Genomic DNA, 72,089 nt, shown 5'->3' on the forward strand with positions numbered 1-72,089 from the left:
CAGGCCAGGAGTCTGCAGGACATCGCGGCAGCACAGGCCAGGAGTCAGCAGGACATCGCGGCAGCACAGTCGGCTTCTAGCCAAGTGCTCAGTCGTGCCGTCCATTCACTGGCTGGTGTCATTCGGACACAGACCAGGGCCACACGGGCACTAACTGCTGCCACCCTTGCTGGACCAGCCAGGCATCGCCAGGGCACTCGCCGCGCAGCAGCAGCCCAGCAATCTGTCCTTCAGCTGTTTGCTGCGCATGCTGCAGTGCTGGCCCGTGCGAGTGCCAATGTGTCAGGCGACCAGCGAGCACCTGCGATCTGCCAGGTTGCCACCATTCCTGCAGCCGACACTGCCACGCCGCCATTGCAGCTGCCACGAGCTGCTGGACAGACTGCTGCCGCCCAGCCAGAGTTGGAGCAGTCAGCAGCCGGACACTCCAAGGCCAGAGCTGGTGCAGGCCGACCCCCAAGGGCATCTGCCGTCTCGCCATCTGCCCCTCAGCAGCCTTCCCCCAGCCTTGCTGCAGCCACTGGGCTCCCATTGAGGAGGAGCAGCAGGGCGGGCAGGGGCCAGGCAAGGATGCGCAAAGCATCGCCCTCACAGGGCAAAAAGTAGAGGTATGCACAAATGCCTGGTGCTTGTTGTAAGGCCGACAGTGGTGCAGTTGTTTTTGTGTAAGGCCGAGACTGGTGTCTTTCTTTCTTTGTGTAAGGCCAAGACTGGTGTCTTTCTTTCTTTTTGTAAGGCCGAGACTGGTAGTTTTGTATTTTTGGAGGGGGCTTCTCCACATGAGCATGTAATGTGGGAAGGGCAGAGGTTTTCAATAAATGATTGTTGTTAAATTGCAGTGTGCATGGTTTTTTGGTTAAGTCCTGGTTGCCCTGCTCGGCTGAGGGCTTGTGGAGTGGCTACATTCATCTGCTGACATTGGCACAAGCCAGTCCCTGAGAGGGGGCCTAGAACCGACGTTCAATAAGCCGGCGACGGGCGGCCCTTGCACTTTCTGCCTCCCTCCTGTGCTGGTCCTCCTCCTCCTCCTCCTGCTCCTCCTCCTCAGGATGTCAATGAAAGCAAAGACTAGTGGAAAGCTGTGGCCTGAAGCCAGAAGTACCTGTCCGAGTGTTGGGCCAAAGCAGAAAGCTATCTACCTTGGTCTCTCTCCAAAGATCCGTTTCGCAAGAAGGTGTGCTGCGAAATGGCAGCCTTTTATATTGCAGGAGGAGTGCCCTTTAATTTGCGCCCCCCGCGCCCCACATCGGCTGAGCACCGTTCCACTCTAACAGTCGCTAGGGGCGCCAGGCGCACAATGGGGCGTCGCCACTGAAGTTCCGGTTGGGGGCGCACAAAGGGCGTTGCACGAGGAAATGACGTCATGATCTGCGCGCGCAGCTGAGTGCGCGCAAAGACTTTGCGCCGCCGCTAAATCTCTAGTGAAGTTGGGGCGAGGCGCAGTTCGCGCTGCGCCCGGGCGCTAGCCGCCTAGCGCCCGACATCTACTCCTCCTAAGGCGCTAGCGGCTGGCGCAACCAACTGAATTTCTAGGCCCTTTACTCTTATACTCTAATCCCTTTGTAACAAAAGCTAACATACCATTTGCTTTCCTAATTGCTTGCTGTACCTGCATATTAACTTTCTGTGATTCATGCACAAGGACACCAAGGTCCTTCTGAATACAAACATTTCCCAGTTTCTCACCATTCAAAAAATATTCTGCTTTTTTGTTTTTCCTACCAAAATGAATAACTTCCCACTTCCCCACATTGTATTCCATTTGCCATGTTCTTGCCCACTCAGTCAACCTGTCTATATGTCTCCGCAGCCTCTTGCCGTCCTCCTCACAGCCAAAAGACAGCACCTCCGACAGGGCAGCAAAGTGCTTCATGCTAACACTGGGTGACCAAATGGAAAGTGTTTCGTTCTCCCGTGCTAAGATCCCTCACTTTGATGAGCAGGATGTTCACCCAAAAAAGTTTTTTTTGACAAGTTAATAACAATTCTGGGGATCAGATGATTTTAAAAACTGCTCACGTTTCACTCTTACATTTTATAGAATTATATCAGACTCTTACAATACATAGAATCTTATTTCCAATTAATCGCAGCAAATTAACTTTCTGCAGTCCTTCAATGACTGTGTCACAAAGCTAATCCTTCAATGATGATGTCATAAACAGAATACAATTGTTATAAATTAAACAATGCTGAGTGAGAATGAAGATGGAGGCATTTGTCATCTGAAACTCAAGATAAGGATATTTCCGTTCCAGCCTTTCTCCCACACCAATTCTCCCTTTTTGCATTGAAATATTAAATTCAAATGTAAAACTTTAAAGATTTTGTTCATATCAGAGATATTCCCTCTGCAAGCTTCTGTGGACTGGATTTAGAAACAGGGTCAAAGCTCAGCCTACATATTCTTTTTAAAAGAGCAGCGAGCCATAATTGAATTTTTTTGCAATCCTACTACCAGCAATCTTCCAATTAAAAATAATGGGGGGGAAAATTGGGTTGATTTGCGCCTCTTGTTAGCACCCCCGGGGGGGGGGGCGCTAAGGGGGCGCAAAGCCTCTAGCGCCCGGGCGTGGCGCTGCTAACGCCTCCTGTAAAATTGAGCGGGAGGTTAGCGGCGGCTGTAGCCGGTAGTGCCTCACGGCGCTGTGCCGCCGGCGATGCTATCGTCATCGTGCACAGCGCCCCACTCGCGCCCTGGCCGCATCCTTGGTTTGCGCCCCCTGACCTACCGCCAGACGATATGTCCGACAGGGTCAGGGTGGCGTTTTTGCAGCTAGCACCTGCCTTCTTCCCCTTTTTTTCTTTGTGGTACCGGTCGTGATTGGTCAGCCCGGGATTGCCCCAGTGCGCGCAGTGCTAGGCCCCTCCCCTTTAATCAGGCGCTATGTACCGATGCGCATGGCACTGTTGCACATAAAGATGTGAAATTCACTGGTAGCGCCCCTAGAAGGAGGGGGAGCACTTCCAGTAGCGCCCCGCCTCCTGTTTGGGGCGCTACTACTGAACATACGGTGCAGTGGCGCTAAAATTAGCACCCTGGCGATGTTAGTGCCCCAAAGGGGGCGCCACCGAATGTTTCCCCCATAATGTACACTTATTTTCCCCAGTATGTGTAGAGGTCATACATACAACAATAACTTGCATTTTTACACCACGTTTAACGTCGAAAAATGTCCCATAATTCTTCGGAGAGACATCATGGAAAATGGACACCAACCCAAAGGAGATATTAGGAAGCAAAAGCAAAATACTGCGGATGCTGGAAATCTGAAATAAAATCAGAAAATGCTGGAAGTACTCAGCAGGTCAGGCAGCATCTGTGGCGAGAGAAACAGAGTTAATGTTTCCGGTTGACCGTGTCCATTCTATTATTCTACATTCAATGTATCATCCTCTGTCATTTCCGCCACCTCCAGCATGATCCCACCACCAAACACATCTTCCCCTCACCTCCCCTTTCAGCATTTGAAGGGACCGCTCCCTCCGCAACACCCTGGTCCACTCCTCAATCACCCCCAACACCCCTTCCCCTTCGCCTGGCACCTTCCCGTGCAAGCGCAGGAGATGCAACACCTGCCCTTTTACCTCCTCCCTCCCCACTGTCCAGGGCCCCAAACTCCCCTTCCAGGTGAAACAGCGATTTACTTGTACTTCTTGCAATCTAGTATACTGTATTCACTGCTCACGATGCGGTCTCCTCCGCATTGGGGAGACTAAACGCAGATTGGGTGACCGCTTTGCGGAACACCTCCATTCAGTCCGTAAGGGTGACCCCGAGCTTCCGGTCACCTGTCACTTTAATTCTCCGCTCCACTCCCACTCTGATCTCTCCGTCTTCGGCCTCTTACACTGTTCCAACGTAAGCTCGAGGAACAGCACCTCATCTTTCGATTAGACATTTTACAGCCTTCTGGACTCAACATCGAGTTCAACAATTTCAGACGATAACCTCTGCCCCTATGTTTTCTTTTCTCTCTCACTTGGCAGCTGTCTTTCATTCTGCCATTCCCATTTACACCTCATCTAGAGTCATCTTTTGTTTCTTAACTTGTCCCATTACCATCTCCTTTTGCCTTGCACCATCATCTCATTTGTCTCTTAATCTCTCCTGCCTTCCAGCCTATCACAGACCTTCCCTTTGGTTCTTTCCTCCCCTCCCCCCTCTCCCTGCCCCTACACTTGCTTAAAAACCTGTTCCATCTCCAACTTTTTCCAGTTCTGACGAAAGGTCATCGAACTGAAATGTTAACTCTGTTTCTCTCTCCACAGATGCTGCCTGACCTGCTGAGTATGTCCAGTGTTTTCTGGAGATTTCAGGAAAGGTGGCCTACAGCTTGGCCAAAGAGCTAAATTTTAAGGAGGGTCTTAAAGGAAGAGGCAGATGAGGGGAGGAACTTAGAGAGGGAATTCTAGAGCATAAGGCCTAGCTGTCTGAAGGCATGGCTTTCAATGGTGACTGAAGAAATTCATAAGAGGCCAGAGTCAGAGGAACAGAGAGTTGTAGGCATGGAAGGGGTGACCACAATAGGGAGCATTACGGCCATGAAGGGATTTAGACACATGTATGAGAATTTTAAATTTGAGATGTTGGCGGACTGGGAGTCAATGTAGGTCAGCATGGATAGGTGCGATGGGCAAACAGGATTTGGTGTGAGATAGGACACGGGGCAGCAGAGTTTTGATGAGCTGAAGTTTACAGATTCTGGAAGATTGGAGGCCAGGAGAGCGTTGAAATAGTTGAATTTGGAATTTAGAGAAAGGTGTGAATGAGAGTGTCAGTGAAAGAAAAAGAAAGACTTGCATTTCTATAGCGCCTTTCACGACCACCCGACGTCCCAACACGTTTTACTGCCAATGAAGTCATTTTTGAAGTGTAGTCACTGTTTTAATGTATCAGATGAGCTGAATTATGAGCAGAGATGGGTGATGTTACAGAGATGATGGAGATTCTATGAGGTCAGAAATGCAACTTGGCATCAAATAGGATGTTGAGATTGCAACCAGTCTGGTGTAGCCTCAGATAGTGGCTGGGGAAGGGGATGGAATTGCTGGCAGATTATGGAGTTTGTGGCTATGGTTATCCCAATGTTTAACTGGAAGAAACTATGATTGCCAATGACACTAAGGAGATGGTACTCGGTAAGATAATGGGACTTAAGCCAGATAAATCCCCTGGACCTGATGGCTTACATCCTAGAGTCTTGAGAGAAGTAGCGGTAGGGATTGCGGATGCATTGGTGGTAATTTTCCAAAACTCCCTGGACTCAGGAAAGGTCCCAGCAGATTGGAAAACTGCTAATGTAACGCCCTTATTTAAAAAGGGAGGTAGACAAAAGGCTGGAAACTATAGACCAGTTAGCCTAACATCTGTGGTTGGTAAAATGTTGGAGTCCATTATTAAGGAAGCAGTAACAGGACATTTGGATAAGCATAATTTAATTGGACAGAGTCAGCATGGTTTTATGAAGGGGAAGTCATGTTTGACAAATTTGCTCGAATTCTTTGAGGACGTAACAAACAGGGTGGATAAAGGGGAACCAGTGGATGTGGTGTATTTGGACTTCCAAAAGGCATTTGACAAAGTGCCACACAAAAGATTACTGCACAAGATAAAAAATCACGGGATTGGGGGTAATATACTGGCATGGGTGGAAGATTGGCTATCTAACATAAAACAGAGAGTTGGGATAAATGGTCCATTCTCGGGTTGGCAATGAGTAACTAGTGGTGTTCTGCAGGGGTCAATGCTGGGACCCCAACTCTTTACAATCTATATTAACGATTTGGAGGAGGGGACCAAGTGCAACGTATCCAAGTTTGCCGACGATAAAAAGATGGGAGGGAAGGCAGTGAGTGAGGAGGACATAAAAAACCTGCAAAAGGACATAGACAGGCTAAGTGAGTGGGCAGAAATTTGGCAGATGGAATATAATGTTGGAAAGTGTGAGGTTATGCACTTTGGCAGAAAAAATCAAAGAGCAAGTTATTATCTAAATGGAAAGAAACTGCAAAGTGCTACAGTACAAAGGGATCTGGGGGTCCTGGTGCATGAAACACAGAAGGTTAGTATGCAGGTACAGCAGGTGATCAGGAAGGCCAATGGAATCTTGGCTTTTATTGCAAGGGGGATGGAGTATAAAAGCAGGGAAGTCTTGCTTCAGTTATACAGGGTACTGGTGAGGCCACACCTGGAATACTGCGTACAGTTTTGGTTTTCATATTTAAGAAAAGATATACTTGCTCTCGAGGCAGTTCAGAGAAGGTTCACTCGGTTGATTCCGGAGATGAGGGGGTTGACTTATGAGGAAAGGTTGAGTAGGTTGGGCCTCAACTCATTGGAATTCAGAAGAATGAAAGGCGATCTTATCGAAACATATAAGATTGTGAGGGGGCTTGATCGGGTGGATGCGGTGAGGATGTTTCCACTGATGGGTGAGGCTAGAACTAGGGGGCATAATCTTAGAATAAGGGGCTGCCCTTTCAAAACTGAGATGAGGAGAAACTTCCTCACTCAGAGGGTAGTAAATCTATGGAATTTGCTACCTCAGAGAGCTGTGGAAGCTGCAACATTAAATAAATTTAAAATGGAGATAGACAGTTTCCTAGCAGATAAGGGAATTAAGGGGTTATGGGGAGCGGGCAGGGAAGTGGACGTGAGTCTAGCTTTGGATCAGCCATGATCCTATTGAATGGCGGAGCAGGCCTGAGGGGCCATATGGCCTACTCCTGCTCCTACTTCTTATGTTCTTATGTTCTTATGACACCCAGCTTTACCTCTCCACCAAGACCATGAGCTGTCTGACGGTCTGTCCAAAATCAAGTCGTGGATAAGCTAAAACTTTCTGAAGCTCAACATTGACAATACCAAAGCCTTCTTGTTTGACCTCCACCAGAGATCTCACACCCTAACCCCCTGATTCCATCTCCTTTCCTGGATGCCTACTTAATCTCAACCCAATGCTGCACAGCCTTGGTGTCCGGCTCGACCCTAAGCTTTGCTTTAAAATCACACCAGTCCAGTACCACGTCTGCCTGCTTCCCTCTCCGAAATATCACTAGTCTCCTGCTCTACCTCATTCCACAGTCACTGAAACCCTAATTCGTATCATTGTCACCTTCAGATAAATCTTCCAACACCCTCCTTGCTGGCCTCCCAAGCTCCACCCTATACAAACTCCAACTCGTCAGAGATTTTCCCCTCTTTACATTCGATCATTGACGGCATAGCCTTCAGCCATCTTGCCTCTGCACAATGGACCTCGCTCCCTGAATGCCTCTGCCCTGTTTCATCCCTCCCCCCAAAACTGCTAACTTCTCCAATTTGTCTTCATAACTGTAACTCTCTCATCCCTGGTAGCAGGTTAGTGTATTTACATTGCACCTATTCTGTTGGTTTTATATCCTCTCTGTAATGGTGTACTCAGAACTGCACAGAATATGCCAACTGTGGCCCAGTTGAGGTCTGTACAAGTTAAGGTTTACCATCTTGCTGCTGGCTTCTATGCCTCTAAGTACAAGATCAAGGGCTGAAAATTTCCTCAGAAATTTCCTCAGCTCCTGCTCTGCTGCTGTAACTTTGCCGAAAGTTCAGCAGAGATTTCATTTAACGTGCTTAAACGGGGTTTCCACCGGACTTCTGGTGAAGTTACGGAGGCAGAGCGAGAGCAGCTCTGAGGAAATTGCCAGCCAACAATTCTATTTGCCTTTTCTAAGAGCTTATTTACTTGTGCTGTCACTTTAACAAGCTGTGTACCTGCACAACAAGGTCCTCCTGTTCCTTCACTCCATTTAAAATATTAGCACTTAAGATGATTTCTTTCCCCATTCTTACTTCCAAAATGCATTACTTCAATTTTTTCTACATTGAATTCCATCTACTACCTATCTACCCACCCCGCTGGCCTATCAATGTACTCCTGTGATCTTACACTATCCTTCTCCAATTTACCATACCCCCTAAGTTGCTATGATCAACACATTTCGATATTTGCTGTAATACAAAGGAAGAATTGTTTTCACATGGTTTTTGTATCAAAGATTACTCTGGTTGCATCTTCATACTCCAGTGTCAGCTGTGGCTCAGTGGTTCTGAGTCAGAAGGTTGTGGGTTCAAGTCCCACTCCAGGGACTTGAGCACATAAAGCTAGGTTGACACTCCAGTGCAGTGCTGAGGGAGTGCTGCACGGTCGGAGGTGCCGTCTTTCGGATGAGACGTTAAACTGAGGCCCCATCTGCTCTCTCAGTTCGACGTAAAAGATCCCATGGCGCTATTTCGAAGAAGAGCAGCGGAGTTCTCCCCGGTGTCCTGATCAATATTTATCCCTCAATCAACATCACTAAAACAGATTATCTGGTCATTATCACATTGCTGTTTGTGGGAGCTTGCTGAGTGCAAATTGGCTGCCGCATTTCCCACATTACAACAGTGACTGCACTTCAAAAGTACTTCATTGGCTGTAAAGTGCTTTGGGATGTCCGGTGGTCATGAAAGGCGCTATAGAAATGCAATCTTTCTTTCCAAGCCACAAAGCAGATTATTTTCAGCTATACAAACCGTTTCTTTTAAACAAGATTTGCTGACATCTTAAAAATGGGTGGTGGGAGCAGGGAGAAAGTGAAGTAAAAATAAATAGCAAAGGAGGTTAGAATTAGTAGACAGAAATAAAATAAAAGTTCATATTAAAAATAGAACTTAGAGGCAATAGGGATGGAAAAGAGAGTAGGAGGGGGGAAAGAAACAACACGACACACACGGGCAAAGTGTTTATTTTTACCAGCAGGTTTCCTGTGGCGTTGCTAATGTGCAATGATTCAGCTGATAAGGTGTATCCTTCTAAGGCACATTGTTGATAAGTAAACAGCCTTAGGTCAATTCTTGTTTGATGAGGATCTATACAGATTGGAAGTTGCAGGCTCCAGGTCACAACCATCCAGCATTCACTGACTGACTTCCTTTCTCTTTTTTTAGGATTGTTCTGCATCTGTAATAAAGTGTGACATCTGGTGTTTGATCCGTGGAGTGTGATTTCTTGAATGTGATATCTGTAGAAATGTGTCCCTTGTACTTGAGGATGTCTGTGCCAACAAAGAAGCGAGCATAAGTTCATGGTGAATGGGTGAATTGATGACTGTGCAGGCCAATACATGACAGAGATTGTCTCACCTAACCACATTCCTGGGGGGAGCTGGGTTCAGATGTTGATCTCTCTGATGTTGTTCATCCTTCCATCTCTTGTGCCTTGTTTCCACACTACCATGGCGATACACCTCAAAGCCCTTCACTCCTTCTCTCACTTCAGCGTGCCATTGTCATCTGTTGGTGGCCAAGATCTCTCAAGAGTCCACACCATGTTTCACACCTTCAAGTGAATCTTCAGTGTACCTTTGTAGTACCTTTATTGTCCACCTGCTTTCTTCTGCCATCAATTAGTTTTCCATAAAGCATCTGATTCAGTAACCATATGTCATCAATCGTAACATGTCCAGCCCAACGAAGTTGAACATTGATTATCATAGCCTCAATGTTGATGCAGTTAACACATTCCAGTACTTCATTCTTTGTGATCTTGTCTTGCCATCTAATACAAAGGAAGGTGCAAAGGTGTCTTTGGCAAAATCTTTCCAGCCGTTGAGTGATATCTGTAAAAAGATGGACAAAATGTGTACAAGCTGCAATATTTTTATATTCTAGTGGATTTCCAAGGTGTCTTCATGTTGAGTTGGAGAATAAAGGAGTGCTGTGGAGGGAAGGGAGCTTGGGGTTGACAGCACTGGAGGGGAGAATATCCTGATATTTTTGGAGAGTGAGATCTCAAGGTTTGGTAGCTCAGAGGAAAGGAAAGATTTTATGTGTTGCAAAGGGGGAAATATTGATGTTTTTGAGTATGGGCAGAGGGAGATCCTGGAGTTTGGCAGTACCAGGGAGGGTCTTATAGCTAGCACAACTGCATAGCTCAATATTTACACAAACAGTCATTGTTTTAGAATTCTAAAGATAAAAAAGAAGCACAAGTATGATGAATCATCTACCTTTGTCTATCTCACTCTGAGCAAGAAGTAAAAAAAAAATTGATATGAAACTTTAACCCAAAGAATTTCTTAAATTCATCTAACAGTTTGCTTTGGAATAATTTGGCTGAGCAAAGATATGATCCGACAATTCGACATTGGCATTTGAGAAAAATACATTTTTTGTTTTAAAAATTGTTTTATGGTTTCTCAATGTAAATAAAAGACGGCACAGGGGGTAACATCACTTACTTTCTTTTATTCGCTCTCTTTTCTCAGCTTGGCTTTCTGTCCAAGGTCAAAATGAAACACCTGGTGATTGTTTAAATCTGAAACTATATCTAAACTTTTAAAATGAATTCTCTAGCCTTTTTCCAAGTCATTTGGAAAGAAGTGAAGGTATGGGGAGAGAGCGGGAATATGGTATTGAGATAGAGGATCAGCCACGATCATATTGAATGGTGGAGCAGGCTCGAAGGGCCGAATGGCCGACTCCTGCTCCTAGGTTTCTAACCCTTATTATGCCACCATTTGCTTTGAATCACACTGCTGGGAATTCTCTGCACAGCCCGCTCTCAGACTGTGGCATCCTGAGAATTACAGGCACAAGTATAATTGGTAAATACCTTCAACTGACAAAGTGAAAGCCCATCTCTAGAGAGAGAGAGAGAGAGAGAGAGAGAGAGGCTGAAGCCTACAAGTAAAACATTAGAAGGTACTCAAAGACACAAAAGACGATTTAATAAGTAAGTTTAATGATGTTATTGTGAACAATGAGATTTTCCCCTAATGTTTTTATTTATGTTAAAGATCTTCTTTCAGCCTCTTGTCAGCAGGTTGAGAGAAAATTGGCAGGTTTTTTTTCCAAACAGAGAGATTTCATTATTTGTATTTATTTTCTTTCATTACTAAATTTTCCTCATTCTTCATATTACTAAGTTCGGATTCATTGGCAGGATTTTGAAAAAATATCTTAACCAGTTTGTTTGGTTCAGCCTTTGCTTTTTTTAAATTGACTATCAGATTTTTTACACTTCCCTTTGGCACTGAGTCTTGATTGTTGCTGATTTATGAGTAACAAATGTAACCAATCAGCTGCATCATGATTTTGCATCTAATTATTTTACATCAAGTGTGTCCAATGTGTGGCAGCAGTGTACAACACAGGAAGTGTGACAGATAGAGAGTGCAGCTCTGAAATATTGTGAATATGTGCTAGCAGATCTCCCATGGTATGCTCATGGTAAGTTGGATGATATGCTGTTTTATAACAACAGGAACACAATGAATCATTCTAGAGTCTGAGGGGGAGAAATTGGGTGAGTAGCGGCACCTGTTAGCGCCTAAAGATGCAGTCAGTGGCTGTAGTGCCACTGGCTGCGTCTCCGGCGATATTCAGTAGGGGCGCTAATGGTGGCGTTAGGCATTTGCGCTGCGCCGCCACCGATGACATCATCGGTGTGCGCAGCGCCCCATTCGTGCCCCGTTCGCGATATTTGGTAGCGACCGCCGCAGTTGCGCTGCTTGCTACCCGCGCCCGGTTCACGGGGCCTTACTGTGCCGGCAGCGGCGCAAGTTAAGGTGGAGGTGCGGGGCGGTCGCTTTTTCGGCGGCCGCCTGCCAGCACCTCCGTCCCCGGCCTCCTAACCCCCCCCCCCCCGCGGCATTGCCGGCTGTTTCCCGAGAGCCCGGCACTTCTCCTTGGTGCCGGGCTCATTTGCCGGCACTCGCGATCGGGGATCGCGCTGTTGCAGGCACCTCCCCCTTAACAGTGGGAGGAAGGCCTGCAGTACCGCAGCGTGCCGTGCCACAGCATGTGGCGCTGCGGCACATTGCGCTGCGATAATCAGTTTCAGCGCCCTAAGAGGGACGCGGAGCGCCTCGAGCCTCGCCCCGTCTCCCTCGAGGGGCACTGAAACTGAATTTCTGGCGATCGGTATCACACCGATCGCTGCGCTAAATCCTGCGCTCAGCCGACCTTTGCGCCACTTTGGCGCCCCAACCCAATTTCTAACAGCACAGAAGGAGGCCATTCGGTCAATCGAGTCCATGCCGGCTCTCTGTAGAACAATCCAGTCAGTCCCATTCCCCCGCTCTATCCCCATAGCCCTGCAAGTTTGTTTCCCTCAACTGCCTATCCAGTCTCCCCTTGAAAACATTGAGGCCTAGAAATTAGGTATGGCCCCGCCAGCTCAGTTGCACCCAAAAGTTTGCGCAGCGCCCGGAGCCCGTTGCGCCCACCAGAAATTCACTTTTAGCGCCCCAAATCGGAACCGGGCGCTATTCCAGGGTGTGCCCGCCCCCGCTTGGGGCGCTGAAACTGAATTTCAGCGCTGTAGGTGCCGCTGCGCCACCCCCTGCGGAGCGGCAGGCTGCGGTACTGCAGGCCTCCTCCTTCTCTTAAGGGGGAGGTGCCTACAACGGGGAGCTCGCCGCTTGATAATGCCGGCAAATGAGCCCGGCACCACGGAGAAGTGCCGGGCTCGCGGAAAGCAGCCAGCAATGCCGCGGGGGGGGGGGTGGAGGAGGCCGGGGAAGGAGGTGTGGCCAGGCGGCCGCCGAAAAAGCGGCCGGCCGCACCTCCGCCTTAACTAGCGCCACTAAGGCTGCAGCACGGCCCGGTCTTCACAACGTTGTTTGCGGCCGCTGCAGAAGAGGCGGCCGCAACTAAATATGGGGGTCGGGCCGGTAGCGGGGCGGAACCGGGGCGCTGCGCACACCGATGACATCATCGGTGCCGGCACAGCGCTACCGGCTACCGCCGCCATTAACGCTGCACTCAATTTCCGCGCTACCAACCCCGCCGGCGCAGAAGACCTCTTTAGGCGCTAAGTGGGCGCAAGGCCCACTGAATTTCTAGGCCTGAGTGTCTCCGCTTCCACCACTTCCGTCGGCAGCGAGTTCTACTGCGGACTGGAGTTGTATTTAAGTTGATCTGTCCTTTAAAAGCCACCAAGATTAATTGTTGTAACTAAGGACCTGCTGGACTCATTTGGAGTTTAATCACTCTCTGAGTGCTCATGTGCCATCTTTACTATATTAATAAGAATTTTCCCATGGCTTCTCATGGTGAGCCAGAGGTTATGCTGTTGCAAAGGAAAAGGTGTGTGTGAAATAATTTGGAAAAAACTTTCCAAAATGTCTGCCAAAAGATTTAAGCAAGTGTTTTTGATTGGTTCCTGAAGAATAAATAAGAAGTATTTCCCCCACCCATTGTAGTTTTATAGATAAGTAACTATCACAAATCTATAATCAAAGTTTAAGTAAACAATGATAGCCTTTGCATTCTCCAGATGAATAAAATATGACACAAATGTTCTAATCCTCCATCTCTGACTGGCTGGCTCTCTCTCACCCAGCCGGATTTGCCTTGAGTACAAAATAAGCATAAGATGAGAAATTTTAGTTCAAAAGAGCTTTCAAAATTCATCTTCCAGCTTGTTTTCTAATAATTTGGAAAACCAAAGAAATTCAAAGACTTACAGTCTGAGGAAAGATGTATTTCCATTTCAGCACTGAGAAAAAATAACCTTTTTATAAACAATAATTGTTTTGGAATGTTGGTATTAACATAATAAATGTGCAATGTTCCAATCACCCAGTTCATTTCTCTTTCTGTTTTTTCTTTCTCTATTCTTGTCTCTCCCATTTTGAGACAGTCCCTCGAACATAAAAGGTACTTAATAATGGTTTTCACAGGAAACTTTGCTCTAAAAGCTTTTAAAATTCATCCAGCAGCTTTTCTCAAACCAGTGGAACAAACAAAAAACCTCAGAAATCCCATTACACATGAGGAAAGATATGTTTGCAGTTGCACTGAATCATACCGATGCATGCTAGGAAATATTCTACATTATACGTGCTCAGAATATTGCATTTTGAGAACTTGCAGACACAGAAGTATTTGGTAACTCCCTTCAACTGACAGAATGGTAGCTCTGGGGAAAATATCAACTCCAATTTTTAAAAAATTCATTCCCGGGATGTGGGCATTGCTGGCAAAGCCAGCATTTATTGCCCATCCCTAACTGCCTTCAAGAAGGTGGTGGTGAGCCGCCTTCTTGAACCGCTGCAGTCCGTGTGGTGAAGGTGCTCCCACAGTGCTGTTAGGGAGGGAGTTCCAGGATTTGATCCAGCGACGATGAAGGATCGGCGATATATTTCTAAGTCAGGATGGTGTGTGACTTGGAGGGGAACTTGGAGGTGGTGGTGTTCCCATGCACCTGCTGCCCTTGTCCTTCTAGGTGGAAGAGGTCGCGGGTTTGGGAGGTGCAGCCGAAGAAGCCTTGGCGAGTTGCTGCAGTGCATCTTGTAGATAGTGCACACAGCAGCCACGGTGCGCCGGTGGTGGAGGGAGTGAATGTTTAAGGTGGTGGATGGGGTGCCAATCAAGCGGGCTGCTTTGTCCTGGGTTTAAGAGAGCAAAAAGGAAGGTTTTCAAGAATGGAAAAGGCAAGTATATAGACAAGTGTAATGATATTGTGAAATATCCTTTTATTATGTTACAAACCTTATTTTGAGACCTGGAAATGTAAGTATGTACAAATGAGAACTGGCAGATGAAAGGTTTTAGATAAGAAACACCTTTAGCAATTTAACTTTTTAGTTTCTATTTGATTTCTATCTCATCAATAACCTTCCCTCCATCATAAGGTCAGAAGTGGGGCTGTTCACTGATGATTGCACACTGTTCAGTTCCATTCGCAACTCCTCGGATAATGAAGCAGTCCGTGCCCGCATGAAAGAAAAGAAAGAAAGATCTGGATGACATTCAGGCTTGGGCTGATAAGTGGCAGTAACATTTGCACCACACAAGTGCCAGGCAATGACTATCTCCAACAAGAGAGATTCCCCCACCATCAACCTCCTGGGGGGTCACCATTGACCAAAACCTTAACTGGACAGCCACATAAGTTCTGTGGCTACAAGAGCAGGTCAGAGGCTGGGTATCCTGCGGCGAGTGTCTCACCTCCTGACTCCCCAAAGCCTTTCCACCATCTACAAGGCACAAATCAGGAGTGTGATGGAATACTCTCCACTTGCCTGGATCACTGCAGCTCCAACAACACTCAAGAAGCTCGACACCATCCAGGACAAAGCAGCCTGCTTGATTGGCACCCCATCCACCACCTTAAACATTCACTCCCTCCACCATCGGCGTACCGTGGCTGCAGTGTGTACCATCTACAAGATGCACTGCAACAACTCGCCAAAGCTTCTTCGACAGCACCTCCCAAACCCATGACCTCTTCCACCTAGAAGGACAAGGGCAGCAGGTGCATGAGAACACCACCACCTCCAAGTTCTCCTCCAAGTCACACACCATCCTGACTTGGAAATCTATCCCTGTTCCTTCATCGTCGCTGGATCAAAATCCTGGAACTCCCTCCCTAACAGCACTGTGGGAGCACCTTCACCACACGGACTGCAGTGGTTCAAGAAGGCAGCTCATCACCACCTTCTCGAGGACAATTAGGGATGGGTAATAAATGCTGCCCTTGCCAGCGATGCCCACATCCCAGGACCGAATAAAAAAGTTTCTTCTGCCACAGTTTTCCCTTGATGATGAATCACAGTGTCCTTGACCATATCCACGCCATTTCCTGTGCCTCTGTTCTCACACCCCTCCTTGCACAACAGTGACAGAGTCTCCCTTGTCCTAACCTTCTACTTCATTAGCCTTCACATTTACCAGATTGTTTCCTGCCTTTTTTGTCACCTACAACATGATCCCACCACCATGCACATTTCCCTTTCCTCCCCTCTCTGCTTTTTGGAAGGACCAATCCCTTCATGATACCCTTGTGTATTCTTCAACAAGCCCAACTTCAAGCAGATCTTCCGCTGGCAATTTCCCGTGCAACTCTGCCAGATGCAACATCTGTCCAATCACCTTTTCCCATATCATTGTCCAGGGTTCCAAACATTCCTTCCATGTGAGACAGCACATTATCTGTACTGCCGCCACTCTGGTATACTGTATTCATTGTTCATGGTGCAGTCTCCTCTACACTGGAAGAACAAATCTAGATTAAGTGACCAATTTGCCAAAAAGTTTACTACCTCTGCCAAGTGTGACTCCTCCCTATGGCTCAACAATTTAACTCACCCTCCCACTCTGACCTATCTATCTTTGATATCCTACTTTTTTCCAACCAAGCTAAACTCACGCATCAGGAACAGTGTCTCGTCATTCTCCTGGGCATTTTGCAACCCTCTGATCCTACATTAATTTTGCTAGCTATACCTCCCATTTGCTTTTTAACAGGGGCCACTGGGGATCAGGGATGGTTCTGTCTGCAGCCAGTGAAGGGGCTGATGTTTCAGATGTAGAGCCTTCATCAGACCAAGCTTTGATGCACCCCTGGTCTTGGCCAGTTTCCCTCCTCATTTTGAGACTGGTGGTCAATTATATTCCATTCCCGCTTTCATTTTAGATCTCCTGTATCTCCCCTTTTTTCTTGCCTTTTATCGTGTATGTCTTTCTACTGCGGTTTTCACTATCTTAGCTATTTATATGTTCCTCCTAGATCTTAACATAAGCTCAGGGATGATTTTTTTAAGATCTCTACTTTTCGATTAAGTCGTTTGTAGGTCGGTTCAAGACATTAAAAGTTCCTCTCATGTCTGGGAAATCTGTCATCTCCTCATCCCTAGTTTGGTTTGTCCTCTCTTCAATCCTACAAAGGAAGTGTCTTTCACCTAAAGTGCCGAGATATCTTTTCCCTTTACAGATGTGAGCTGACCTGTTGCGTCCATCGGCATTTTCTGTTGGTGGTTGCGATTTCCACTTTTTTTTCTGATGGTTTTTTTTTGGGGGTGCATTTTTGTCACCTCCGAGTCAGCGTTCGGGTTTGTTGGAGATGCAAGGCTTTAGAATTTCATTTTGAGTGTTTTGATTGATTCAGTTTCAGACAGGAAGTGCGTGCCGTGCTCTTGTTTTTAACCAGAGATGTGAGTTACCTTTTACAGATGTTGTAATGAGGGTGAATATTAATAATGGTGCGTTTGGTATTTGGGAAGCTTTATATTGCCGCTGTGTTTTCTGCGTTTCTCATTTAAGGATTTATTTATAAAAAGTAGACAAAATAATAGTGACACTCATTTAATAATCTAAATTTCTTAATTATGAAATGTTATCGCCCAATTCCCTTTCTTTTGGATTTATTAGGGCTGTTTGCCTTTTAAGGAAAGAAATTATGAAATTTTTCCAGCAGCACTTCCGTGCTGAGAAAACCGGGCACTTTTGAAGAGCGAGAATCTTTTCTTTCTATCGCCACCTCCGAGACTGACTTCGGCTGTTTCACAGAGATCGGTGCGGTGTTGGGATCCACTCCTCGCCACCGCGAAGTTTGACTGCAGCCGTCAGAATATTCCGGTAAGATGTCCCTCCAACGCCACGTCGCTTTTGTTCAGGAGCAGTCCCGGGGCAGCGAGATCCAGATTCCATTCCGATTTATTGTCAGGATGCTCCTGTTGCATTCTGCAGTCAAAAAATTGCAGCGCGACTCGAACCCCTTTGGTTCGACATAAATCTGTCGGACGGCGGGAGAACCCCCAGCAACCAGGCTTTTAAAAAAAGAGAAAGTTGATTGAAATGATGTTTGTGCACAGCCGGTGAGGGGCAGTTGGAGCAGCGAATTGCTGGTGCAGTCACATTGAGCAGACTCTGCCTCTCCGCCTCCTTCAGTGGGCAGCTCCTGGGCTGTTTGATTGACGGGAGGGGAGTGTGGATCCGAGGAGCCGCCACATGTGCCCAACACAGCGGGCTGTCCTGGTCCTGGTCCTGGTCTAGAGCCGGCCCGCATGGAGGAGCGCTGAGTCTGGCCAGGTAGAGCCGCTCTCACCCCAGGCTGGTGCTGGGCGCCAGGTGAGTGAGTGAGAGAGAGCTGAGGCTGGCTTCTCCACACAGCACTAAGACCGAGGCAAGGAACTGTGTGTGTATCAATGCACAGACTCTAACTCAGTCTTGTTCCAGAGAGAGAGGAGCTTTTTCTGTGTGTTTAAAACGTGCAGTAGTTGGGGAATGAGTCGCTCTGTTCACTCTCCTGGTCGGTGAAACCTGCCCAGAGAATGGAAAGCTGGAGGGGGCAGGCTGAGTGTTTGAAGGGGTTTGGACATTTCCAAGTGGGATTGTCTGCTCAGCCCAGGAGGGTGCAGTGAGCGGGACCCCGAGTTGTTTTGCCAGAGACAGAGGTGGAGGGGACACGATTAACAGCCACATTTTGTGCTTTTTCTTCCCAGGTCCACCCGCCGTCCTCTCGGTGTCCGTCTGCATGTGTCATTGATGGGAAATCAAATCGACCGGATCACCCACCTGAATTACAGCGAGCTGCCGACGGGCGACCCCTCGGGGATGGAGCAGGACGAGCTGCGGGTCGGGGTCGCCTACTTTTTCTCGGAGGAGGAGGAGGAGGAGCAGGAGCTGGGGCTGGGGCGGTGGAGGGAGCCGAGCCCCCCGCGGGACGAGTTGGAGTGCTCGGCTTTCTGCCGCCAGGAATGCATCTTCTCCAAACTGGGCCACCAGGACCTCCGGCTGCACCCGGTCAGTGCGCTGCTGCCCCGGTGCCGGGCTGGGGACCTGCTGGAGCTGCCGGGGGCTGCAGGTGGCGGTGGAGGCGGTCACTGGGCTGTCTATGTGGGCGAGAGCCAGGTCATCCACCTGCAGCGCCAGGAGATCCGCCGGGAGCGGCTGCAAGAGGTGAGCGGCGGGCGGCCCGCCCGCATCGTTAGCGCCTGGTACCGTTACCGCCCGCTGCCGGCCGAGCTGGTCCTGCACAACGCCCGCGGGCACGTCGGCCTCCAGGGCCGCGACATCTGCTGGGCCAACTCGGAGAGCTTCGCCGCCTGGTGCCGCTTCGGCAAGCGAGAGTTCAAGGCGGGCGGCGAGGTGGCCAACGCCGGCGAGCGGCGCTACTTCCTCAAGCTGCACCTGTCCGCCAGCCGGGTGCACACCCTCGCCTTCCCCAGCCTGGAGGACCTCATCAGGGAAAAGCGCCGCAGGGACGCCGGGGGCAGAGTGGGAGTGCTAAAGGAGCTGGCTATATTAAACCAGGAGTAAAATCAACCACAGGGGGCAGGAGCAGAAGAGGAAGGCGGCGGCGCGGCCAGTTGGAACTTGCCCTGGCATCTCCTCCAGAAGCGAAGTCTGCTGCAACTCCTCTCCCCGAGGGTTTCATCAGGATGGCAACATTCCAGGCGCCAGCTGTGAAGTAGGATGCAAATGGATGGTTACCTTCTCCAATGACTTATCCTCATTGCCGAAAACTCAGAGGATTAAGGTGTGAACTTAAGCACGTACATTTTCTAACTGCCAATTCCCAGTGTTCATTCTGTGTGCCATTTTTCATGTTATGGTTTCAACTTGGATATTCCAATATTCCAATCCAGAGCTGGTTTTGTTGTCCTTTAGGACGGCCTCTGTCGAGGAATTCTCTCGTTCCTATTTTTGTTTGAACGCACTTCTTGACATTAAATCACATTATTTGTGTGTGGGGGGAGTGGAGGGGGTGAATTGCATCGTGGGTGCTGGAAATAGCAAACCCAATGCAAGAGGTAGTGTCCAGTTTAGGGATTTTACTACTTTCATGTTGATGTGTATATTCTTTAAGGATTTTTAAGGGGATGGAGTATACAGTTCTCATTTTATGTTCTATTATTTAGGGAATAGTACCTAAATAACCTTGTGGAGATGGCATAAACATGCCAAACATATGAGAGTGTTCTCAAGCCCTGGGGACTGTCACTCAGATCTCTTGTCATATTTTTGCAAAGCACTTTCAAATGACAGCATTTCAGTACCTGTGAGACAGGCACAGAGCAGCATTGGTCACGAGAAGCTTGTGCCGTGGATATCTTGGCTTATAGGGGGCCCTGCTCTCTCTCCAGTTTCCTGTGTGAGCACTAGTGAGAAATGCCACTTGTTCTGCTATATTAATGGGAAGATTTGGATTGCAGGAATACTAGAGTAATTTTTTGGGGGAATATAATTACTATACAAATGAGAGGAGATAAAGAGAGTGTTTGTGTGTGCGCGCTCCCTTCTATTTTCTTTGTTTCCTCCTGCATTTTCACGGTGGCCCGGATTTAGCTGTGAGCGGCGAAGGAACGGCTTTTGCTGTTCACGTTGCGTACAGTTGCCTCAAGACTTTTTGCAGGTTTGTCAGCGGAGATTTCTAGTTTTGGGTCATCTAATGCTATGCAGCACCCTCTACATGCGACCTATGGCGTCTATAAGCAGGAAAGCAGCAAGGAGGCTCTTCAACCAGTCAGTGAAGAATCCTCACAGACACGCAGACTGCAAAGTGGGAAGTAAAAGACCGGAAATATAAATGACATTTAACTCATTGTACAGGAAGCTAAATAGATTGCGACATACACATGGGATTAAGGGAGAGACATAAGAGAAACTATATATAAAAAATAAAAGATCTGCAACATTAATTTTATTCTGATGGAATAAGACTCCACACTTGTAAAATTAATTTTTCAGGGCCAGAGAGGTTGTTCAGTAATTATCACTTATCACACCGTTAAAAAGTTACTCCTGATTATACAAGCCCTAACTTTTTCATCTGTCTTTAGACTAGTGGGTAATTCACCTAAATTCACACCATTACAGTGATCTCTGCAGAGTCCATAGGCGATGACTGCAACATCACACCCTGTGGCGGAGCAGGGTATCCTTGGCAGCAACTTCCAGATTTCCGACTTTAACTGCGCATGTGTGGATGCCAGAAGTTGCTTTCAGTTTTACTCTGTAATAATGGCGAGCACTGGCGGCCTCACCACTCACCGTTATTAGTACAGCAAAACCCGGGCCATTGTCTTCGCTTGGAAGCAATGTCTTCCATCAACCCTGCTTGCCTCCCCCACTGCATGGCCCAGTCAAATTTTTGTGCATGCGCGGTATCGCTGATGTGAAAGCCAGTGAGCGGCCTGCGCGAGACCTGGCAGAGGCCACGCAGCTTAACGGGAGCATTGCTTGGACGGTCTCAGCACATCGAAATCTCCACAGATCCTGATCCTGTCAATACTGCCCTTGGTTAACTCACCAGCAGTCATTCCTGGCCAGTTTTTGTCCCTCCTTGGACTGCTTGGTTAAGGTGTTGGAGTGATGGGATGCTTAACTTTAGAACTGAAAAGTTGCAATAGAATTTATTTTTATTTAGTTAATTCAAAATCTAGCTTATAATGGAATAGGCTAAATGAAACTAATTTTATTTTTAATTTTTATTTTCTATTACAATTTCTTTGTTTTTTAATAGGTGAAACTGCAATATTGTCGGTGCTTTCGCCTGTCGTTTTGTTTCAGTGTACTGCTGGATTGTAATATCGCCATAGACTGGCCAGGCACTGCAGTCTTCATGTACAATTGATACTATTTCAACCGGCAGTGGGCTCTGTAACATGAACAATCCATGTACTGTGAAAGAGCAGAGCTTCATATCTGCTCACAGTTACAGGCATTAGTAATTGCACTAAATACTGAGTGCATACTAACCTATTGCTCTATTTTTATTATGCAAGGTGACTTGACTAGAACTGTGATAAATTTGACATTCAAATACTAGCCGAGCACGAATCGAACCGTCATTCACTGTTGTCTGCACTGTCTGTTAGTAAGCAGCATCACTGCTATGTCATCGGAACTACTGCCTTCCTCTCTAATCTGATTAAATCACTTGCCAAAGTGATCGAGCCAGAGCCCAGTGTTTACTGAACCACTGTCCCTTGCAGTGACGCAAAGCAAAAATAAAATTAAAGTTACATTGAACGGCTACATTATCTTTCTGCCAGTGAAACTGATTTCACAGGAACATTGAAACAGCAGTAGGCCGTTGTGTGTGAGGAATATTATACAATGGACTGTTTGTGGAGGTGTCTGACCCAGTTCACTCCACCTGACCGTTCCCTAAATTTTATGTATTGGGACTATGGAAAAGAAAATCAGGCAGCGTGTAAAACGGGCTGCCGGTTCGCCAGTGCCCGCTTTGCACTGCTGCCCAAGACTAATTTCTACCTCAAATAGCCACATCAGACCGTCATATAGAATCATCGATAGAGCCATCGATAGAAACATCGATAGAAACATCAGAGCAGGAGCAGGCCATTCAGCCCTTCGAGCCTGCTCCGCCATTCAATATGATCATGGCTGATCCTCTATCTCAATACCATATTCCCGCTCTCTCCCCATATCCCTTGATGCCTTTTGTGTCTAGAAATCTATCTATCTCCTTCTTAAATATATGCCATGTCTATCTTAATATCAGCCAGAAAATGTACCTGGGATGGCAGGATGACGTATGAGGAGAGATTGGGTCAATTGGGCTTATACTCGCTGGAGTTTAGAAGAATGAGAGGGGATCTCATTGAAACTTATAACATTCTAACAGGACTAGACAGACTAGATGCAGGAAGGATGTTCCCAATGGCGGGGGAGTCCAGAACCAGGGGTCACAGTCTAAGAATAAGTGGTAAGCCATTTAGGACAGAGATGAGGAGGAATTTCTTCACCCAGAGAGTGGTGAACCTGTGGAATTCTCTACCACAGAAGGCAGTTGAGGCCAATTCATTAAATATATTCAAGAAGGAGTTGGATATATTTCTTAAGGCTAAAGGGATCAAGGAATATGGGGAGAAAGCAGGGACAGGGTACTGAATTTGGATGATCAGCCATGACTCATTAAATGGCGGAGCAGGCTCGAGGGGCCGAATGGCCTACTCCTGCTCCTATCTTCTATGTTTCTATGTATCTTCTAACATTGTAGCTAGTGCTAAAAAGATTAGCAGCTTAATTAATGATCCTTTTCAACTGATCTAGGACCTGATTCTAATCGGCCCCCAATTGTCATAAGGCAGATCAATTTAAAAGAACTGGAGGTTGATTAGAATCCAGCATAAAGGCACTTTCTAGAATAATTCCCCTTCCAAGCAGACATTGTTGACTATTTGTATTGTTCAGTTAAACAAAATTAAATTCCAGCCACTATTATTAGAACCTAGCCAGTACCAACTGATCTGTGATAAGGAAAACTGCCCTTGGGAAGTGACACACAAGACAAAACATAGAAACATAGAAGATAGGAGCAGGAGTAGGCCATTCGGCCCCTCAAGCCTGCTCTGCCATTCAATGCGATCATAGCTGATCATCCAAATTCAGTACCCGGTCCCTGCTTTCTCCCCATATCCCTTGATCCCTTTAGCCTTAAGAAGTATATCTAACTCCTTCTTGAATATATTTAATGAATTGGCCTCAACTGCCTTGTGTGGTAGAGAATTCCACAGGTTCACAACTCCCTGGGTGAAGAAATTCCTCCTCATCTCAGTCCTAAATGGCTTACTCCCTTATCCTTAGACTGTGACCCCTGGTTCTGGACTCCCCCGCCATCGGGAATAGCCTTCCTGCATCTAGTCTGTCCAGTCCTGTTAGATTTTATAAGTTTCAATGAGATCCCCTCTCATTCTTCTAAACTCTAGCGAATATAAGCCTAATCGACCCACTCTCTCCTCATACGTCATTCCTGCCATCCCAGGTATCAGTCTGGTGAATCTTCGCTGCATTTTCTCCATGGCAAGAACATCCTTCCTCAGATAAGGTGACCAAAACTGCACACAATACTCAAGGTGTGGTCTCACCAAGGCCCTGTACAACTGCAGCAAGACATCCTTCTTCCTGTACTTGAATCCTCTCGCTATGAAGGCCAACATACCATTTGCCTTCTTAACCGCCTGCTGCACCTGTATGCTTACCCTCAGCGACTGGTGCACAAAGACACCCAGGTCTCGTTGCACTTCCCCTTTTCCCAATCTATTGCCTTTCAGATAATAATCTGTCTTCCTGTTTTTGCCACTGAAGTGGATAACCTCACATTTATCCACATTATACTGCATTTGCCATGCATCTGCCCAATCACCCAACCTGTCCAAATCATAATGGAGATTCTCTGCATCCTCTTCACAGCACACACGCCCACCCAACTTTGTGTCGTCTGCAAACTTGGAGATATTACATCTAGTTCCCTCGTCTAGATCATTATTATATATTGTGAATAGCTGGAGTCCTAGCACCGATCCCCGCGGTACCCCACTAGTCACTGCCTGCCACTCGTTTATTCCAACTCTTTGCTTCCTGTCTGCCAACCAGTTCTCTATCCAAGACAATACCTTACCCCCAATCCCGTGTGCTTTAACTTTACATGCTAATCTCTTATGCGGGACCTTATCGAAAGCCTTCTGAAAGTCCAAATACACCACATCCCCTGGTTCTCCCTTATCTATTCTACCAGTTACATCCTCAAAAAATTCCAGTAGATTAGTCAAGCACGATTTACCTTTTGTAAATCCATGTTGACTTTGTCCGATCCTGTCACTGTTTCCCAAGTGCTCTGCTATTACATCTGTTATAATGGACAGTAGCATTTTCCCCACTACCGATGTCAGACTTACCGGTCTATAATTCCCCGTTTTCTCTCTACCACCTTTTAAAATTTATTAAGTAACTTGAACCCAGTGACTTCGTGTATTCATAACCAATTGCTGTTTGCTTGCACTGGCCTCACAGACAGAACACCTGCACAACCCAATTTTCTGTAAGCCACAACATTTGTACAGTTTAGTCAGAAAATGTGGAATTCTCACCAGTAGAAACCAAACGACAAAAGGGGTATGGGGAGAGAGCGGGAATATAGTATTGAGATAGAGGATCAGCCATGATCATATTGAATGGCGGAGCAGGCTTGAAGGGCCGAATGGCCTCCTGCTCCTATTTTTTTCTAGGTTTCTAAACCCACTTTCTACAATTTTTTTCCTGATGGGACATCGTAGTCATCAGCTCAGCAGTGGGACTGGTCACTGATTTTATTGGTATATTAAAGCGTGGAGCAAAGAACTGGTGCCCTATTGAGAGCCACTGGTCCACATACCATGCAATAGTTTAGCCAAATCACCTAATTAGGCAGTTCCGATTTGCATAGCTAGTGAAATAGAACTCAAATTCCAATTCTCTAATTGGCTTCATTTTTTAATTAATCTTGTTTATACTCATGCTTGGACACTGCAGAAAGCCCAGCATCACCTAGAATCCAGCTATCACTATTTCATATCCTGATATGAACTGAGCAAAAGGAGTCTGGTATTGGAATTAAAAGACAGCACAATAAAAAAAACCCACTGTGGATGTTCTGACCGCTGCTTCCCGCTTGTCTCACGTTATAACAAAGGCATTCCTGACAGTTCTTTGACATGCAGGGACAAGTACATGCAGCGAGCACGGTGACTGTACTATTCAGTCTAGCAGTCTAGGTGCCTCACTACAGCATGTTAGTCATAGAGGGGTATAAATTCGACTTGGGCAATAACGCAAAATGGGGGATAGCGAATCAACCACCCGTTTACGGTCCGCCAGATTTTTGTTTAACATTGAAGTAATCGGGCGGTGTGCTGTTACCCGTTTCGCTCCACTGCCCACGATGAATTAACACCCCAGACGCATAGAAACATAGAAGATAGGGGCAGGAGTAGGCCATTTGGCCCCTCGAGCCTGTTCCGCCATTTAATGAGATCATGGTTGATCATCCAAACTCAGTACCCTGTCCCTGCTTTCTCCCCATATCCCTTGATCCCTTTAGCCTTAAGAAATATATCTAACTCCTTCTTGAATATATTTAATGAATTGGCCTCAACTGCCTTGTGTGGTAGAGAATTCCACAGGTTCACCACTCTCTGGGTGAAGAAATTCCTTCTCATCTCTGTCCTAAATGGCTTACCCCTTATCCTTGGACTGTGACTCCTGGTTTTGGACTCCCCTGCCATCGGGAACATCCTTCCTGCATCTAGTCTGTCCAGTCCTGTTATAATTTTATAAGTTTCAATGAGATCCCCTCTCATTCTTCTAAACTCCAGCGAGTACAAGCCCAATCGACCCAATCTCTCCTCATACGTCATTTATGCCATCCCAGGTATCAGCCTGGTGAATCTTCGCTGAATTCCTTCCATGGCAAGAATATCCTTCCTCAGATAAGGCGACCAAAACTGCACACAATACTCAAGATGTGGTCTCACCAAGGCCCTGTACAACTGTAGCAAGACATCCTTGTTCCTATACTCAAACCCTCTCACTACGAAGGCCAACATACCATTTGCCTTCTTAACCACCTGCTGCACCTGCATGCTTACCTTCAGCGACTGGTGCACAAGGACACCCAGGTCTCGTTGCACTTCCCCTTCTCCCAATCGATTGCCATTCAGATAATAATCTGCCTTCCTGTTTTTGACACCAAAGTGGATAACCTCACATTTATCCACGTTATATTGCATCTGCCATGCTTCTGCCCACTCACCCAACCTGTCCAAATCATCCTGTAGTTTCTTGGCATCCTCCTCACAGCACACACGTCCACCCAGCTGTGTGTCATCTGCAAATTTGGAGATATTACATCTAGTTCCCTTGTCTAGATCATTAATATATATTGTGAATAGCTGGGGTCCAAGGACCGATCCCTGCGGCACCCCACTAGTCACTGCCTGCCACTCGGAAAAAGACCCATTTATTCCAACTCTTTGCTTTCTGTCTGCCAACCAGTTCTCTATCCAAGTCAATACCTTGCCCCCAATCCCATGTGCCTTAACTTTACACGCTAATCTCTTATGTGGGACCTTATCGAAAGCCTTCTGAAAGTCCAAATACCACATCCACTGGTTCTCCCTTATCTATTTTACTAGTTACATCCTCAAAAAATTCCAGTAGATTAATCAAGCACGATTTAACTTTTGTAAATTCATGTTGACTTTGTCCGATCCTGTCACTGTTTTCCAAGTGATCTGCTATTACATCTTTTATAATGGACTCTAGCATTTTCCCCACTACCGATGTCTGTAATTCCCCGTTTTCTCTCTACCACCTTTTTTGAACAGTGGGGTAACATTAGCTACCCTCCAATCCATGGGTACTGTTCCAGATTCCATTGAATGTTGGAAAATGATCAGCAATGCATCTACTATTTCTAGGGCCACTTCCTTAAGTACCCTAGGATGTAGATTATCAGGCCCTGGGGATTTATCGGCCTTCAATCCCATCAATTTCCCTAACACCATTTCCCTACAAATACTGATTTCTTTCAGTTCCTCCCTCTCATCAGACCCTATGTTCCCCGACATTTCTGGGAGGTTATTTGTGTCCTTTGTGAAGACAGAACCAAAGTATGTATTTAATTGATCTGCCATTTCTTTGTTCCCCATTATAAATTCCCCTGATTCTGACTGCAAGGGACCTACACTTGACTTCACCAATCTTTTTCTCTTCACATATCTATAAAAGCTTTTACAGTCAGTTTTTATGTTCCCTGAAAGCTTACTCTCATATTCTATTTTCCCTTTCTTAATTAATCCTTTTGTCCTCCTTTGTTGAATCCTAAATTGCTCCCAATCCTCTGGATTACTGCTTTTTCTGGCCAATTTATATGTCCTCTCCTTGGATCTTATGCTATCCCTAATTTCCCTCGTTAGCCACGGTTGAGTCACCGTTTTTGTTTTATTTTTATGCCAAACTGGGATGAACAAATTCTGTAGTTCATCCATGCGGTCTTTGAATGTTTGCCATTGCCTATCCACTGTTAACCCTTTGAGTGACATTCCCCAATCAATCCTACCTAATTCGCGCCTCAGACCATCGTAGTTTCCTTTATTTAAATTCAGGACCCTAGTCTCCGAGTCAACTACTTCATTCTCCATCTTAATGAAGAATTCGATCATATTATGATCGCTCTGACCCAAGGGGTCTCGTACAACAAGATTGCTAATTAATCCTTTCTCGTTACATAATACCCAATCTAAGATGGCCTGATCTCTGGTTGGTTCCTCGACAAAAAGGAATATCTTGTTTAATTCTTCCTGAATACAGGTATTGAAAAATAAATAGTTGCCGTATATGGAACGTGAGGTCTGGTTCCAGTTTAGTGCACCAAGTTAATTAGATTCCAAGATAGAAGGCTTGTATATGTGAACATAAAATCAGAAGTAGCTAATACTTCACTTAGTGTAAAATCCACATCCGCACGGCCTGAAGCTGTTACCTTCCCAGGAATTGCTTATGGAACCAGAAGGAAAAATAATTACAATTTCCAAGCCAGTTCCAAATGTATTTCAATTGAACGTAATAGAACTACAATATTTTGCTGGTGCATTTTGTGCTTGGATCAGGATTTATATACCACAGAGTGGTGCATTGGAGTTTTTTGCCTGGATCAGAATAATGCTGAGATCAGGTATGTGTTTACATAGATTCCGCTATTCCAAATGTAAAATGTTGCTCCTTATATTTTTGGACCAGTATTCAGCAGATTAACCGTTTGAGAACCAGAGTAGCATTTCTGAATTTGTTTGGTGATGCCTTCTAGCACAGCTTTAGTTGTACAGAGTGCCTTTCATATCTTGCATTGCCTGAGGAAGATGTGCATATTTTGCGGGTTGCTGGTTCACTGTCAAAGAGTTAGCATCAGAAGGGACATTTCTGCTCAAATTCTTGTGAAGGTGGTGCTGCTTGTTATTTTTATTATTTCAAATTGGCAGAGGCAATAGATTAGAACCCTGATTTCCCTGTGTCTTTTGGCCGGCACGCCATCATAACCTAGATGGGCAGACCAATGAAAATCAGAATGGTGAGCTGATCTGCCAGCACCCTGCCACCCTATATCACTTCTGGGGTTTCCTGGCAGAAGTGGTGTCAGGTGTCAGGTATGTGAGGGTGTGTTGGCATAGGTCGCGGATGGCATCATGTGACATATTTCCCATCGTTAGTACCTTGGCTGGGCGCCAAGACCGCTGGTGTGTCCCATGCATCCGGAGTTACCGTGTGCTGCGGGGTAGAAGAGAGTAGAATCTAAACGGCCACTTGACTAAGTCAGAGCAGAAATTTTAAAATCATCAAAGCGCTTTTAACTTTTTTTAACCTTCAGTTGGTACCATTACCCACACTGCAATGTGGCAAGACACTACAACAATGGAGTCCAAAACTAGGGGTCATATATATAGGAATAGTCACGGAGAAATCCAATAAGGAAATCAGGAGACACTTCTTGACCCAGAGAGTGGTTAGTCTGTGGAACTTGCTACCATATGGGAATAGTTGAGGCGAATAGCAGGGATGCATTTAAGGGGAAGCTAGATAAGTACGTGAGGGAGAAAGGAATAGGAGGATATGCTGATAGGATGAGATGAAGTAGAGGAGGAAGGGGCTCATGTAGAGCATAAACACCAGCATAGACCAGTCTCTTTACTGTAAATTCGATGTCATTTTACGTAACCATCTCCTTCCCCCTCCGCCACACATCTAACAAGGGTGGGGCAATGGCACAGTAAATGGCCTTGGCCCTGCCTTCAATATAAAAATGGACGTTGCTGGGGTCTGTCACTATTGCGGTAAAAAGGAAAATTGACCCCTAGATTTTAATGCTTTTAATTTGATGTCAAAAAGATGATTGCCAACTTTTTCCTTGTCCACTAAAGATGTTACGAACACAATTTATGAATACAGTATTTATTAAGAGCACTGTATACTTCATGGACTTCATCTAAGTTTTATTGCAAATGGGGCACACACACATAAACAACCTACTCATTAACGCGCCTACTCAACATATAGCATTGGAAGGTAATTCCCAATAATTCAGTAAGATTCACTTTTTAAGATTTCTTCATCACAGAAGAATGTTCTTTGTAAATGGCCTATCTTCATTTCCTTCTTGATTGTGCTTTTTTTCTCTAATATGCAACCATTGGTAAGTCACTTTTTAAATTGGAAAAAGCCTAAAATGTAATAATAAATTATTCTGGTTATAAAAGTGAGCTCTGCTGGGAGCTGTCATTACACAATGACATTCTTAATAAGTAACTCATTTAGGTTGGAATCCTTTGACATTTAATAAATGTTACCCTAAGTGGGATTTCACACAATTTTTCTTAAATGGGCTCTATGTATAATTAAAAATTGCGTCCCTGCGAATTGCATTGTAGCGAGCCTCTAAAACTGCTTATGGTGTCATGATCAATGATCAATGTGAGGGAACAAAAATCAACGTTTTATCCTCCCTGGATTAATCCTCCAGGCATTTTACCCACTTTGCCCAGCCTCCGTTCTCTCCCTGGCCTCTCATTTCTCCCAGCCAGACCCACTCTGAGATTTGGCTGGAACTTGACCCTGGATGCAGCCATCCTCCCCACTCCTGCTCTGCTCTGAAGGTAGTTGGACAGTAGATATTTTCTATGTTATGATCACATTTATATTCTTGGTGACTGAGCTGAGGTAGCTGTAATATCACTTTCAAGCTTGCAATTTTTAATATTGATTTGTTGGGTATTTATGTATTAATTTATCATTATGAAAAAAAATTCTATTCATCATTATATAAAGAAAAATATTCTGTCCATGATGTTCCATAGATCTGACTGATCTGAACTAACATTTGTGACTATTAATGCATTTTCACTCACATGGTCAGCAGGGACCAGTCCACCCTTGTCAGTCCATTATTGCTTTGCAACTAAGCCTCAGCCGCAGGCAATTAATCCCTGTTGTTTCTTCTTGTGTCCAGACCTGAGCCTTGTACTCTGTTCTAACTCAACTTTAAGGTATCAGCCTTGGCTTGGTGGTAGCACTCTCGCTTCTCTCTCGCTCTCTTTTTTGCGCTCTCTTTTTCGCGCTCTCTTGCTTTCTTTTGCTCTGCTCTCTTTCTCTCTCCCCCTCTTACCCCCCCCCCCCCCCACACCCCAATATTTTGCTTGGCAACAAGATAACTTTTGCAGCAATCCCTGATTTGGAGCCCAATCTGTCCCCAGGTCTCCATGATACGTGAAAAGAAAGAGTGTGAGAGACATGCAGAAAAAAGAAAGACATACTGAGTGCCAAACATACTAAATGAAAAAGAGAAAGAAAGGTATACAGAGGTAAAGCACAGAGAGAGAGAGAGAGAGAATTAAAATAAAAAAGTCTAAATTTATGGGCAACAGCAACCAGTTTAGCAGTGTGGAGGCCAGCGCCTGATTGTGGCTCAGTGGGCAGCATTCTCACCTCTGGGTCAAAAGGTCGTGGGTTCAAGTCCCACTCCAGAGACTTGAGCATATAAATCTAGGCTGACACTCCAGTGCAGTACTGAGGGAGTGCTGCACTGTTGGAGGTGCCGTCTTTCAGATGAGACGTTAAAACCGAGGCCCCGTCTGCTCTCTCAGATGGGCGCAAAAGATCCATTAGTACTATTTTGAAGAAGAGAAGGGAGTTATCCCCAGTGTCTTGGCCAATATTTATCACTAAAACAGATTATCTGGTCATGATCTCATTGCTGTTTGTGGGAGCTTGCTGTGCACAAATTGGCTGCCGCGTTTCCCGCATTACAACAGTGACTACACTCCAAAAAGTATTTCATTGGCTGTAAAGCACTTTGGGACGTCCTGAGTTTGTGAAAGGCGCGATATACTGTAAATGCAAGTCTCTTTTCTTTATCTACATGGGAGTTCGAGCCACTGCTAAATTCGTTGGGTCCTTTTTTTAGGCAGCAATAGATGTCTCCTGAAATTAATGCAGTCCTCAATTCAATATTGAAATGAGGCCACTGCACTCAATCAACTCCTAAATTTGTTTCCACTATCCGTAGCTTGTGGTTATGCAAACTTCAACTGGCATTTCCAGATCTTGAGGCACCTAACCAGTGTGCTTTAAAAAAAAGTCCAAAAACTTTGAACATGTTTAATATTTTGTGGAGTTGGAATCCTCCTCCTGGCTGGACAAAATAACTTTGGTTTGCTACCAGCCTGCCCTCGCTCCCCCGGACTTATCGCCACGCAGGCCAACATTGGTAAGACTTTGACATGGGAGCTGTGCCAGGGAGTCTCGTTGGTGCCAGCAGCTTGCCTGATTTATTCTGATGTGGCACGAGGATGAATTTACTTCGGTCCCTGGGCCTCTCTGTTCAGGTGCACCGTTGCTGAGGCCGCCAGAATTGCGCCCAGTTTGAGGTGCGAAGGAACTCTGTCCACGAGCAACCCGACTGGAGACCAGCTGGGGTAGATTTTCCAATTGGTGAAGTTCAGCTATCAATACTTAAAGCTATCAATAGCTAAGGTAAAATAAATGGGTTCATGCCTAAACAAAATAACTCACATGCAGTATGAGCATGATTTTCATTGATTGTAAAATATACTCCAGTATTTAAAATATGTAATCATTAACAAAATATTGATTAATCAAAGTAAACAAAGGTTTCTGTGCCTTGAAATACCTTAGTCTCCAGTGGGAAACCTCCCCTTTGTGATTTACAATATCCAAATGGACTTTTGCTTCTGTTTGTTGTCTTGGGTAGTTTAGACTTTAAGGTCTGAACAAGTGTAGGTAGTTCATGAAGCTTCTCTCTGATTAAACAGTTGCAGATTATAAACCACAAAGTTAAACGTTAATTATGATAACTTAAACAATAGTTGTTGGGAAGTATGTGGATGCTTCATTTGGATACAAAGGTTAGCTAAAGTATTGTGGTTTACCCCTTGGAGTGATCAGTTGCTTTTGAAATAGACTGTTCTAATTCACTGGGGTGTTTTTATCTGAATTTGTCAAATATTTTTCCACAGTGAAGAGTGTTTCAGAAACCAGTTCCATTTGATTTGTATTCTGTTCTTAAAGGAGCAATGCTGTCTTGCAAGGCAATTGTTTTCATTTGTAAACACTGGGAGTTATTTTGACTCTCCTGGGAGAGATGGAGACTGGGCGGTGAATCGGGAGAGATGGAGACTGGGCGGTGAATCGGGAGAGATGGAGACTGGGCGGTGAATCGGGAGAGATGGAGACTGGGCGGTGAATCGGGAGAGATGGAGACTGGGCGGTGAATCGGGAGAGATGGAGACTGGGCGGTGAATCGGGAGAGATGGAGACTGGGCGGTGAATCGGGAGAGATGGAGACTGGGTGGTGAATCGGGAGAGATGGAGACTGGGTGGTGAATCGGGAGAGATGGAGACTGGGCGGTGAATCGGGAGAGATGGAGACTGGGTGGTGAATCGGGAGAGATGGAGACTGGGTGGTGAATCGGGAGAGATGGAGACTGGGCGGTGAATCGGGAGAGATGGAGACTGGGCGGTGAATCGGGAGAGATGGAGACTGGGCGGTGAATCGGGAGAGATGGAGACTGGGTGGTGAATCGGGAGAGATGGAGACTGGGCGGTGAATCGGGAGAGATGGAGACTGGGCGGTGAATCGGGAGAGATGGAGACTGGGTGGTGAATCGGGAGAGATGGAGACTGGGCGGTGAATCGGGAGAGATGGAGACTGGGCGGTGAATCGGGAGAGATGGAGACTGGGCGGTGAATCGGGAGAGATGGAGACTGGGTGGTGAATCGGGAGAGATGGAGACTGGGCGGTGAATCGGGAGAGATGGAGACTGGGCGGTGAATCGGGAGAGATGGAGACTGGGTGGTGAATCGGGAGAGATGGAGACTGGGCGGTGAATCGGGAGAGATGGAGACTGGGTGGTGAATCGGGAGAGATGGAGACTGGGTGGTGAATCGGGAGAGATGGATACTGGGTGGTGAATCGGGAGAGATGGAGACTGGGCGGTGAATCGGGAGAGATGGAGACTGGGTGGTGAATCGGGAGAGATGGAGACTGGGCGGTGAATTGGGAGAGATGGAGACTGGGCGGTGAATCGGGAGAGATGGAGACTGGGTGGTGAATCGGGAGAGATGGAGACTGGGCGGTGAATCGGGAGAGATGGAGACTGGGTGGTGAATTGGGAGAGATGGAGACTGGGTGGTGAATCGGGAGAGATGGAGACTGGGCGGTGAATCGGGAGAGATGGAGACTGGGTGGTGAATCGGGAGAGATGGATACTGGGTGGTGAATCGGGAGAGATGGAGACTGGGCGGTGAATCGGGAGAGATGGAGACTGGGCGGTGAATCGGGAGAGATGGAGACTGGGCGGTGAATCGGGAGAGATGGATACTGGGTGGTGAATCGGGAGAGATGGAGACTGGGCGGTGAATCGGGAGAGATGGAGACTGGGCGGTGAATCGGGAGAGATGGATACTGGGTGGTGAATTGGGAGAGATGGAGACTGGGCGGTGAATCGGGAGAGATGGAGACTGGGCGGTGAATCGGGAGAGATGGATACTGGGTGGTGAATTGGGAGAGATGGAGACTGGGCGGTGAATCGGGAGAGATGGAGACTGGGTGGTGAATCGGGAGAGATGGAGACTGGGTGGTGAATCGGGAGAGATGGAGACTGGGCGGTGAATCGGGAGAGATGGAGACTGGGCGGTGAATCGGGAGAGATGGAGACTGGGTGGTGAATCGGGAGAGATGGAGACTGGGCGGTGAATCGGGAGAGATGGAGACTGGGTGGTGAATCGGGAGAGATGGAGACTGGGTGGTGAATCGGGAGAGATGGATACTGGGTGGTGAATCGGGAGAGATGGAGACTGGGCGGTGAATCGGGAGAGATGGAGACTGGGTGGTGAATCGGGAGAGATGGAGACTGGGCGGTGAATTGGGAGAGATGGAGACTGGGCGGTGAATCGGGAGAGATGGAGACTGGGTGGTGAATCGGGAGAGATGGAGACTGGGTGGTGAATCGGGAGAGATGGAGACTGGGTGGTGAATTGGGAGAGATGGAGACTGGGTGGTGAATCGGGAGAGATGGAGAATGGGCGGTGAATCGGGAGAGATGGAGACTGGGTGGTGAATCGGGAGAGATGGATACTGGGTGGTGAATCGGGAGAGATGGAGACTGGGCGGTGAATCGGGAGAGATGGAGACTGGGCGGTGAATCGGGAGAGATGGAGACTGGGCGGTGAATCGGGAGAGATGGATACTGGGTGGTGAATCGGGAGAGATGGAGACTGGGCGGTGAATCGGGAGAGATGGAGACTGGGCGGTGAATCGGGAGAGATGGATACTGGGTGGTGAATTGGGAGAGATGGAGACTGGGCGGTGAATCGGGAGAGATGGAGACTGGGCGGTGAATCGGGAGAGATGGATACTGGGTGGTGAATTGGGAGAGATGGAGACTGGGCGGTGAATCGGGAGAGATGGAGACTGGGTGGTGAATTGGGAGAGATGGAGACTGGGCGGTGAATCGGGAGAGATGGATACTGGGTGGTGAATTGGGAGAGATGGAGACTGGGCGGTGAATCGGGAGAGATGGAGACTGGGTGGTGAATCGGGAGAGATGGAGACTGGGCGGTGAATCGGGAGAGATGGAGACTGGGCGGTGAATCGGGAGAGATGGATACTGGGTGGTGAATTGGGAGAGATGGAGACTGGGCGGTGAATCGGGAGAGATGGAGACTGGGTGGTGAATTGGGAGAGATGGAGACTGGGCGGTGAATTGGGAGAGATGGACACTGGGTGGTGAATCGGGAGAGATGGAGACTGGGCGGTGAATCGGGAGAGATGGATACTGGGCGGTGAATCGGGAGAGATGGAGACTGGGCGGTGAATCGGGAGAGATGGAGACTGGGCGGTGAATCGGGAGAGATGGATACTGGGTGGTGAATTGGGAGAGATGGAGACTGGGTGGTGAATTGGGAGAGATGGACACTGGGTGGCTGGATCGATATCGTCTGTTTTACATTATCGTCCAAAGTCAAAATGACCCCGAGTGTGCGATAATTCTATCAAGTCCTATTACACGTATGAGGGAAAGATGATTGCAACATTTCTTTAGGTTACGGGCGATTGACGGTGTTATGGCTCGAGTTGAACTGTAGAAAGCCAATATGACAGCACTGTTGGCAGATGAAAGATTTTTTAATTAAAGCTAATAGTCAACTCTCTCTGACAGATCACAAGATAAATACAGATGAGGAAGGCCAGTCAGCCCATTTTAACTAATCCATCTTTTCAGCAAAAAAGAAGTCCACAGTCTCCCCATCATATTATCCAGCTGTCTTAAATGACTGCAGGGTTTTCAACCTCCACCTCCCTCTCCAAAAATACATTCTAATTGTAAATCACTCATCACATGGAAAAGAACTTCCTGATATCAGCCCTAAATGTACAATTAGAACAGAAGAAATAGAACAGAAGAAATAGGAGCAGGAATAGGAGCAGGAATAGGAGCAGGAATAGGCCACTTGGCCCCTCGAGCCTGCTCGGCCAGTTTGAATCTGTGTCCCCCTTTCCTTTCATGGCATAAACTTTGATGTAGGGCTTCAAATTTATCTTTTCAATACTGTGTAATTAGGGTTGCAAAATTCTGGGAATTTTTAAAAGGGGGAATTTTCGGGAATTTATGGGAATTTTGGGAATTTATGGGAATTTATGGGAATTTTGAGTTTTTTTGCACACTGATGGTTTTTGTCTCTGACCCTTATATTATCTTTGTCGTCAAAATAGACATACTGTTCCATACAAATAAAAACAGGCTTTCAAAACTTTATTTAGGTTATAATTTTGAACTTTATTGAACCCCCACAAAAAAGACCCATCTAAAATAAAATAAAAAGAGCGTCAGCTTATTTAGCCTGTAATTTGTCCTTATTTTGTCCCTTTGAGTTTTCTACTCATGAGTCTTCTGAGTCTTCTACTCCTCATTGCTCCTCCTGATTCTCTGACTCTGGCTCTGACGTGTCCATTTCCTCCTCTGTGTCAGTGTCTAGCTGTGTGGTGGACACTTCTGTATCTGGCTCAATAAGTTGTAGGTTCGCCCGGATAGCCACCAGTTTCTCCACTCTCTTGTTAGTCAGCCTGTTGCGCACCTTTGTATGCGTATTCCCAAAAAGTGACCAGTTTCGTTCAGAGGCCGCTGATGAAGGTGGGATTTGGAGTATCACCGATGCAATAGGTGACAGGGCCTCAGATGCACAAAGTCCCTTCCACCAGGTATGTGCACTGATATGCTTGCATGATTCCCATATCCCATCCCCATTCCAAAGACCTTGCTTGGTAGAGAACTTTGCCAGACTTCCCAGAACTTTGCCCACATCCAGATTGAGATGGTGTGAGAGGGTAGAAATCACACTGTAAGCGCTGTTGATCTGTTCTCCAGAAAGTATTGGTCTCCCAACATGCTTTGGGTCCAGCATGTATGCTGCAGCATGAATCGGCTTGACACAAAATTCTTGACGCGTCTGTATGAATTGAACAATTGCCTTCTCCTCTGCTTTGAGCAGCAGGGATGTGGGTAGGGCAATGCTGATTTGTTCTTTTAAATCAGTAAAAAGCCTGAGAACATCTGACAAGACAGCGTCATCTCCTTCAATCTGAGCAATTGCAGATGCTACTGGTGAGAGTAGTTTAAGGCTGCTAACCACTCTCTCCCAAAACACATCATCCAGCAGTATTTTCTTGATGGTGGTTTCCATATCTCCATGGTGTGGAGATGCCGGAGTTGGACTGGGGTGGACAAATGTAAGAAATCACACAACACCAGGTTATAGTCCAACAGCTTTATTTGAAATCACAAGCTTTCGGAGCGCTGCTCCTTCTTCAGGTGAAGTGGAGAAATGCCTTTCTCCACTTCACCTGAAGAAGGAGCAGCGCTCCGAAAGCTTGTGATTTCAAATAAAGCTGTTGGACTATAACCTGGTGTTGTGTGATTTCTTACATTTGTCCATATCTCCAGACTGGGATATTGCCATTTCTTGCAGCGACTCCTTACCCTCCAGAAGGCTGTTGTACATTATGACAACACCACCCCATCTAGTGTTGTTGGGCAGCTTCAGTGTGGTGTTCTTGTTCTTTGTCATTTGCTTGGAGTTGTAGGTTGCTGCAACTACCTGTTTTCCCCTGACATACTTAACAACTTGCTTGGCTCTCTTGTACAGTGCTTCCATGGTTCTCAAACCCATGATGTCCTTGAGGAGCAGGTTAAGCCCATGAGCTGCGCACCCAATAGACGTAATATGAGTGAAGTTGTTGCATTTGGATAAATGCTGCTGCATCTTTGTGGCATTCTTTACATATGGCTTTCTACAGTGTTTGCACATGTACACAGTCTTTCCATCTTTAATGCCTGGGGTAAAATGCTTCCACACATCCGACAGTAAATGTGGCATTGTTCTATGCAGAGAAATAAAGGGCATTCATCTCTGTGTCGAACTGCGGTCGATCAGCACGATTGCAACAGGGTGAGTACATTTTTGCTGATGCTCCATGTGATGGAAGCATGACCTGTACACACACGACGCTACATCACCAATAGTGTATTATTTTGTATATTTTAAATTGAAGGACAACAGAGTTCAACAAGTAACTGGTTTATTTGGTATAAAGTCTGATTTACTTACTGCATCATCACAACATCAGCAGAAAACAAAATGACTTCCCTCAGGAACGCTAACCTGGATCTTAAAAAAACTATAGCAGTCTTACAGATGCCTGCAGGCCAATCACAATTCGATATGCAAATATTACAAATAGAGGGAGCTAATCACTCATCCACTCATCCAACCAATCAGGACACATTTGTTCACAGTCACACACAAAACTTGTAATTATTAAAACAAGCCAAGTAAGAAGATAAACATATATTGATTAAGAAATTCCTTAATAATTAAGATTCCATCTCTGTTAGTAATTTTAAGAGAGGACCTGTGGGAAAAAAAAAAGAAATACAAAAAAAACAATATTATGCTAGCATGTGCTTTTTTGGGCAAAATTCCCAAAATTCCCAAGCTAAACTTCCCGTGGAAAATTTCCAGAAATTTACTGGAAATTTACCAGAAACTTTCCACCCCTTTGCAACCCTATGTGTAATACATTATATAGGGTCCCCTCGCAGTTACCTCAATCCAAGGGTCTCGCATCGGAATGTTTTACCAATCACTCTTCATAATTCAAGCTTTTCGACACTAGGGAGCAATTTTGGTCTCTTCCACCCCATTTTTCAGCGGGAGTGGGGCAATAGCCAGACCAAAATCAGAATAGAAAACTTACTGCTGTCTTCAAGCTCGCTCCCATTTTGGTCCGGGCCTAGACATAGGCAACCAAAGCTCCTGGCGGAAACAGGACCCCGAAGAAAACTTGACGGGTCAATGTGCAGCACTGCGCAAGCCCTGCTCGACACAGCTTGACCAAACCAGACTCCCTCCAAGGGACCTCTGGAGGATGCTGGAAAAAATAACTGGAGTTGCAGACTTTTTTTGGAATGCTTTTTGGGGCCAGGGTAAACCTAACAGCTGGATCTCCGACGAGAAGGCTGGGATTTAAAAAACACATATTTAAATGTGGGTCTCCTTATGAAGCGGGTTGCTGGGGGAACCACAAAGGGTTTTTCCGGAGGGTGACTTGACTCCTCTCCACATCTGGCAAGTTTTGCTGGAATCGCCAGCTTGTGGGGGTAGCAGGGTGCCCATGTGGTGTGGGTGCCTGCCAGTGGGATGGTAGTGAACTTTGGTGAGGTCAGTGGTAGCAGAAGAACATAAGAAATAGGAGCAGGAGTCGGCCATTCGGCCCCTCGAGCCTGCTCCGCCATTCGGTAATATCATGGCTGATCTTCTACCTCATCTCCACTTTCCTGCACTATCCCCATAGCCCTTGATTCCCTTAATATTCAAAAATCTATCGCTCTCTGTCTTGAATCTTCTTCTTAGGCAGTCCCTCAGAACCGAGGATGTCTTGAATATACTCAACGACTGAGCCTCCACAGCCCTCTGGGGCAGAGAATTCCAAAGATTCACCGCCCTCTGAGTGAAGACATTTCTCCTCATCTCAGTCCTAAATGGCCGACCCCTTATTCTGAGACTGTGACCCCTGTTTCTGGACTCCCCCGCCAGCGGAAACATCCTCCCTGCATCTACCCTGTCAAGCCCTGTAAGAATTTTGTATGTTTCAATGAGATCACCTCTCATTCTTCTAAACTCTAGAGAATATAGGCCTAGTCTACTCAATCTCTCCTCATAGGGCAATACCCCCATCCCAGGAACCAATGCACCCCTAACATTCTTTAAATTTTACCCGTGGATAATTTTACACTGTTTATAGTACGTGTGTACAGGAATCCCTCCCCAACCGCGGGGATATGTCCCTGAAAACCCCGTGGTTAGTAAAATCAGTATAAATATGTATAAACACAATTTAAAAAAATATAAAAAGCACAAAAATCATGCTATTTACCTTATTCCTAAATTTAAAACCGCGGATACGTGAATTTCACGGCCGCGGTTGGCGAAAATTGTCGCAGAGTGGAAACCGTGTATACGTGAAATCCGCGTACAGCAAAACCCGAGGTTGGGGCGGGATTCCTGTATGTCACCTTTTATTTTCTTTCGATGTACAATACCTTAGACTTACTCCCACTGTTCTGCCGAATTACATATTTGATCCAATTCCTTCTGATGGCCAAAGGTTGCATTTTGCTCGGAGCTTTGCAGGAAGTGTGGTTCAGGCATGTTTTACATGTTCGAAGTCGCACAGTGCCTATTAAAAGCATTCTTTCACATTGTATCAGCTTGCACAGATTCCTGACTACAATTCCCTTCTGTAACAGCTCTTTGGCTTAAACACTATTTTCAAGTAAAATATATGTCTAGTACATTTTTGAAATTCAAACATGCCATTTAAGCTTAACTTTATGCTGTGGTGTGATGTTTACTCACACACAATTAAACATAACTCCATGCAGCCATTAATGCTATGTCTGGCATCAGTTGAACTGATGTGCTGGCTCCCAATGCCCAGTCGGCACCTAATGTACCTCGCACACCCCCAGTGTGGCTGGCCAGTGCACACAGCATACTAGAAACCTGTATATTAAAGCCATAAATGATCTGGGGATTTAGGAGGCCTCTCCATAATGCAATTGAAGTGCCTGAGGAGTACTCGAGATGCACACTGCATATTTGGGATGCATGCCAAGAGGAGGCCAGCATGAAAAATAAATTGATTAGCCCCAGTGTGGCCCTCTACTTCTAACAGACACTGCCTTTTCCTTCAGCCTGCAGTTCTTCACTGGCAGCTGATGCACAGTGTACTGCCTCCGCACCCTTGTGGCACTCCCAGCCATTACATTATGTAAATGGCTGGCTGGCTGTCTGTCTCCTCTTTCTCCCTCTCTCTTTCTCCCTCTCTCTCTCTGTCTCCCTCTCTCTCTCTGTCTCCCTCTCTCTCTCTGTCTCTCTCTCTCTGTCTCTCTCTCTCGCTCTGTGTCTCGCTCTGTGTCTCGCTCTGTGTCTCGCTCGCTGTCTCGCTCGCTGTCTCGCTCGCTGTCTCGCTCGCTGTCTCGCTCGCTGTCTCGCTCTCTCTGTCTGTCTCTCTCTCTCTCTCTCTGTCTCTCTCTCTCTCTGTCTCTCTCTATCTCTGTCTCTCTCTCTCTCTGTCTCTCTCTGTCTCTGTCTCTCTCTGTCTCTCCATCTCTCTCTCTCCCTCCTTCTCTCCCTCTTGTTACTATACCTCTTTTGTACACTTGCTATTCCTCTCACCCCTCCTTTGGTAGGAAGAATAAGGAGGCCACATACTGCTTGGTAATAAGAGTCTAAATGGGGTAGAGGAGCAAAGGAATCCCAGGGTACAGATACACAAAGCGCCAGAAGTAGTGGCCCAGGTTAATGAGGCCACTTCAACAAGGGATAGAATTGAAAAGCTGACAAGTTATGTTAAAACTTGTATGGAACCATAAAAGGGAATCCAAAAGTCGTCTTTAGACATATATAAATAATAAACGGGTAGTAAGAGGAGGGGTGGGGCTGATTAGGGACCAAAAAGGAGACCCATGCATGGAGGCAGAGGGCATGGCTGAGGTGCTAAATGAATACTTTGCATCTGTCTTCACCAAGGAAGAGGACGCTGCCATAGACATAGTAAAGGAGGAGGTAGTGGAGATACTTGATAGGATAAACATTGATAAAAAAAGGAGATACTAGAAAGGTTGGCTGTACTTAAAGTAGATGAATCACCAGGAGCGGATGGGATGCACCCTAGGATGCTGAGGGAATTGAGGGTGGAAATCGCGGAGGTACTGGCCGTAATATTCCAATCCTCCATAGATACAGGGGTGGTGCCAGAGAACTGGAGAATTGCAAATGTTACACCCTTGTTCAGAAGAGGGTGTAAAGATAAACCCAGCAACTACAGGCCAGTCACTTTAACCTCGGTAATGGGGAAGCTTTTATAAACAATAATCAGTGACAAAATTAACAGTCACTTGGACAAGTGTGGATTAATTAAGGAAAGCCAGCATGGATTTGTTAAAGGCAAATTGTGTTTAACTAACTTGATTGAGTTCTTTGATGAGGTAACAGAGGGTTGATGAGGGAAATGCAGTTGACGTGGTGTACATGAATTTCCAAAAGGCTTTTGACAAAGTGCCACATAATAGGCTTGCCAGCAAAGTTGAAGCCCATGGAATAAAAGGGACAGTGGCAGCATGGATATGGAATTGGCCAAGTGACAGGAAGAGAGTAGTGGTGAACGGTTGTTTTTCAGACTGGAGGAAGGTATACAGTGGTGTTCCCCAGTGGTCGGGTCTAGGACCACTGCTTTTCTTGATATATATTAATGACTTGGACGTGGGTGTACAGGGCACAATTTCAAAGTTTGCAGATGACACAAAACTTGGAAGTATAGTGAACAGTGAGGAGGAGAGTGATAGACTTCAGGAAGACAGACAGGCTGGTGGAATGGGCGGACACGTGGCAGGTGAAATTTAATGCAGAAAAGTGTAAAGTATACAATTTGGTAGAAAATGAGGAGAGGAAATCTAAACAAATGGTACAATCCTAAAGGGGGTGCATGAACAGAGAGACCTGGGGGTGTATGTGCACAAATCATTGAAGGTGCCAGGGCAGTTTGAGAAAGCGTTTAAAAAGGCTTACGGGATCCTAAGCTTCATAAATAGAGGTATCGAGTACAAAAATGTGGAAATTAGGATGAACCTTTATAAATATTGGTCCGACCCCAGCTGGAGTATTGTGTCCAATTCTGGGCACCGCACTTTAGGAAGGATGTGAAGGCCTGAGAGAGGATGCAGAAAAGATTTACGAGAATGGTTCCAGGAATGAGGGACCTCAGTTACGTGGATTGGCTGGAGAAGCTGGGGTTGTTCTCCTTCGAGCAGAGAAGATTGAGAGGAGATTTGATCGAGGTGCTCAGAGTCATGAGGGGTCTGGACAGAGTAGATGGAGAGAAACTGTTCCCATTGGCAGAAGGGTCGAGAACCAGAGGACACAGATTTAAGGTGATTGGCAAAAGAACCAAAGGCGACGTAAAAACTTTTTTGTGCAGTGAGTGGTTAAGATCTGGAATGCACTGCCTGAAAGGGCGGTGGAGGCAGATTCAATCACTGCTTTCAAAAGGGAGTTGGATAAGTACCTGAAGGAAAAAACATTTGCAGGGCTCCGGGAAAGGGCGGGGAGTGGGACTAGCTGAAGTGCTCTTGCAGAGAGCCGGCACGGGCTCGACGGGCCGAATGGCCTCATTCTGTGCTGTAAACCATTCTATGATTCTATAACCTTGGTTAGACCATACTTGGAGTAGTGTGAACAGTTCTGGTCTCCATATTATAAAAAAGATATGGAGGCACTGGAGAAGGTGCAAAAACAATTTACTAGAATGATCCCAGAACTGAGAGTTACAACTATGAGGAAAGGCTGAACAGACTGGGATTCTTTTCTCTTTAATAAAAAAGAGAAGGCTGTGGGGTGACCCAAAATTTGTGGTCAGCAGCAAAGTGAAGGTGTTCGCTGCTGCCCTGCAGGATCTCTCAGTCCCTGTGCTGAGAACTTTAGGTTTTCTGACCTTCAATTGAATTCAACTCAACAGAACTTAATGGGGATTCCCTTGTGCGAGCTGCTGTGACATCAACAGGCTGTCTTGTGGTTATCGAATGGGGGAAAAAGCAAACCTGAAATAAAGATGGACAAACTTAAAAAAAATATATTTTTTTTTTTTGGAAAAGTTTCTTCAATGGAAATTTGTTCATTTTAATAAAATTTAAATTGAAGAAACTTTTCAAAAAAAAAATTAAAATTAGTTATCCAGGTCCTTAACCTTTGTTTAGCAGTAACCTTTGTTAGAACCCCAGTTACACCTAATCCCTTTGGGTCTAACTTTTAGTGGGGAATTTATCAGCGTACATACTGCGGAAAAAACGAAGTTTTTGTCAGTTTCTTGTAAGTTGAAAGTTGTTCAAATAGTACTCGTGTAAAAATGAGATACAGTTTTCACTAACAATCAAATGGGTTTTGTGACTGACACCTGTAAAAGCCATTGCCTCAAACATTTGCTGCTTCATGTTTTGTTCTGAAGTAAATGGCATGAAACGCAAATAAAGAATATGGCCGGAATGTTGCCGGCGCTCAGTGGACGGGATGGGCGGCGGGTCAGCTGCTAAATTTTAAATGATTGACAGGGGATCGGGAACTCGCTGTCAAAATGCGCACACTGGACTTTCCCGATGTCGGGTCTGCCAGCGCTGAGCAGACCCGACACGCAGCAGCGGGGGAGGCAATTAGAATCATTAGTGGCTTGTTTACAGCCACTTATCAATGGTCTTTTCCCAGCTTTTTGGATTTGACAGGTCGCCCACCGGTTTCCCGCTGTGCCTAGACCTTGTCTGTGAAGCTGAGGCGGGGGTCAGTGGCCATTGAATCAGCTGATGAATTGACAACTTCAAATGTCAAGTCAAAGCTCCCAGCTGATTGAGAAATGTTCCCTTAACCACTAGCTTCTCTAAATTGCATTTCCACTACAGTTTCAGGATGCTACAAGTCTTTACACAAGTCTCCATCCAGTCTGACTTCATTACCTCTCCCGCCATTGACCGATCGCTTCTGTCATCTCTACTTCACCTACCATCTATTCCATCATCATGAGTGCCCTTGAAACTCTCTCACCTTTGACCTCAGAATCACACCACGATCAGCTCCAACACCAGCAGCACCAGGCACACCAGCAGCACCAACAACAACAACACCATCCTTCTCCACAATCAACTGATGCTGCACAGGACAGAGGGCATGAGCAACTGACCACATTGCTGCCCGGGAGGCCAGGGATGGCCTCACCATGGCCAGGTTTACTTCACTTGACACTGTACACCCTGGCTGCCACATGATGCGCCAGGTTGGCACCACACCAACACCATAAAGCATCTCTACAATGTCCAAGCCATTTCTTTCACACTCACCACCATTGCGGGGGGTACCGTTATGTCTCACCATTCACTGCAACTCACTAAGCCACTTCCAAAGGTGCACACAAATCTGTCCAAGAACGCAGAGTGTTGAAAATAAAGATTTCAATGTTTGACACCACATTAATAGAAACTTCACATGACCATTGGCTAAAACACCCAAGTGCCTACCCTTGTGTGTTGTTAGTTGGTATGATTGGATTAGGATGAGGGTGAGTGTGAGGGGCGGCTAGTGAGATGGGGAAGTGATAATGTAGATAGAGAGGGATGGGTGGAGGTGTAAGGTAAGCTGGTGTGAGTAAGGATGTGCAGGAGTAGGGTAGGGAAGGCAGAGTGATGGGGATGTGATGAGAGGCACAGCAGGATGAGGTTGAGTGTGGCTTTGCAGTAATGTTTCGTGATCTACTGAGATCATTGAAAGGTTTGCGCCACTGCAGCCTGGTCCTCCTGACCACATCCCCGCTTGTGCCATCCTCTGCAATGTGCAACCAGGCTGCGTTGATCTCCTGGGGAGGTCTCTTCCACCCATTGGAAGGGAAGAGGACCGCCCTGTGTGCATATAAGCATTTGGAGGGAGTCATGGGAGAGCCTGGGTGCAGCCGTGCACCTCTGTGCAGTGCATGTCAGTGTTTGCAGCACGTCAATGCTGTAGAACACTGACAGCACAACTGTCAAAATGATTGTGGCCATGGTCCCTTTAAGCAAACCGGCTGATGATGTGTCATCAAATGATGTCACCAGACCCACTTCCTCTAATTGGCCAGGAACTGCGCTGGGCTGGGTTTAACAAGCCCAATCAACAGAAAATTCATTTCAGAGGCTGGGATGGAGACAGCAGCGGGGTCGGGACCCGCCACCGACGTCGCCCACCATGGACCCGCCAAGGTTCATAAAATCGCGGTTCGTAAAATCGAGGCCTAATTGTTCCTTGTTTCCCATATGCTAAAGTGTTGATCTGATTTTTGCATTTGATCAGATTGTATTTATGTAAGTGTAAAAATCCTTCAAATCTCATGCTTTATAAGAGATGCAATGAAAAAGTGGATAATTCAACACTGTATTAAAATGGCGTAAAGCAAGATAATAGACAGCTCAACTTCTTACACTGGAGCATGAAATTAATTTCTATGTAGATGACTGTGTATCAGGTCCAGCACAGCACAAGACTCCTCTACCCTTTCAAATCTGGAGCCCCCACTATTTACACTTTTCTCCTTTAGTGAATAAAATCTGACAGAAAAGGTTATTAAAAAAGACAAAAAGGCACTTGTTATATTTATTATAGTGCAGTTTAAGACCATTTAAAAAGCATAATTTGGTATTTATACGAGTAAAAATCCATTACTACAGAAAGGTGAATGTTGTAACGCTTTACCATTTAAAGCAGTGAATATACTGAATTACCTGCTGCAAAAGACATTTCTCTTATTATTCCAGGTTGGCAGCACTTGCTCAGAGTTGCTGCACTTGCCGACATAATAACTGACTCCACGTCACGGTAATCTATTGTATACGAAGTGAGAAACACGATAAGGCAAGGTATTGGAGGGCAGAGGAAATGCCGCTTAAGTAATATTATTTTTTAATTAACCAAACTCTGGATTAAATGTTTATTGAAGTTTCATTTTAAATGATCAGAAAATAAAGTTTTGCTTTTGTTTTATCGATCCCCTGGCACGTCTTGAGCGATTTTTAAATTTTTTTTGTTGAAATTTTATTTGGCAAAATGGGAAACTGAGTGGAAAAAATCTACCATGGCCTGGCTCACCAGGTACGGGATCTGACTGCTAACACTGGCTTAAAAAGTGAAGTCGAATTTTAACACTGCAAGTTGAGGCTACATTGTCTTTCCCCATTTAACTTTTTGTTTAACCAATGCAAAATGAGGGACTGCATATTAAATAGCTCCATCACGGATTCAAATGAAAGTAATGACCAATATATTTATCTGGAAATAGATTTGAGGTTCTATGTTATTTAGTTCCTGTCCGCACTACGGCAGTACAGTATTTCTTACTTTGTAATATTCCTGACAGTGGAGATTATTTGCTAAAACCAATGGCGGAAATAATTGGAAGCCCAGCAGCCACATTGGTATTCACACACATTGAAGCCTGCATAATTTAGTTTGCAGTTCCTCGTCGGTATTGGATTTGTGCTTTTTAAGTGTATGCGTGGGTCTGTGATGAAGGCACGTGGGCAGTTTTCAGATAAATCACAGGGCTTTAACTATCAAGGTCGGGGAAAGTAGCACAAGAATGAGAAGATACTACCAGCTCAAGAACATCTGATCTCCAGACACAGGGCAAGGTGTGGAGATGGAGAATGATTGAAAAAAAAATGCACTTTGATTGTTGATCTGTTAAAATATTCTGTTCAAGGAATATGTTCATGCAAATTCACAGATCCGTGCTAACCTGCTACAAAGCCAAATTGTGTTTTCTGTTCAAGTACAATGTCTGTTACAGTGTTTAAACAATTAATATGCATCACAGTGTAAACTTGCAGATCAAACAAAAATGCAAAATGTGCATCTGTAAAACTGACAACTGGTGTTAAATGTGAAAGGCTCAAAGTATGTGCTGTAATAAAAATCTATTTTTGCCATTATCATGTCTCTTAATCCACTGTAGCCAGGGTGGTGGTAAGAATGCTTAGGGGGAAAAATTCGGTATCGCCCCGTTTGGGGCGCCATTATCGGCCGGGCGCAAAGTTTAGCGCCTGGCGCTAATTATTGCCTCCGACGGCAAACTTGGCTTTTATCGCCCCTGGAGGTGATTGGAGCGCTAAATCAGGCGCTTCACACCTGTCTTCAGGCGCAAAGGCCGAGGAGCGAGGCACTACCTCAGAGCGCTGGCGAAGCTCGTGTGATGTCAGTCAGCAATGGAACACAGACACACTGGCGCCGGCCAGTTCTTAAAGGGGAGTTCTGATGAAAGGTCATCGACCTGAAACTCTAACTCTGTTTCTCTCTTCACAGATGAGTTTCTCCAGCATTTTCTCTTTTTATCTTAAAGGGGAGGGTCGATCTTGCTCTCCATCCCCATCCTGCTCATTGCAGCCTTGAATCTCGGCCTGGAGAGACCTGTACATCAAATCTGCTGGAAAGAACAATGGAGAGGCCCAGGGAAAGAGCTCAGAGTGCAGCCCCCACAGTCTCTTCTAAATCAATTCAAGGACGGGCTAATCAAAATGAACCTGCAAAGTGCTGCTCAGTACCCAAAACTCCTTCACATAGCGTTGAATCACTCCAGAAGTCTCGCTCTCTCTCTCTCTCTCTCTCAGAATGCGTGGTGCAAAAATATCACCAACAAAAAAAGGCAGGAAGCGGTCGCCTTTAAATAGCATTCCCCCAGTCCCTTCCCGACTTCAAAACGCTCCCCTCAACCTGTCATTGCTAGCGGCAGGTGGTAAGGCAGGGGTCGCCACTCAATATCCGGTCTGGGGCGCTACCGGGGCGTTGCACACTCGACTGATGTCACGATCTGCTGGCGCAGGAGATCATGGCGGTAGTGTTTAGCGCCACCGCAGAATGTCTAGTTAATTTCACGAGCGGCGCAAGCATCGCCGCGCCCGAGCGCTAGTTGCTTTGTGCCCCATTAGCGCCCTCTTAAGGCGCTAATGGGAGGCGCAAACCAACTGAATTTTCCCCCCTTTCAAAGCTCACGACTGACCAGGCTGAGGAAAGTTTTGACATTGTCCAAACATGGAGAGGGAGAATGAGGGGGTGCGACCCCTCTTACCGCCCCCCCCACCCCGCCCCAAATCTTATTGGAAATTGGTTACGTTGCCTCCACTCCCCTTCAAAATGAGGAATTGTCTCTGATGTTCGGCCAACTCTTTAAACATAGTGGCACCTCTGCTGTTGACTCTTGGACATGTTTTGTTCATGGGTAACTTATTTATTTTTATAATATATATGGATATAGGTCAGCAGTGAAGAGGCAGTCACATTTGAGAATGTAGTCTTGGATTATTTCTTCCATACAGAATGAAGCTTCTGTTTAATAATATGTAGAAATAAAAGCTTTTTAATGTAGTAATGTTGAGTAATATAGAACAGATCAATAAGTGTAGTAATTCATTTATGGCAGCATAGTAGGGTAATGGCTCTGGTACTAGATTGGCAAGTCCGAAGTCATCAGTTCAAATCCCACTTTAGCAGATTATGAAATGTAATTAAATAAATGTGGTGATTTGTGGGCACCAGGGGGAAAAAATGACCATGAAAGCAGTAGAATTATCATAAAATCCAACTGGTTCACCAACGTCCTTCAGGGAAGGGAAACTGCCCTCCCTACTTGGTCTGGTGCACACACACTATGTGGTTGACTAGTAATGCCCTCTGAAGTGCCATCTTCTCAGCTTGTGCCAGTGTTGCCCACATCTTGAGAACAAATTCAACAAAAGTAGAGTACACATGTGCTATATTCAGGATGGGCACAGAAGTCATTCTAGCATCATTATTGTTGTGGAATCAAACTATAATGTGGAGCTCCGAATGCAGTGATACAGAGAAGTGCCCCGAGGATCATTAAGTACACTTTGGTACGGCCATAGATGAATAACCTTTCCAGCTTCATTTACTTCTGTTAGCTAAATTTAGTGTAAACTTTAAGATATGACATTTCGCGCAAATGCGCACCTAATTTCAATTAATATTAAAACAGGTTTCTGCTGCCTTGAGCTATTTTTTGGTTCTGTGATTTTGTATATTTAATATTTTGAATTCCAGAATGCAGTTGCATTAGGAGTGGGTCTCTGAAGATACAAGAATACAATAACAGAGCTCTCGGATAATATTCGGATAATCTGTTATGTTGATTGAGGGATGAATATTGGCCAGGAACACCGGGGATAACTCCCCAGCTCTTCTTTGAAATAGTGCCATGGGATCTTTTATGTCCACCTGAGAGAGCAGACGGGGCCTCGATTTAACGTCTCATCTGAAAGACGGCACCTCCGACAGTGCAGCACTCCCTCAGCACTGCACTGGAGTGTCAGCCTAGGCTTTTGTGCTCAAGTGTCTGGAGTGGGACTGTGAACCCACAACCTTCATGACTCAGAGGCGAGTGTGCTACCCTCTGAGCCACAGCTGGCACTAGGAAAGGCAAAAAAAGGTAATTGGCATCTTTTTAAAAAAAACACAAGTTGCCAATGAATCCTCTGGGTTGGAGGCCTGTCTTTGGACAGCAGCCAGTAGCCATTCCTGCTGCTGTAGGCCACTCTATGGGTGTGAAGGGTGGGTAGGAGGAATATTGGAGCAGAGCTCTCTTATCCACGCGGGGAGGAAGTTTTACAGATTCTGGGGAGAGAGCCAGCAAGACTGTTGGCGATGAAGCAGTAGAAGGGAAGGTGCCAATTGAGGGTGTGCCGGGACATTATGCTTCCTCCTTTTGTACGCTTCACAAATTAACACTGATCCATATTATGAAACCCTAATGTCACTCCTTCAGCTGAAAGTGATATGTGAGCTCCACTCCTCCAGAAACATTGTCGCCTCTTTTCTCTCTCTAGATCTGCCATAGCATGAGAAGGAATCTGGGAATGACGGTATTTCACAGCATACACACGCACTCACATTTATCCCCCAAATGCAGCCGAGAGACATCTACCCCATGGGAGTTATATGGTGAGGAAAAGAGGAGTGCACAAGAAAAGGGATGCACACAGAACCAGTGAACGAGAACAGCAGATGTTGGCACATGAAGAGAGAGATGTCGCTGGCCAGAGCTTCTGGAGTCATCACTCGCTGGCTAAAGAACCTGGGAATCTGCCAACCCTGCATTTAAAAGAATGATGTTCACAAGAGCGCCACAGATTGATGCAGGCATTGGGGGCTGTGTCGGGCAGTATACTGTACATGGCGCTTTGAGTGGAGGAGTTCACCATAACATATTGGATGACAACGGTGGTAGAATTCTTGTCCCCGAGTCAGAAGGTCGTGGGTTCAAGCCCCACTCTAGACACTTGAGCACGTAATCTAGGCTGACACATGCAGTACTGAGGGAGTGCTGCATTGTTGAAAGTGCTGTCTCTCAGGTGAGGTTAATCCAAGGCCTCTGTCTCCCCTCTCAGGTGCACGAAAAAGATCCCATGACATATTATAAAAAAGAATGGTTGTCCCAATGTCCTGGCCAATATTTATGCCTCAGCCAGCATCACTTAAAAAAAAATTATCTGGCCATTTATCGTAGTGTTGTTTGTGGGACCTTGCTTGAATTGGCTGCTGTGTTTCCCTATATTACGACAGTGACAATAATTCAAAAGTACTTAATTGGCTGCAAAACGCTTTGAGACATCTTAAGGTCTTGAAAGGCATTATATAAATAAAAGGTCTTTCTTTTTTATTTAACAGCATCTCGGTCCACCATGGAGCATGTGCCAGATCCAGGAACATCTATAGTGAAGATCTCTGTGACACAGGCTCTACACAGTCTTGGTTCTTGCGTGGATGCTCAGACTGAAGCCAAAGAGGCCTCTGGTGCCTGGTTGGAGAGGGCTGCTCTTCTGGTTTGAACAGGCATGGCATCACACAGGGCACTACTGATCTCATTGGGACCATTAGGTCTGCTTTCCTGCAGATCAGTGGTCATATAGAGCTAGTGCCCAGTACTAGTGGCATGATAGGATGGCACATGATAGTACTAGCTCTCAGGATAGCAGCACATATGTGCCCTCCCACTAACCCCGCCCTCCTGATGCCTTGCAGAAAGGAGGGAAGGTCAGCTGCAGCCTTCAGCAGGACCTAGTTCCTGTGAGATGAGGACCACCTCAGCCCCAGATGGCCAACCACACATACTCCTATCACGAGGATAGTAGCTAGGAGGAGCACTAGAGTTTAAACATCACACCTTGGCACCAAGGGGGAGAATGTTGGTAAGAAGAAGTAGCTACATAAGGGTTGTAAACAAAATTAACGGGAGCACTAAAGTTGTGAGTGCAGACATTGGGGCCATTTTCGGCAGTGCATTCAGGCACTAAAGAGCCTCCGAGGTGGCCAAGATGGGGCCTTGAGCTGGGACGCTGGTATAGCCTGCGTTTAGCGTAAGACGCCATCTTGGTAAAGGAGTTGAAGCCTGTGCTAGGAATGGCCGTCTGCAGTGCTCGTTAATGGGCTGATGGTCACTTAAGATGCCTGCTAGCGCTCATTAAAGAGGCCGCACAGCACTTTGGTGGCTAGCGCCTGTACTGATGCCCTCTCTGAACATTGATGTAGTTTTAAAGTGCAACTTAAAGGGTTACTCACACTTAAAGGGATACTCACCATTTCTTGTTCACTTGCTGCTGGAGCTGTGAAAAGGACCCACGAAACACATCGGGAGACTTTCTGGGACACTTTGTCAAGACTTCACCAACACTCGAGCTACATGTATTCCGGAAATTCTCTGAGGACTTCACCTAAAAAGAGTAAGTGCTGTGTTACTCCACCTTATAGAACACCTTATAGGAGTCACCTGGAGAAAGGGAGTGCTCGGTCAGGGGTATCTTGCTAGGGGTAGCCCTTGGTCTGGATGAGGAATGGGAGGAGGACATGAGGCCAGGCAGAGCAGCACCAGCTGCTGCAGGAGAGAGAGCCAGGAGGGCGAGGTGGTGTCCTTCCCCTCCCCTGTGGGTACAGGACATCCCTCCGCCTCTGGACCTCCTCCACCAGGACCTCCAGTGTCGCGTCCGAGAAGATGTGCACCATCTCCCTCGCTCCCTGAGCTATCCTGCACCGTGTCACTGTGTGTCAGCCAGAGCACTCCACACCTTCAGTGGAAGTGGGTGTGAGAAGCCCACATAAACTGCTCCCATATGGAAATTGCATCTAATCAGCATTTCAGTGCTAAACCTGCAGATGTCTGTTTTAGAACCTCCGGGCAAGTTCAAATCATGGTAATCAGCAATTAGGACCAAAATTCTGTGCTAAATCCAGACTTTCAAACAGGTGTGTCTTATTAGCACAGCACCCATTCAGTGCCTGTTTTCACCCTTTGGCCAGAATAATCCCCATTGTTTTCGACAAGGACTGGAAGTGACTTTACTGAAGTGGCAGGAATGGGAGGTGTGTGAGTTGATGCAGACAGGGTAGGGTCTGTAGATGATGCCATATTTGTGGTGAGATAGGCAAAGATGTTCCTGCAGTGGCCAGATGTGATGGCGAAGAGAATCATAGAATGGTTACAGCACAGAAGGAGGCCATTCAGCCCGTCGAGCCCGTGCCGGCTCACTGCAGGAGCACTTCAGCCAGTCCCACTCCCCCGCCCTTTCCCCGTAGCCCTGCAATGTTTTTTCCTTCAGGTACTTATCCAATTCCCTTTTGAAAGCCACGATTTGAGTCTGCCTCCACCACCCTTTCAGGCAGTGCATTCCAGATCCTAACCACTCGCTGTGTAAAAAAGTTTTCATGTCGCCTTTGGTTCTTCTGCCAATCACCTTAAATCTGTGTCCTCTGGTTCTCAACCCTTCCGCCAATGGGAACAGTTTCTTTCTCTACCCTGTCCAGACCCCTCATGATTTTGAACACCTCTATCAAATTTCCTCTCAACCTTCTCTGCTCCAAGGAGAACAACCCCAGCTTCTCCGGTCTATCCATGTAACTGACGTTCCTCATCCCTGGAATTATTCTTGTGAATCTTTTCTGCACCCTCTCTAAGGCCTTCACATCCTTCCTAAAGTGCGGTGCCCAGAATTGAACACAATACTCCAGTTGAGGTTGGACCAGTGTTTTATAAAGGTTCATCATAAATTCCTTGCTTTTGTACTCAATGTCTCTATTTATGAAGCCCAGGATCCTGTGTGCTTTTTTAACCGCTTTCTCAACCTGCCCTGCCACCTTCAACGATTTGTACACACATACCCCCAGGCCTCTCTGTTCCTGCACCCCCTTTAGAATTGTACCCTTTAGTTTATATTGCCTCTCCTCGTTCTTCCTACCAAAATGTATCACTTCGCAATTTTCCGCGTTAAATTTCATCTGCAATGTGTCCGCCCATTCCACCAGCCTGTCTATGTCCTCTTGAAGTCTATCACTCTCCTCCTCACTGTTCACTATACTTCCAAGTTTTGTGTCAACTGCAAATTTTGAAATTGTGCCCTGTACACCCACGTCCAAGTCATTAATATATATCAGGAAAAGCAGTGGTCCGAGTACCAACCCCTGGGGAACACCACTGTATACCTTCCTCCAGTCCGAAAAACAACCGTTCACCACTACTCTCTGTTTCCTGTCACTTAGCCAATTTCGTATCCATGCTGCCACTGTCCCTTTTATTCCATGGGCTTCAACTTTGCTGGCAAGCCTATTAAGCACTTCATCAAATGCTTTTTGGGAGTCCATGTACACCATGTCAACCGCATTTCCCTCATTAACCCTGTTTGTTACTTCATCAAAAAACTCGCTCAAGTTAGTTAAACTCGATTTGCCTTTAACAAATCCGTGCTGGCTTTCCTTAATTAATCCACACATGCCCAAGTGACTGTTAATTTTATCCCGGATTATCGTTTCTAAAAGCTTCCCCACTACCGAGGTTAAACTGACTGGCCTGTAGTTGCTGGGGTTTATCCTTGCACCCTTTTTTGAACAAGGGTGTAACATTTGCAATTATCCAGTCCTCTGGCCCTCGTATCTAATGAGGATTGGAAAATTATGGCCAGTACCTCCACAATTTCCACCCTTACCTCTCTTAGCACCCTAGGATGCATCCCATCCGGTCCTGGTGACTTACCTACTTTAAGTACAGCCAGCCTTTCTAGTACCTCCTCTTTATCAATTTTTATCCCATCCATTATCTCAACTACCTCCTCTTTCACTATGACTTTGGCAGCATCTTCTTCCTTGATAAAGACAGATGCAAAATACTCGTTTAGTACCTCAGCCATGCCCTCTGCCTCCATGCGTAGGTCTCCTTTTTGGTCTCTAATCGGTCCCACCCCTCCTCTTACTACCCGTTTATTATTTATATGCCTTAAGAAGACTTTTGGATTCCCTTTAATGTTAGCTGCCAATCTATTCTCATACTCTCTCTTTGCCCCTCTTATTTCCTTTTTCACTTCCCCTCTGAACTTTCTATATTCAGCCTGGTTCTCACTTGTGTTCTCAACCTGACATCTGTCATACGCGCCCTTTGTCTGCTTCACCTTACTCTCTATCTCTTTTGTCATCCAGGGAGCTCTGGCTTTGGTTTCCCTACGTTTCCCCTTCGTGGGAATGTACCTCGACTGTACCCAAACCATCTCCTCTTTAAAGGCAGCCCATTGTTCGATTACAGTTTTGCCTGCCAATCTTTGATTCCAATTTACCCGGGCCAGATCTGTTCTCAACTCACTGAAATTGGCCCTCCTCCAATTAAGTATTTTTACTCTAGATTTCTCCTTGTCCTTTTCCATAGCTAATCTAAACCTTATGATACTATGATCACTGTTCCCTAAGTGTTCCCCTATTGAAGCTTGATCCACCTGACCCACCTCATTCCCCAGAACCAGATCCAGCACTGCCTCCTTCCTCGTTGGGCCTGAAACGTCCTGATCAAGAAAGTTCTCCTGAACACGCTTAAGAAATTCTTCCCCCTCTCTGCCCTTTACGTTATTACTATCCCAGTCTATATTAGGATAATCACTACTCTATAGTTCTTGCACAGCTCTGTAATTTCCCTGCAAATTTGCTCCTCTACGTTCTTCCCACTAGTGTTATAAATATATAATAACAGCATATCAGTTGTGTAATGATATCAGCAAATAGTGATGGTATTAGCCTGTTTGATTATGATGCCTTACCAGCATATTTGCCTGTTTGATTATTTATGCCTTACCAGCAGAGGGCATGTGAGACAGAGAGAGAGAGTTTAGTTTTGGTTTCGTTTTAGATGGATCTCTAACATGGTGTCTCCTGTAATGCTGTTAACTGAGTTGAACATACTTTAGATAAAAAGTCATTCTCTTTCATGAATGTGTCATCATTGAACCCACATACAAATCAATACATGGTGTCAGAAGAAGTGATTGAAAGAGATGAAGAGGAAAAATCTGAAGTTAAATCAGCTCTCCACATATTAGCAAGCCAAAAGAGAACATCGTTACTTACCATTGGAGAATAGCTAACGAAGTGAAAAATGGAAGGTTTACTCCCACCAGCGAAGCTTCAGTTGACAGGTAATGTGGCTGAAAATTGGAGGAGGTTCAAACAACGTTTGGAGCTGTATTTATCAGCAATCGGAGCTGACGAGAAAAGTGATAAAATGAAAGCGTCAGTGTTCTTACATGTCGTGGGTGATGAAGCGCTGGAGGTGTATAATAACTTCACATTCGCTGCTGATGGAGACAAAATGAAGTTAGATAAAATAATGGAACAGTTTGAGGCCTACTGCATACCTAAACGTAACGTGATGTTCGAGAGGCACAGATTTTTCACGAGTACAGAAAACGGGAGAGACTATTGATCAGTATGTGACTGAACTGAGAAACCGAAGCAAAACATGTGAATTTGGGGGACTGACAGACTCGCTGATAAAAGACAGACTGGTGTGTGGTATTCCAGATAATGGTCTAAGGGAAAGACTGCTAAGAGAGCAAGATCTAGACCTGGGAAAAGCCATAGCACTGTGTAGGGCTACAGAGACTGTGAAGTCGCAGGCAAAAGAGCTGTTCAGTGACAATAGCTGCAACGTGGATGCAGTGAGAAAGAACGGACACAAACCATTTAACAAAAAGAGCGCCAATGTGAAAAAAGAGGCGTGGCCAGCGAACAAAAATGAAAGGGGCAATCGAAAGTCATGTAGTCGATGCGGTACACAGCATCCACCAAAAGTGTCCAGCATATGGTAAAACATGCAATAGTTGCAACAAAAACAACCATTATGCCCATTGCTGCAAGAACCAAGCGCAACAAAGCAAGGTCCATGCAGTAGATGAAAGCGAGATAGAGGAGTTCTATGTGGATGTCGTGTCTGAAAACAAAAAAGAAAAAAGAGACTGGATGTTGACACTAAAAGTGAATGACATACACATTCCATTTAAATTGGATACTGGAGCACAAGTTAACGTGATATCAGAGACTGATTTTAAGAAAATTAGACCCAGACCAAAGATACATGGAATAAAAGTGAAAGTGACAGGATACTCAGGTAATGATATACCAGTGAAAGGAAAATGCATTGTCAAAGTGACACACAAGGACAGAGAGCACACGCTAGCATTAATCGTGGTGCCAAAGGATGTGCAAGCCATACTAGGTTTAATAGCCTGTGAGAGACTGAACCTGGTAAAGAGAGTCCTCGTTGTGGAAAGCAAAGTAGAGACAGTCTATGATGAACTCATGAAAGAGTACAACGACCTATTTCAGGGTCTAGGCTGCCTTCCAGGAGAACACACGATCAGAGTAGATAAAAGTATGCCAACGGTCATGCATCCATGCAGAAAAGTTCCGTTTGCTCTTCAAAAGCAACTGAAGGCAGAGTTGGACAGGATGGAAAGCCTGAACATGATTCAGAAGATAGATGAGCCAACTGAGTGGGTGAGTTCCCTCGTCGTTGTGGACAAAAAGAATGGAAAGCTCAGAATTTGCCTGGATCCAAGAGATCTAAACAGAGCAATAAAGAGAGAGCACTTCAAGCTTCCTACACGTGAGGAAATCATGTCACAGTTTGCAAATGCAAAGTATTTCAGCAAGTTAGATGCATCATCAGGATTTTGGCAGATGAAACTGGACGAGGCAAGTTCAAGACTGTGCACGTTCAACAGTCCATTTGGCAGATACAGATTCCTAAGATTACCATTTGGCATTGCCTCAGCTCCTGAAGTGTATCACAAAACTATCCATATGATCTATGAGCACCTGGAGGGAGTTGATACATCAATGGATGACATCATAGTATGGGGAACCACGAGAACTGAGCATGACGAGAGACTGAAAAAAGTGCTAGAAGCAACAAGGAAAACAAACCTGAAGCTGAATAGAGAGAAATGCCAGCTCGGGGTGACAGAACTGACATTCGTGGGAGATATCCTTAGCAGTGAGGGCATCAGACCAGATCCTAGAAAGGTGTCCGCCATTGAGAATATGCCAAAGCCACAATGCAAAAAGGACGTGCAGAGGTTTAATGGAATGATCAACTACATGGGTAAATTCATATCCAACCTCTCAGAAAAGATGGCGCCACTGAGACGACTAACTGAAAAGAACATAGTATGGGAATGGAATCATGAGCATGAGAAGTCATGGAGTGATCTAAAGAAACTGCTCACAGAGGAACCAGTTCTGAGGTTTTATGACCCAGCGAGACCCATCAAGATATCATCAGATGCATCATAGAGTGGGCTCGGTGCCGTTCTTCTGCAAAAATATGACTACTGGCAACCTATTGCATATGCATCGCGCTCAATGACAGACGCGGAGACGCGATATGCTCAAATAGAAAAGGAGCTGCTCAGCATCACATACGCCTGTGAAAGATTTCACCAGTTTGTGTCAGGACAAGCAATCAGTGTAGAGACTGACCATAAGCCTTTGATTGCATTGTTCCAAAAGCCACTAAATAGCTGTCCGCTTAGAATACAAAGAATGATGATCAGGCTGCAACGCTATACACTGAATGTTGCGTACACACCGGGTAAACTGATGTATACAGCAGACACATTGTCCAGAGCTGTAGACCCAAGTGAGCCCGCAAACACCAAAATGGATGAAAAAGTGAACGCCTACGTGGACATGATCACAAGTGCACTGCCCATAGCAGATGCAAAAATGGAGCTCATAAAAACTGAGACAAACAAAGATGAAACAATGAGACGACTGAGGAAAAGCATCTTGGATGGATGGCCCAACATGAAGTAAGACTGCTCACCTGACATGGCAGAGTACTGGAACTGCAGGGCGGAACTATCAGTGGTCGAAGACATCATCTACAAAGGAAGTAAAATAGTTATCCCAAAGAGTCTGAGAAAAGAGATGCTAAAAAGGATCCATGGAGGACATCTGGGAATCGAAAAGTGTAAGAAAAGAGCACGAGAGGTGATGTACTGGCCACGAATCAACCAAGATGTGACAAATGAGGTGTCAAACTGCACAATATGCCTGAAATATCGAGCAAGCAATCCGGTAGAACCACTAAAGCCACACCCAGCGCCAGACAGACCTTACCAGAAGGTAGGCGCTGACCTATTCGTATGTCAAGGGAAGGACTATCTTGTAGTCACAGACAATTACTCCCTGTATCCAAAGGTTTGTAGACTGTACACCACCACTGCAGATGCTGTGATAAGATGTATGAAAGCCATATTCTCCAGACATGGTGTGGCAAGCGAGGTCTTCACAGACAACGGACCCCAGTTTTACAATGCAAGTTTCCGACACTTTGCCAAAGAGTGGGACTTTGTCCACACAACATCAAGTCCTCACTTTCCACAGTCCAATGGACTAGTGGAAAAATTGGTCCAGACAGTGAAAAGACTGATGTACAAGGCAAAAGACTGTGGAACTGACTTCTACCAGAGCATGCTTGTATACCGCACAACGCCGCTCGAGTGTGATATGTCACCAGCCCAACTCCTTATGGGACGTCTGCTAAGGTCAAACCTACCCATCCTGGAGAACCTCCTGAAAACAAAAGAGGGGGAGAAAGTGAGGAAGTTCAAAGAACAACAGAAAGAAAAGCAAAAGTACTACTATGACAGAGGAACACAAAACCTACCTGAATTCCACACTGGTGACCAAGTAAGGTTCAAAGACAAAACAAACATATGGACTCAGAAGGGAACTGTCCTGAGTGAAGTACAACCAAGATCATACACCATTCAGACAGATGAGGGTGCTGTTCTGAGAAGAAATCGTCGGGATCTTCTCATGGGACCAGCCACAGCAGGTCAAAAGACTGATACTGTTGAACAACCTGATCACACAGCAGGTCAAAAGACTGATACTGTTGAACAACCTGATCACACAGCTGAGAAACCATCATCTGAGGCAACGACTCAGATTCAAGGACAATCAATCAGAAAATCCTCAAGACGCGTGAAGCCTCCTGAGAGACTCATTGAGCAAATTTAAGGACTCTTGTTATAGAAGGAAGTAATGTTATTTTATTCTGTCTTCAAGTTCTAGTGTATTTACATATTTCACGTGAACACACAAAACAAGGTTAAAAAACCTTGATCATGATAATGATAATGTAAGTTCATTAAGTGTTACAGTTAAAATGCAGAGTAATACAAAGAAAACATGTTGTTAGATAAAAGTAAAATACTTTTGTTTTAAGAAAGGGAGATGTAATGATATCAGCAAATAGTGATGGTATTAGCCTGTTTGATTATGATGCCTTACCAGCATATTTGCCTGTTTGATTATTTATGCCTTACCAGCAGAGGGCATGTGAGACAGAGAGAGAGAGTTTAGTTTTGGTTTCGTTTTAGATGGATCTCTAACATGGTGTCTCCTGTAATGCTGTTAACTGAGTTGAACATACTTTAGATAAAAAGTCATTCTCTTTCATGAATGTGTCGTCATTGAACCCACATACAAATCAATACAAGTTGGTGTTGCCAACATCACTTGTAACACATATTTACCAAGGCATGTTCTAATAAGTAGTTAGCATATATTAACACTATTAATCACATCCAGTGTGGCATTTTGTATTTTTAATCAAAACAGTTTACATTAGAAAGGTCTGGAGTACATTTACTTGAATACTGTATATGATTTTTTTAAGAAGGAATACTAACATTGAAAATCTCCCGTTGATTTTTTTTCATTTTTAAGTAGTCTACAAAAACAAGCATTCAAAAGCAGAAAAGTAAATAAAGTAAAATAAAAACTAGGAATGAGCTTGAAATGGTCTCTTTACCCAGCTTAAATAATTCATGACACATTTTAGTTTGAATAAGCTGTGACTGTATTTGTATTCTCCAGAATAATTGACTGGGCAGACAAGCAGGTGGTGTGCTCTGCCTGCCAGTGCAGCTTTCAGGAATGCACACACTGACTTGCCTGCAAGCCCTCACTCCCTCCCAGACAAGTAGATCTTGATTTAGATTGCACATCCATGTTTCTCACCTGAGATCAGGAAATTGTGTGTGTGTGTGTGTGGCATTAATGGTCCCAAATCCACATCTTATGACTGGTGTGAATGTTAGTCCATTGGGGTGCAGGATCACTGCTGTGGCACTTTCTTAAATGACTTGGAAATTTATTTAGAACTATTGTACAAGTCTACAAAGAAAGTATGTGGAGAAAAGGTAATTTTATTTTTGCAGATCCAAAGGTCCTGGGAACTTGATAACCAGGGATATTATGGATCTGTAGAGTATGCCAGAAAAGTATGTGTGTGTATGAAGTAACAGAGAATTGGTTTGCTTGATCTGAGGAATTCTGAACTCATGGTTAGCTAGCTACACATATGGGAGGAGAAACATACTTTAAAGAACATACACATGACAGGTTGAGACAGGTAAGAGAATCAGATTCCGAAGTGGAGCAGAGGGATGGGCCACAATGCTTTGTGGGAGAGGGAGTAGACTGGAGGCGCTATTGCAGGATATCAGTTGGAGTCTGGACATGTCCAACAGGTATGATGTGCTTGATCCATAGGATGTGGATGAGGACAGTATTGCATGATGAGTAATCAGAAGCAACAGTACTACATTGTGGAGCAATGGAGATAAGATTGAGACTATTCAAGGTTTTTAAAAAATTCGTTTATGGGATGTGGGCATCACTGGCAAGGCCAGCATTTATTGCCCATCCCTAGTTGCCCTTGAGAAGGTGGTGGTGAGCCGCCTTCTTGAACCGCTGCAGTCCGCGTGGTGAAGGTGCTCCCATACTGCTGTTAGGGAGGGAGTTCCAGGATTTTGACCCAGCGACGATGAAGGAATGGCGATATAATTCCAAGTCAGGATGGTGTGTGACTTGGAGGTGGTGGTGTTCCCATGTGCCTGCTGCCCTTGTTCTTCTAAGAGGTCGCGGGTTGGGGAGGTGCTGCCGAAGAAGCCTTGGTGAGTTGCTGCAGTGCATCTTGTAGATGGTACACACTGCAGCCACGGTGCGCCGGTGGTGGAGGGAGTGAATGTTTAAGGTGGTAGATGGGCTGCCAATCAAGCAGGCTGCTTTGTCCTGGATGGTGTCGAGCTTCTTAAGTGTTGTTGGAGCTGCACGCATCCAGGCAAGTGGAGAGTATTCCATCACACTCCTGACTTGTGCCTTGTAGATGGTAGAAAGGCTTTGGGGAGTCAGAAGGTGAGACACTCACCGCAGAATACCCAGCCTCTGACCTGCTCTTGTTGCCACAGTATTTGTGTGGCTGGTCCAGTTAAGTTTCTGGTCAATGGTGACCCCCAGGATGTTGATGGTGGGGGATTCGACGATGGTAATGCCATTGAATGTCAAGGGGCAGTGGTTAGACTCTCCCTTGTTGGAGATAGTCATTGCCTGGCACTTCTGTGGCGCGAATGTTACCTGCCACTTATCAGCCCAAGCCTGAACGTCGTCCAGGTCTTGTTGCATGCGGGCATGGACTGCTTCATTATCTGAGGAGTTGTGAATGGCACTGAACATTGTGCAATCATCAGCGAACATCCCCATTTCTGACCTTATGTTGGAGGGAAGGTCATTGATGAAGCAGCTGAAGATGGTTGGGCCTCGGACACTGCCCTGAGTAACTCCTGCAGCGATGTCCTAGGGCTGTGATGATTGACATTCAATCACCACAACCATCTTCCTTTGTGCTAGTTATTACTCCAGCCAGTGGAGAGTTTTGCCCCCTGATTCCCATTGACTTCAGTTTTACTTGGGCTCCTTGATGCCACACTCGGTCAAATGTTGCCTTGATGTCAAGGGCAGTCACTCTCACCTCACCTCTGGAATTCAGCTCCTTTGTCCATGTTTGGACCAAGGCTGTAATGAGGTCGGGAGCTGAGTGGTCCTGGCGGAACCCAAACTGAGCATCGGTGAGCAGGTTATTGGTGAGTAAGTGTCGCTTGATAGCACTGTTGATGACACCTTCCATCACTTTACTGATGATTGTGTAAGAATTCGCAATAATTTTACAGTTCTGAAGATTAATTATTTTTGATTAAAGAATCCCTGGGCGATGTGCCTTTATATTTCCAGGGATAAAACTGGCCGTCGGACCGCATGGCCGAAGACAAAAAGAAAAGGACTTGGAAAGAGCAGCTTGTGTCTGTGAGAAAAGGACAATGGAGCAGTCAAAACAGCCAATCAAAGGGGAGTTTCCCCCCCCCTGCAGAGACAATCGATGTGTTTACAGAAACTGCTACTTTGTGTACACAAGGGAGTAACCACTTGAGACTGCAGTTTCAGTTGACCACAGAACAATGACTTTCTGTTTACAATACCTTCAAGGCTATTTACTCAAGCAATCAAGGAAATAGCTTTATTCGATGGCCCATCACAGACAGTGAAGACATATTCAAACCACTGCAGCTTTATTCGATAGCCATCACAAACAATGGACACATTTAAACTGCAACTTTATTCAAACCCACCCTAGACAATGGGGCAGTTTGGATCCCTTTTGTTTTAGCCCAGAAACGTCCAGATCTGGGTGGGCTCCAAATGGGGGTATAAAAGATAGCTTCCCAGAAGCTCTCTCTCTCTCTGGCCTTGCCTCCGTGTGCCTCTACAGCGTGGGAGTCTGTCTGTGGATGCGAAACACCAGTAGTTTACTTTTAAAACACTGGGGTGTTTTTCACTTTGGAGCAGTGAAGGTCTAAGTTCGCAGGGCACGGAGCTGGCATTGCAGTGGTGAGCATATATTTTTCTGGCCTTCTACAAGGCAACTTAGGATAGGCATAGGGGTGGGAGTAAAGGTGGAAATTTCGTTAGAATTGTGATTTTAGTCGATTTCCCTCGTTGTGTCCGTTTTTCCTCCCCTATTTAAGTAAGACAGTGTTGCACCTAGCAGAGAAGTGCAATGGTGAACACTGAATTTGGTATTTAAAATTGTATTAAAGAGAGGAGTAGCTGTTTTAAAGTACTGTATTTAAAACTGTATTTAAAGGAGTGTTGCATCAAGCTCAAGTGCTGTGATGAACACTGAGTTCTGTAGCTATTTTTAAAGTGCTGTATTTAGAGGAGTGTTGCACCAAGCAAAGGAGTGCTGTGGTGAACGCTGTTAGCTGTTTTTAAAGTAACTGTATTAAAGTGCTGTGTTTTAAGTAAAAGCCACTAAGCTAAGGTGCTGTAGTGAGTAAAGGGTCTTTTAAGTAAAAAGTACTGGATTTAAAATAAGAGCAGTGTTGCACTGAGCAGGGAGCCCTCTAGTGGACACCGAGTGTACTGCGTGTATTAATCAAAGGAGAGTTGCACTGAGTAGGGAGCCCTCTAGTGGACACTAAGTGTACTGTGTTTAAGCAAAAGTGTTGTACCAGGCATAAGAGCCATATTGATTATTTTAAGTTGTTTCTTTCTTTTGTTTTCAATAAACACTGCTCTGTTTTGCACCCACACCACGAGTCATGTTGTTTTCTGTCTACATCGCCACCGAATAAGTCCGGCGGTCAGAACTCAGGAATAGGGGAGCGCTTCGAAACCGCAAGGGGGTCCCTGGAGCAGCTCAGTGGCTTCTGACTGGCCAGAGACAAATAACCCCAGCCCCGCTATATTAATTCCGTACAATTGAGAGTAGACTGATGGGGCAGTAATTGGCCAGATTGGATTTGTCCTGCTTTTTGTGGACATGACATACCTGGGCAGTTTTCCACATTGTCAGATGGATGCCACGGGCAGGGTATGGGCAGGTGGCAGTTGTGAGAAAGCCTGTTTTATAGATCCTACCAAAGTCCCAATCAGTGTTTTGTCCCCAGGGTTTGGATTCTCCTCCTCTTGACGATATTGCATTGGGGGAGGGGGGGTGGGGGGGTGGAATTAATGACCACCACCCTGACACCATCATGACCCCGGTCCATTTTCCTGGATCAGCAATAATTTGTTATGCAGTCTGAGCTGCTGGTGACATCCCTGCCATCAAGAGGAAGCCCATCACTGTAAGGCTGCAAATTTCCAGCCGTCCAGCATCAGGACCACTGCTGCAGCACCTGAAGAGGCCACCCAACATCTAATTGAGGCAGAAGAGCCCTGAAGAGGAGAGGTAGATTTTTTTTTAGGCCTTTGACCACTCATGTGAGGACATTAAACTTCTTGTGGCACTGGAGGCCTTGGCCCTGGGTGTTCAAAGATGACGTCAGGTCCTCTACCTGCAGGGGAGCAGGAGGCCTTCCAGGCAGAGCACTAGAAAGATGTGGGAGGAGATAGCTGAAGCTGTCAGTGCGACAAGTGTTGTCCCCAGGACCTGGATCCAATGCCACAAGAAGTTTAGTGACCTCGCACGAGTGGTCAAGGTGAGTGAATGCATCTTCAAATGCCATATACCACCAACTTCACCACAAGCCTCACACACTGCTCAATGCCCCACACCCCATCACTCACCTACCAACAATCTCCATCAATCATAACTTATACCTCACAATCAAAACTTTGCCTCACCCTCACGCACTTACCACTGCTGCAAGACTCACACCCACATCTCACACCTTGCACACATCACCAGATATTCAACCATGACAGGCACATCACCCAAACACATTGCACCACACTCACCAACACTCTTCCCTTTCTCTTGCAGGCAAAGGTGGCTCATAACTGCCAGGAGCAACAGCAGATGGGTGGAGGGGAAACCTGACTGCAGAACCTCACAGAACTGGAGGAAGCAGTGCTGGAGATCACTGGAGGGGGAGTCACAGAGTCCGAGGCGAGCGAGGAAGTTGAAAGCATTGCTGATGATGATGATATGCTCATACCTAATCCTTCTTTGCACATCCCCCTTCCCTCTCATCCCACAATCTTTTCTCACTTACAATCTGCTGATGCATGGATACCTTGCTTTCCCCCCACACTCACCACAACCTGACCCTTGTGCCTTTCTCCTTTCAGATACTCAAGAAGTCTCACCGGCCCAGCCTGTCCCCAAAGTTATGGAGGAGGAGAGTGAAGGAGAAGAAGCACCGTCACTCCATCTGACACTCGCAGGCACCAGCTCAGAAATGGCACTGCGCAGATGTTAGAGCATAGTAGAGAGACAGGAACTGCACGTGATGAGTCACCGGGCATGAGTGGACTGCAGCCAGGCCAGGGGGGAAGGGTAGCTCGGAGGCCAACTCCCTGGAGGGCAAGTTTGTGCATGGGTTCTGCTGCACAGGACTCTGATGATGACCTTGATGGGGCAGCGTTCAGAAGAAGGGTGAGGGTATGCACACAGAAATGCTCGGTGCAGTGACAAGCCTGCCAGAGAGCCTCTTGTCAGCGTCAAGGAGTATGGAGGAGTTCGGCTCCAACATTGCACGGGGTTTTGCGCGGAGCTTGGAGCCCATGATTTCCAGGATGGAAATGATGGACAACTTGATTAGAGATCTTGTGGACCGAACCATGATGCTGCGTGTGATGGGTGATGCTTCATTGCAGCACAGGCGGAAGCGACCCAGTGTCTGAGTGCTGCAGTGGAAGCTCAGACTGCTCTCCTGCCGGCTCAGACTGCTGCCATGGCTGGGTTTACGAGTGTGGAAAGGGGCTTGCAGGGTGTCACAGTCCAGTACTCCGTGCTTCGACAGAGTGCCTGGAATGCTGAAGCGCAGCCCAGGGGGAGTGGCTGTGGCTCCGTGGAGAAAGAACCTGCTGTCCTCTTCAGGATGACAACATTCCTGCTCCCGACAGTACCACTCCGCCAGTGCCCTTGCTGCTGCCTGTCAGCCGCTGCTGGACCTGATATTTTTTCATTCTAACAGGCCTTAACTGCCGGCGCTAAGGTGCTGAATTTCACGGCCTATGAGGATAAGAGCTCTTTCAAGTAAGTAAGCTGTGTATAAGCATGAAACCACTATGGTAAATAACAACAACATGAAGAAACAAGCTAGGCTGCAGTGATGGCAATGGATGCTTCATAACTCTGTACACACACGCCAGAAGTTTTAAAATTGCTCTGTAAAATCTCTCACACTTTCTAGGGCCTCGACTCTATCCATCCATGGGTGTCACAGAGACCTGGCTAAATAATGATAATGGTTGGTGGATGAATTTACAGCGATATTGTGACATGGGCACAGCGAGGATAAATTAGGAGCGGGTATGGCTTTGTACGTGCAGAAGGACAAGATGATAACTTAGGTGGATACATTGGGATCAGGTACAGACACAATAGAAATATTGTGGATGAAAATAAGGGACCTTGTAGGGAAAAAGTAACTAATGAGATCTGTTATAGATCAATTCAATTCAACCTTTGGAACTTTATACTCAAATAAAGGAAATATAAGAGGGATTAAACACACAATATGGGCAACTTCAATGTACCGGTGATAAATAGGGAGAATTATAACGGCAGTAAAAGATGGGAACATATGCTTCTGTACTGGTATGTGACTCAAGTGGGTAAGAAATTGGCATGGGGTGCAGGTAGAGTGAGGTTTGATATTAGTCTTTGGGGTGTATGGTTGAATGGATAGTTTATGCCCTAGAGTTTTTACAGAGCGTTGGTTCAGTTACTGCACTGCCCCTCCCCCACCCCGCCCCTCCCCCACCCTGCCCCCTTTTTGTATTGTGTACAATTATGCTTGCTACATTGCCGCTAGGACATCTTGGCTTTGGAGAAGGTACAGAAAAGGGCAATTAAGCTGATACCTGTGATTAGAAATCTGAGGTAAAAAGTGTGAAATGTTTTTACAGTACTTGAAAAGATAAGGCTGAGGGGTTCTTATTGAAGTATGTGAAATCCTGAGGTATATAAACAAACAATCCCTACTAATATAGAAAATGCTGGAAACACTCAGCAGGCCAGGCAGGATCTGTGGAGAGAGACACAGAGTTAACGTTTCAGGTCAATGACCCTTCGTCAGGACTGGAAAAAGTTGGAGATGGAACAGGTTTTTAAGAAAGTGCAGGGGCCGGGAAAGGGGGGAGGGGAGGAAAGAACAAAAGGGAAGGTCTGTGATAGGGTGGAAGGCAGGAGAGATTAAGAGACAAAAGGGATGATGGTGCAAGGCAAAAGGGAAGGGAGGAGGTCAAAGGACAGGTGTTGCATCTCCTGCGCTTGCATGTGAAGGTGCCGGGAGAAGGGGAAGGGGTGTTGGGGGTGATGGAAGAGTGGACCATTGCAGGGCGATCACCCTGAATATGTAAATGAAGCCCGCAGACCAGTTTCTAGCAATCCTTCGACCTTGTTCTCTGCGCCCAGTTAACATTCTAAAAGTGGCCTAATGGAATTTCTAGACTTTTAGCTCCAATTCTCTAATCCACGCTACCTTTGAGCATGGCTTTTATTGAGAATGAGGCATGAATGGATTTATCCAATACAACCCCCACCACTTAAAACGTTCATGTTTAAAATGGGTAGTCCTTACGTCAGCCAAAAAGCGATATCCATTATCCATTTGTATTAAGGTCAATTTCAAAGTTGCCAGTTATAACATCTTGGGTGCTCCATTTATTTCGGGCAGAAACAGTTCTGTTTACTCCCTAGTTCGCTCAACCAGGCAATAATCTGCCCTCTAGACTGGCACTAGCCACATTAGATCAAACTAGAACAGGAATGTTAGCTGCTCAGTGATGGAAGGACTGAATAAAACAATCATTACTAAAGCTATGGAGCTACAGACACAGGCACTGCTTGAAATTGATGTTAATGCAAACAGTTAATGTGCATTAAATACAGAGTCTCCAAGATTCCTACTGTACTGTGAGATCAAAGATTGACAGGTATGTTTTAACATGCTTAGGCTTTTTACACTGTTGACACTGCAGACATGTTTTATGTGATGTAAGCCTACAGTGACAGTAATGCTCACTGTCAAAGTGAATGCCAGATACAATTGGGTAACGAAAAGCTGGAGATTAGAACAACAGCTTGCCTTTAACATAGTAATATGTCCCAAGAACCTTATATTTTCAGGGGTGGTGGAGATGGGTGTAGCATTTCCTCCGAAGTGAAAGGTGCTGTGGCTTTGGTCACTGAAGAAGAGAACTGTTTGTACTTTACAACGGTCAATAATATAGCAAGTAAGGGTTCTAGTTTATGTAAGGTTCGGTAGAAAACTTCAGGATATGAACTGTGAGGGAGCAGCATGTCTCATTACCATAAACATACCAGCCTTGATAATGCATTTTCAGGAAGATCACAGAATCACAGAAACCCCACAGTGCAGATAGAGGCCATTTCGGCCCATCGAGCCTGCACCGACACATATCCCACCCGATCCCTGTAACCCCTACACCAACACATATCCCACCCTATCCCCGTAACCCCACATATTTAATCCCCCTAACACTTAAGGGTCAATTTTATCATAGCCAATCAACCTAACCCGCACATCTTTGGACTGTGGGAGGAAACCGGAGCACCCGGAGAAAACCCACGCAAACACGGGGAGAATGTGCAAACTCCACACAGACAGTCACCCGAGGCCGGATGTGATTGATGCAGTAAGAAACCATATGAAGGTCTGTCGAACGTTATTCCGGCCATCGTGTACAGCAGGCTATAAGCGGCGGGACTGTATTGCACAGTTAATCACATATGTTGTGCAAATAAAAGCATATGTCACATCAAATATCAATACATTAGTGCATACTCTATATAGTATAACACATATATATCCTTAACCACACTCAGAGTACCGCGCACAGTTCTGGTCTGCATATTACAAAAAGGATATCGAGGCACCGGAGAAGGTGCAGAAAAGGATTTCCAGGTATGATACCAGATCTGAGAGGTTATAACTCTCAGGAAAGATTGAGCAGGCTGGGGCTCTTTTCTCTAGAAAAGAGAATGCTGAGCGGCGAGCTAATAGAGGTCTTTAAAATGATGAAGGGGCTTGGTAGGGTAGACGTAGAGAAGACATTTCCACTTGTGGGGGAGACCAGAACTATAGTTGATAAATATAAGATAATCAGTAATAAATCCAGTAGGGAATTCAGGAGTGACTTCTTTGCCCAATGCTTATAATGTGGAACTCGCTACCCCAGGGAATGGTTGAGGCGATTGGCATCGATGCATTTAAGGGGAAGCTCGGTAAGTGCATGAGGGAGAAAGGAATAGAAGGATATGCTGATAGGATTAGATGAGCAGGGGTGACAGGAGGCTCGTGTGGAGCAGAAACACCGACATAGACCAGTTGGTCAGAATGGCCTGTTTCTGTGTAAATTCTATGTAATATTCTCCACTAGAAATGCACATAGACTATAAGCTATCTATTGTATGCAGTGAAAATTTAGGGGGGATTTTAACTGGTCGCAGATTTCGATGGGGGTGCGGGGCGAGCGGAATTGCCACCCAACGTCACCAGTTGGAGACCCGGTGGATTTTAATTGCTGGCCCTCAGAATTATTTGATTGGTGAGCTGGGTAGCCCCTCAGGTTCTCTGGCAAGTTCCTGGAGGACCTAGTTGAAGAGGGGAGGGCACGGAGGGATGTTCTTTTTCCAACGGATGGGCAGAAGATACCAAAGCTCAATGTCAAGCAGGCCTGGAGAGAGGTGGCAGAGGTCGTCAGTTCAAGGAGCATCACTCCTAGGACCTGGATTCAATGCAGGGAACATTGTAATGGACCTGGCCATAGTAGCTGCATATTCATGGAATGGAATCCTTTCCTCTTTACGAATGCTGATGGCTGGTTTTCTTGTCCCTTGATGGCTACATGTCTGCATTCAACACCCCTGCACATGAGGGAAGATAGCCACTGCAGCAAATCCCAGAGCCCTTTAAGTGTGATTGCCAGTGTCCTTTGGGGAGGCTGTATCACTGTTGGCTCTGACAAAGGGGACATTGGTAACCTGCTTCAACAGCAGACTGAGAGATGCAGGAAATGTCCCCTGCAGCACCCTGCAAAGAGCCTGAGGCAAAGATGTTAAGGGCTGCACTGACTTTGACTGCCACAGGCACAGCATGGCCACCTGGCCCAGCAGGTAGTCTTGCTGCAACAGACAGCCTGAGAAAACATAGTGTAATGTTATCTTAATAACGTAATTACGAGTCTCCCAAGCAGTTGTAGTGGAGTGCCATTTATTTAGTCCTGACTCTGTGTCTCGTAGTACAGTACTTCAAGCATGGCCAAGATGGCGTTGGATCCCGCCCCCGGATATGACGTCAGCTGTCAACCAGCTGTCAATCAAACCCCGCTGTCTTTATGACAGCTACGGTTATCCGTACATCTTCCCCCTTCAATGAAGACATAACACAGTAACAACATGACATAACATAACACATAGAACACTTGTTAACATCATATAGAAACAGTCAGTGTAACTACACCGTTGAACTAATTGCAGGTAGGTATAAACCTTACCCACACCCAGGAGTCCATTAACTGTTTACAGTCTTATCAATCCCTGCCTACAGGTCAAGTTTAACTACAGGCTTTCTGGTGCGCTGTGACCTGCGTGGCTGAACGGGTTTTTGCTGAACCACCCCAGTTGTATCCCTTAAGTTCATGTCTGTACCACACAGGTCCCTTGTCACATTATCACTACTGTGTCCTTCGTCACTTTGTGGCATTTCCCTCACCTCGTCTCTTTGTGGCATTTCCCTCATCTCGTCATCCTCTCCGTCCTCCTGAGGCTGAAAGGTCTCTGTGGTTTTCAGTAGGTGCCTCCTGTTTCTGCGAAACACATTGCCGTTCTCTGTCATGACACTGTATGACCTGGGGGCGACCTGTTGTAGAACGGTGGCTCTTTTAGGCCATGACTCAGGCCCTTCAATGTGAACTATATCTTTCTCCTGTAGAGACACTAGTGTAGTGGCTGTGCGGTCATGAAGTGTTTTTTGTTTCTGTTGTAGTTTCCGAGCCTTGTCTGCCCACACCTCATCTCTGTGGTCAGGTGTGACATAACTGGGAAGTCGTGTACAGATTTTCCGACCCAGTAAGAGCTCAGCTGGAGACTTGCCACTTGCTAGCGGGCCCGCCCTGTACGACATCAGGGCCAGATATGGGTCAGTGT

The 72,089-nt window shown here is 45.9% G+C and overlaps 1 protein-coding gene across 1 annotated transcript; it reads left to right on the forward strand.

Moving 5' to 3' along the window:
• Positions 1 to 17,731: 17,731 nt before the first annotated feature.
• lratd1 (LRAT domain containing 1) lies at positions 17,732 to 21,787 on the forward strand. The gene is made up of 2 exons (XM_085996292.1): positions 17,732 to 17,881; positions 18,256 to 21,787. Exon 2 carries the CDS (start codon positions 18,299 to 18,301, stop codon positions 19,070 to 19,072), a length of 774 nt encoding a protein of 257 aa, XP_085852418.1. The 5' UTR covers positions 17,732 to 17,881; positions 18,256 to 18,298; the 3' UTR covers positions 19,073 to 21,787.
• Positions 21,788 to 72,089: the final 50,302 nt, after the last annotated feature.

The sequence above is a fragment of the Somniosus microcephalus genome, chromosome 9, assembly GCF_052327205.1.
Source record: "Somniosus microcephalus isolate GS21.2 chromosome 9, FLI_Smic_1.0, whole genome shotgun sequence".
Lineage (NCBI taxonomy): Eukaryota > Metazoa > Chordata > Chondrichthyes > Squaliformes > Somniosidae > Somniosus > Somniosus microcephalus.

Excerpts from the sequence above, each read along its gene's own strand:
- lratd1 (XM_085996292.1), top strand. The coding sequence starts at position 18,299 with ATGGGAAATCAAATCGACCGGATCACCCACCTGAATTACAGCGAGCTG.